Below are 72,089 nucleotides of genomic sequence, written 5' to 3'. Positions count from 1 at the left end.
AGGGCATTGCATAAGTATACCAGTTGGGTTCTCAGTACTAATTGTAAACCATCTATTTTGGAAATACCATTCTGTTCTGGATCTGATGTTCAACATCTTTGCAATTCCATGTGATTGTGTTTAAATGATAATAGATAATTTTCACTGAGCATTTACTATCTACCATAAACCATGCAAAACACTTTATATGCATTTTCCTTTATGAGGGTTCATCATAAACCCCATGAGAGAGTAAAATTACTGCCTCAATTTTAGATGAAGAAAATGAAGGTCAGAAAGATTAGGTAATTTGCTCAAGATAGAACAGGTAGCACCAGGATTCAAACCTTAGGCAGCCAAATTCCAGAAGCTCAATGCTTAACCATTTTATCACACTTATTTTCATCTTATTTTTCTTTTGTAATGTTTTACTGCAGTAACCCATTCTGTGCAATATCATATATATTTTATGTTCACATCATACTTCTATCTTTAGCTATTAACTCTATATACCATGCATAATTCTCTTTTTAACTGCCATGAATATAGACCTTGGAAAATTGTGGCACCCTTGCACACCCTTACAAGGTATCATGTGATTTTCTAGCCCAGTTCTACTTTGTAACTAATTTTTCATTTGCATGTCTCTAGCATCCTGGATGCTGTTTGTTTTTAAGTGTCAGCTTGCCATTCCCCTAGAATTCACATCTTCTTTTAAAGATTATAAAGATATATTCCTGACACTATTTCAGGAGATAAAAATATTCATGTAAAGGTTGTGGTTGTCCCCAAAGATTGATTTTTATATTAAAAATAAAATAAAACATTGATTCTTAAACCTATATGAGGATTAAATTATTGATTTGGATTAAGAACAAACACCAACACTTCCATAATTTTATTGCATCTGAGGTTCCATTTCTCACTTAGAAAACCAAGTTAATCTCTTAGAAATGCCTTATGCAGGGTCCCTTCGCATTTACAGAAGTCAAAGCCTCTGATACTTCAGGACTTGTAGTGACTCTTATCTCTAAGCACCACAAAGTACCATAAGTAGATTGTGCGGTTGCTCACCTTCATTGCCTGATTATCCCAGCCTCTCTTCAGAAGAATAACATTTCAAGATTGGATTGTAGCCAACTCAACTGTAACCAACTCAAGACACTAACCTGGGGAATTAATTTCAGAGAATGTTTATGTTCCAAAATAGTTTAGAGATTTTTTTTTCTGAGTTTGATAACCTGTAAATTTTAAATTTTCTTGAAAAATAAATAAAATATTTGAGTTTCTTTTCTCAGTAAAAGAAATGCTTGTGGAAAGAGAACCCACTGAAAGGACAAGACTAGGTCATCATCCCAGCTCCATCTCATTCTATCCGTGTGACATTAAGTAAGTCACGCCCTCTCCGAGTGTCAGTTTCCTCATGTTCACAGGTAGATTTTAAACCTAGTCTGATTACTATACAATGTTCTTATGAGGATCACATGAAATAATATGTGAAAGTTTTTAAAAACTTGTGAAACAATATATTATTAAAAACATTATCTTATTGGCTGAGTTTTTATCTTTTTCATACAGCATGTTCCTTTTAATGCAGGATAAATTTTATCAGATTGCAATGTTATAACTTTATGGGACTCGACCACATCTTTGAGCTTTGCACAGCTTCAGTTTTTCACCCTTTCAGTCTGTATGGGTTTAAAAAAACACATCAATATTTAAAAACACATTAGTAAATTATAATTTAAAACAAAATATAGAAAACTAGCATTATATTGTCTGTTTATGTGATAATTACAAGGTAATAATAATTAATAAGAAATATTTATTGAATATGGACTGTATTCTAGGCATCATGTTATATAATGAAGATACTGTTTATTCCTCACAACAACCCTATGACTATTATTATTTCCTTTTTGTAGAGATCTTAGAACTCAAATCTGACTGCAAAGTCTTTGTTTTTAATTATAATTCATCTTGCTTAAATCTCAGAGAATGAGACTTTTATTTTTTACAAAATCAGAAATAATATATGCATTTCTTGCTCTCAGCAGCAAAAAAATTTGGAGGCTATTCTGCTTGCCTAAATTATACTAAAATTCTTGAAATTCTATATTGGTTGTGCCCTTTGAGATATTTTCCAAAATATATCATTTTTTAAAAGTTAAATTACAGTCTTATGCTTTGTTTTATCTCCAAATTATAGTAAACACTTTATTAAATTTGAATAAGAATGATAAGAGTAATTTTTCACTGGTTCCAAAACCAAAAATATATGAAAAAATATTACTTTTAAGTATTTTACGCTCTAATCTCCAAAAATTACAGAAACATTCTGAAATACATTGAGTGCTGTCAGCATCATTAAAATATACCTTTAGTCATGCAAGATGACAATTTTAGAGAGAAAAAAAAAATCACCCACAATTTTAAGTTTTACTGAATTGGTTCAAACAAAACTTACTGGCTTTTATTTCAATTTTTCATTTAATAAATTGGGACAGTGAGGCCCATAAGACAGACAGAATATCCCCATTATTGCCCAAACCCTATCTGGTATGTGACCTCATTATGCCTCTTGCTACTTATATCTTGTATTACTTGCAAAGACCACAGATAGACAATTGGCGCTTCAAAAATCAGATTATATGTTACATTCAATCTAAATCCTTAATATTTCCCAAAATATTTGGAAACTGCTTACTAAAACGGTGCTTATATTATTTAATTCTTTTTGCCTGACTAATAAGTAGCTAGATGTTCAATAAATTCAATAATGCACCAATCATAGAAATAATTTCTCCTATAACATTTATCTCAACAAAAGAGCTTTCCAATATGTGAGGCTTTTGAATAAACATTTAATGTAACAGTGAAATATGAAAACAACCATGTTTCCTCCTAAAAATCTAATCAAATCTATGTGTGTCTACACTGATTTGTGCCAAACAAGTAATTTGAATGTATAATCCTCGATGTTTAAATAATCTTTTCGTTAAAGTAGTGTTTCCAGTTATATTTGAGTACCCTGAAATTCAATGCATTGTACATATTTATGTCTTAAGTTCTTACTACACAGAGCTAAATAAAAGCATTTTCACAATCTTCAGTGAGCTCACAGTAAAATAAGATGCAACCAGAGGTAATACAGTGGATGTGATAAGCAATGCTGTGAATGGTGGCACAGAAGCAGAAAAGAGGCTCTAGCCTGAGACGAGAAACATGAGTGTTTAAGCATGAGTGAAAGGGAGAGCCAGAGGGTCCAGGTGAAAAACCTAAGCAAATAGAGGGACTTATGAAAGTGCATGGGAGGTACGGGAAGAAGAAACCTGCAGGGCTCACAAAGGCAAGAACATGAGGTGGAAGGGACAGTGAAAGAAGTCGAAGCTTGAGATACTTGTTGCTGCTGCTGTTGTTGTTACTGGGTCTCTAAATTGTGTTTGACTCTTTGGGACGCCATGGACTGTAGCCTGCCAGGTTCCTCTGTCCATGCAATTTCCCAGGTAAGAATACTGGAGTGGGTTGCCATTTCTTTCATGGTAGAGCTGGAAGAACTCCTTTACTAAAGAGTTTAGATTAACCTATAAGCAATGAGTCATCACAAAATATTCTAATCAGAGAAACATCTGATTGCATTTCTGTTCCAGAAAGATAGCAGTACTTACAATGTAAAGAATGGACTAAAACAATTGATTAAAATATAAGTAAAGAGTAATTATACAATCAAGTTTATTTTTAAAACCCCAGATCTTGTCCAAATTTTTATTTTAAGGACATAGACAGATGTGTAGAAAGAGTCAAACACGACTTGGCAACTAAACAACAGACGTGTACAATTATATTTTTAAAATTTCTTTTATAAGTTTTTAGTCTAAGCCAAGGTATGGTTATTTGATTTATAGGTAATTGGTTTTTAATGATCTTTAAACAACTGTGTAGAATCTGATAACTTCAGTAAATCTTTTTCAAAATGACTCTTCAAGAGACTTGAAGCAGACAAGCAAACATGGCAGACTCAGAGTAGCAAAACTGAGGGAATCAAGGATATGTAACAAAATGATATTATGTTTAAATAAAATTCTAACATATATGTAGAAATGCCAAGAAGGCATTTTTCCTTTTTTTTTTTAAACCAAATAGGAAATAACAATCCTAGCTTTCATTAGACAGAGTTTTAATTAACTAGTTACATCATAGTTATCTGTAGTAAAAAGAATCCTCAACAGTTGTCAAGAAGAACTGCTGCCCATTTATCACTGCCTTAGGTAGGTGTTGGAGAAGGCAATGGCACCCCACTCCAGTACTCTTGCCTGGAAAATCCCATGGAGGAGCCTGGTAGGCTTCAGCCCATGGAGTCTCTAAGAGTCGGACACGACTGAGAAACTTCACTTTCATGCATTGGAGAAGGAAATGGCAACCCACTCCAGTGTTCTTGCCTGGAGAATCCCAGGGACGGAGGAGCCTGGTGGGCTGTCGTCTATGGGGTCACACAGAGTCAGACACAACTGAAGCGAGTTAGCAGTAGGTAGGTGTAACCCATTATTGTTGAAATTCAAGGTATCTTACTTTTTTTGTTGTTGTTGAAAGTAGAGTTATTTAGTGGGAATGTTTAGGACTCCTAGCTGGGGAGACAGCATCTCAGTAGCTCTGAGAAACTGCTGCAAGGGGCAGGGGAAAAATAAGGCTGTATACAAGTTTGCAACAAAGAAAGCAGGCAGTCTGAACATTAAATATCAGGTATCAAGTTAAGGAATTTAGCATTCTGTGTAGGGGAAGATGCAAGCCTCTGGGCTCACTGAATTCATTCCTGTCTTGTGCACCTCAGCTCTCCAGGGCCAATCCTGTTTCATTGTTCACCTTGCTTCTTGCATTCCGCCAGCTCCTCTGTGGTCACTGTTAGGGGTGGCAGCATCCACTGGATGGGAACCCTTATTCACATCAGAAATCACTGATGGCTGTGACATTTCTTGTTGATTAATATGGCAGGAGATATTTTCATTTCACAGTCCTTCCCCATGGTAATAAATCCAACCATATTTGGGAGACAGTTCATGACCTTTTTTGTTTTGCTCCCACAGTCCTGGGAGGCTCATCCCATATCTGGTGAAGGTCTTTATTGATAAATTGTTCCAGGTGTTAATTTCTAGTTTACTCCCATTGATAAATAATAAAAGATTCTCTGGATCCTCTATCTTCTAACCTAATAGGATTCAGGAAATATTTCCCTTGTTGCCTCTTTCCATACCTAGAACCATACTATTACAATTATTCTACATTATAAATGTGATCTATTTCTTTAAGATGTTTCAGTTCAGTTCACTTCAGTCGCTCAGTCGTGTCCGACTCTTTGCGACCCATGAATCACAGCACGCCAGGCCTCCCTGTCCATCACCATCTCCCGGAGTTCACTCAAACTCACGTCCATCACGTCGGTGATGCCATCCAGCCATCTCATCCTCTGTTGTCCCCTTCTCCTCCTGCCCCCAATTCCTCCCAGCATCAGAGTTTTTCCAATGAGTCAACTCTTTGCACGAGGTGGCCAAAGTATTGGAGTTTCAGCTTTAGCATCATTCCTTCCAAAGAAATCCCAGGGCTGATCTCCTTTAGAATGGACTGGTTGGATCGCCTTGCAGTCCAAGGGACTCTCAAGAGTCTTCTCCAACACCACAGTTCAAAAGTATCAATTCTTCGGCACTCAGCTTTCTTCACAGTCCAACTCTAGCATCCATACACGACCACTGGAAAAACCATAGCCTTGACTAGACAGACCTTTGTTGGCAAAGTAATGTCTCTGCTTTTGAATATGCTATCTAGGTTGGTCATACCTTTTCTTCCAAGGAGTAAGCGTCTTTTAATTTCATGGCCGCAGTCACCATCTGCTGTGATTTTGGAGACCAGAAAAATAAAGTCTGACACTGTTTCCACTGTTTCCCCATCTATTTTCCATGAAGTGATGGGACCAGATGCCATGATCTTCGTTTTCTGAATGTTGAACTTTAAGCCAACTTTTTCATTCTCCTCTTTCACTCTCATCAAGAGGCTTTTTAGTTCCTCTTCACTTTCTGCCATAAGGGTGGTGTCATCTGCATATCTGAGGTTATTGATATTTCTCCCAGCAATTTTGATTCCAGCTTGTGCTTCTTCCAGCCCGGCGTTTCTTATGATGTACTCCACATAGAAGTTAAATAAGCAGGGTGACAATATACAGCCTTGACGTACTCCTTTTCCTATTTGGAACCAGTCTGTTGTGCCATATCCAGTTCTAACTGTTGCTTCCTGACCTGCATATAGGTTTCTCAAGAGGCAGGTCAGGTGGTCTGGTATTCCCAGCTCTTGAAGAATTTTCCACACTTTATTGTGATCCACACAGTCAAAGGCTTTGGCATAGTCAATAAAGCAGAAATAGATGTTTTTCTGAAACTTTCTTGCTTTTTCCATGATACAGTGGATGTTGGCAATTTGATCTCTGGTTCCTCTGCCTTTTCTAAAACCAGCTTGAACATCAGGAAGTTCACGGTTCACATATTGCTGAAGCCTGGCTTGGAGAATTTTGAGCATCACTTTACTAGCATGTGAGATGAGTGCAATTGTGCGGTAGTTTGAGCATTCTTTGGCATTGCCTTTCTTTGGGATTGGAATGAAAACTGACCTTTTCCAGTCCTGTGGCCACTGCTGAGTTTTCCAAATTTGCTGGCATATTGAGGGCAGCACTTTCACAGCATCATCTTTCAGGATTTGGAATAGCTCAACTGGAATTCCATTACCTCCACTAGCTTTGTTCATAGTGATGCTTTCTAAGGCCCACTTGACTTCACATTCCAGGATGTCTGGCTCTAGGTGAGTGATCACACCATCGTGATTATCTTGGTCATGAAGATCTTTTTAGTTATCATTAATTTGGCTGGAGGCCTGGTTATACATCGTGTAATACAAAAGACAACAATCTTATAAACAGATTACAAGTAATACAGCTAATAACATGATTAATATTACAAATAGGGATTTAAACCATGAGCTTTCAGAACTAAACCATCTTCCTAAAATATATCCCACTAGAGGATTCATCTGGTATATAAACACAATATTCAGTTTGAATTATAGCACAGGTGCCCTCTTGATATGCTCTAAGGATATCAAGGGCCATACAATTTTGTAAGACAGCTTTTCTTATCATAGAGATCTCAGAATTTAGTAGACTGATAGCCTAGCTGCTATCATTTTTGAGTGAATTTCGTTAAGGCTTCAATGTGAGAAATAATATTTTCCAATCCTACTGAAGGTACAAAAACAGATATTAAGTGATCATACCACTGAAATACAAATCTCTTGGTCCATCAGGTTCATATTGATGGTAAATTTGCTGGAGACACATCTAAGTTTGTACGTAAGTAGTCTTGAGCCCAAGGGAATCCTAAAGTACATCTTCCTAGCCAGCCTAGTGGAAGCCAGGGTCATAGATTAGACCCACAAAGCCATTGAGTCCCATTAGGTACCAACCAGTATACTTCTGGACATATGCTTCAATCTGTTCCATAGCAATCATTGTCTTTAAGAGAAATGGTACATTGGCAGTTTTCATAAGACATCCAGTCTAATTTTCTAGTATTATTAGGTTGATTATCTTTGGTATGATTTAATTGTTTCCAGCATGGGGAGGTGGGGAGGGGAGGGTGCTTTAGACTTACATTACCATAGCCTAGTGTTAGCCAGATAAATCCATCCCATAACTGAGGAAGCATCCCTCCTAATAGTCTTAGAGTTTACATTTTTGACTGGAATTTAGCCTGTTGTTCTGGCTGAGCTAGACCTAACCTTAAGGGAAAATTCATATTTATGACCAGGATCAGAGTAACTATGTTTGATTGGCCAACTGGGTTCCATCTAGTGACATCAGTAGTAGCCCATACAGAATTATAATTCCTTTCTTCCAAAATAAACTTTTTAAGAGCCATCCACTCAGACCCTTGGAGGGGAGAAACCCATCAAGGTAAACCAGAAGTACCCAATGTAGGTAATTGACCATAAATCCAACACTTCAATTAATTTCTAAGATTTGCATAAGATCATGCCCATGATAGAAAAAAAATCTCAGATTCATGTGTAAGAGTCCAAGAAACTAAGAAGAAAAAACTTATGAACAATCATACAGGTCAGGTTCAGCACCTTGGGACAGCTATCTACTTCCAGTGTCATCTTCTTCTCATTCTGGCACTGGTGTTTCCTTATTATGAGAGCATCACTCTCAGATGAATTTGAGGTCAGCAGTTCTCTCTATAGACCATTCTGGTGCAGGAGCTCAAATCCGTCCTGAATTCCCAAGGAAGCAGATGGGCACAGGGGGCCTCTGCTGGTACCACGGATCCAGTTTCTCATAGAGTTAAGGCAGAGGAGAGAAACTGTTGCGATGAAAAGGAAAAAAGAGGAATGAGTTTTTTTCTTTCCCTTTCCTGAGAACTAAGAATAGAGAACAGTGAGCAGGCCTGAAGAATCCGAGTTTTTCACTTTAACTGCTTTTAACTGCGAATGTCTGTAAGTTTGCTTTTCTGCCCCCTAACTCTTCGGGAGCTACACCTGCATCTATTTTCCTTTGACTCTGTGCTAAATACACGCCCTGTGTGGTGTTTAGCCTTACAGCATCCTTCCCCTTGGAGGTCCATATCAGAAAGAAGGCCACAGAATCACAGGACTGCCAGGCTCAATTGCTGGCTTACTGACGCCAGTTTACGACTATCTTTGAAAGAAAGAGAGAGGCAGAAATCAAGATACTATCACCTTTGCTCCTCATCACTGATTCCCGACTGTGAGCCCTTGCCTTATACAGCCACTAGACTCCTCATGGTCCATCTTACTTTTTTTATCTCTAGAAGCTTGCTACTAAAGACTGGCCTCTATGTGGCCTTTAATACACATATGACATGTGTGCGCATGCGTGTGCTAAATTGCTTCAGTTTTGTCCGACTCTTTGTGACCCACAGACTGTAGCCCACCAGGGTCCTCTGTCCATGAGTTCTCCAGGCGAGAATACTAGAGTGGGTTGCCATGCCCTCCTCCAGGGAATGTTTCTGACCCAGGGATTGAACCCAAGTCTCGGGCATCTCCTGCATTGGCAGGTGGGTTCTTTACCATTAGCACCACCTGGGAAGCTCCATATGACATATGAATCTTACTAAACTGCAGATTCGGATTCATCTTGGGTAAGGCCTGAAGATTCTGTATTTCTAACAAGTTCCCACACGATGCTGATCCTAGTGACCCCACCAACATCTTAAGTAAACGTATGCCAATCCTTACAAAATTCAGGAAAATTGAACTTTCATGTTATTTTCAAAATCCTGTCTTTATTAACACAGCCATGGAATCATGGAATTTTAGGCTGAGAAGTATCTGAAGATTTCACAATAGCCGTTTCATTTTATATGTGTGAGAAAATTAAGGTCTTTGTGGGGACGGGGTCCAACCAGTCTCCTTATCCCTTTACTAGCATGCTCTTCACAGAGGAAGAATTATTAATCTGTTTCTTCAGACCTCAGGACGTTAACTGGGCCACTGTTTGTTGTGTGCTCGTGTGCCTTAAAGGCCAGCATCCTTACAGCGCCCTTGTTCCTCCTGCCAGGAATGTTCACTCTCCCACTTCCTCCATTCATGTAGTCAAGTGGGTAAGTTAGCCGAGTCTGTTCCTTGGACCCGCACACTCCCTTCCTCTGCTAGCAGGGCAGTCCTCTGCTTTGCATTGGTACAGAAGAGAAGTGAAAACCTTGCATCTTCAGGCTCTAGGAATCAGCCCTGTATTCCAATTTGTCTCAGGAACAGCAGAGCATTGTGAATGTCGTGCTGCAGTCTGGTTTAGACAGATAATATTCCTTGATTTATGAGGCTAAATTTAATAAAAGCTCTGATTATAAATCCTCTGAGAGCATATATTCTCTGTGCCAACAAAGTGCCTGGAACGTTGTAGATCGCCATAAAAATATTTACCAAGTGAGTAATTTCATAAAATTTGTGTTGTGTTACATGGAATGCACTTGATACAAAAAAAAAAAAAACCACTAATTTTGTACTGTTGGTCAAAACTGTTGATCAGGTTTTGAGACTACCCTGAAAAATAATACTGCTTTCTCTGAGGAAGAATCTAAAATTCTTACCAAACAATTATTTTTGCTTCCAGTCACTAACCTCTGCTTCTGTTAATCACATAAACTATTTTGTGCTTAAGTGTAAAGCAATAATGAGGGCTTCCCAGGTGGCGCCAGTGGTAGATAGGTAAACCCTCCTACCAAGCAGGAGACATAAGAGACGTGGGTTCAATCCCTGGGTAGGGAGATCCCCTGGAGGAGAGCACGGCAACCCACTCCAGTATTCTTGCCTGGACAGAGGAGCCTGGCAGGTTACGGTCCATAGGGTCACAAAGAGTCAGGCACAACTGAAGCGATTTAGCATAAATGTAAAGCAGTATGAAAATAGAATATAAGGCTTCACAAACATGACTATTCCAGCCCCTGAATTTGTTTTCCAATGGAAATACACTTGAGATCTCCAGAGAATCCTGAATTTGTTTCACACAAACATACCTCCCCTAAAGCATAAGTGAAAAGGTGGTTCAGAAGGTACAGCTCATTCTTTTGACTGAAATACTCCAAGCCACAGTGTGCGTCTAAGGTACCTCCCACATATGTGACAATTATTCTTTGGGTCTTTTCATTCCCTCAGAGGGTAACATCTCAAATTGCTTATAATAACTGTGAACCTTCAGATTGTCTTTATATCATGGCGCTGTGTGGAAGGCTCTCTTCTGTCTTTACTGTGCAGGTGAAAACTCTCCCCAGGTTCATAGCAGCCAGTCATCCTGATCCTTATGTCTTGGGTGGAAAGGAAAATCTGCTGCCCATGCTTGAAATAGCCTTTGTCTTAAATGACATCACATAAAACAGATCCTTCTGTTAGAGTCCATAATTCCAAGAGCATTCATAAGTGCTTAGTCCAATGGTTAATTTTTATTCCTCGCTTGATGTATCTAAAGTATTTGACATGCTCCTTTACTCCTTAATCCTGAAAACACATGACTTGCTTAACTCCCACAACACCCCATTCTCTTGGTTTTATTCTCATCTCTCTAGTCATTACTTCTCAATTTCTCCTGCTCATTTTTTCTCATCTCCCACCCACCTTCTGTGCACTGGAAGCCCCTAGAACTCAATTCTTGGACTTACCTGGTTTTGATCTATTCTCACTTCAACAGTAAAACTCATCCACTCTCTTGGTTTTAATTGCAGTTTAGGGCTTCTCTGGTGACTCAAATGGTAAAGAATCTGCCTTCAATTCAGGAGACCCAGATTCACTCCCTGGGTTATGAAAATCCCCTGGAGAAAGGAATGGCAACCCACTCCAGTATTCTTGTCTGGAGAATTCTATGGACAGAAGAGCCTGGCGGGCAACAGTCCGTGGGGTCGCAAAGAGTCAGACACAACTGAGCGACTTTCAATTTGGGCTCACTACTTCCAAATATGTCTCTAGCCCACACTATCTCTTTCCTGAATTCCAAGTTCATATATCTAACCAGCTACTTAACATCTCTAAGACATCTTAAATATGTTAAAATCTTTTTGATCTCCAATTTAGCTTCTCTTGCAATCCTTCCCCATGTAGGCAGTAGAGACCCCATTCTTTCAGTTACTTGGGGTCCAAACCTTAAAGTCAGCTTTGGCTCCTTTCTTTCTCTTATACCCCACAGTCTATTAGTTGGTACATGCTGCCATCTCTACCTTGGAAGTAGATCAACATCCAAACAGTTTTACTCTTTTCACCACTACCATCAAGCCACCATCACCTCCAGCTTGGATTTTGTAAACAGCCTTCTAAATAGCAACAACCCTGCTTTTGTTCTTGTCTCCTTGTCACCTCTGCTCACAACCGCCAATGGCATTTCTGTGTAAAGTCAAAAATCCCACCTCTGAAAAATACAACCAAACAAAACAACCCAAAAATGTACCTTACAATGGTCTACAAGGCTTTATATACAATCTCTTCTGACTGCTCAAACCATATTTCTGTTTTACAGTAAGTCCCCTGTATACGAAAAACTTCAAGTTACAAAGTTTCAAAGATGCCAACGTGCATTCCATCCATGTCTGGCATGAGTGAAATTGCATCTTGCCCTCTGTCTCTTGTTGCTGACGATCTGTCAGTTCTCCCATCTCCCATGTCCTCTCCCTCCTCCAGTCCATAACTCTTCTTGCCTGTTCACTCAATGCCAGCCTCATATGCCATCTGTTGTACTACACTACTGTAGTTTTCAAGGTGCATGCTAAGTCACTGCAGTCATGTCTGACTCTGTGCAACCCTATGGACTGTTGCCTGCCAGGTTCCTCTGTCCATGGGATTCTCCAGGCAAGGATACTGGAGTGGATAGCCATTCCCTTCTCCAGGGACTCTTCCCGACCCAGGGATCAAACCCGGGTCTCCTGCATTGGCAGGTGGATTCTTTACCACTTGCCACCTAGGAAGCATGCCAGTTCTGGATAGGAACCTAAATTTTATTAACTACCAGGAATAGATATAGAATATCTATACTAAGGGATAGATATATGTTGCCTCTGACCTGGCAGTTTTGAAAAGGATTGCATCTACCTTACTAGAAGACGTTATGGATCACTCTGAAACAGACAAGAGCTGATTTGACCTTCAATTAGATATTCATACCCAAATTTATGCAAAAAATGGTTATGGGCCTACCCCACTCTGCATTACTTAAGCATACAATTAATAGGCATGTACAATTAAAAGAATGAAAACAAAATGAAACAAAAAAGAGAATGCAAATAGTGGTAATGAGCTAAGTGAAACCTTTGATACTAACTTCTTTTTGGGGTGCAGATCTAATATTTACATTTCCATTATTTACTTAAGGGTTTATGTAATTCACTGGTTAATAACCTAGAAACATGTCTTCAAAATTGTTCTTCAAACTTCAAATTTTGAAGACAAACATGTCTTCAAAATTAAGAGTAGACCATGAAAGGAAAAAATAACATTTGTCAGACCAATTGATAGGTCAAATTAAAATATTTATTAAAGTTATATAATATAAATTCCATAAGAAATCATTATAATAAGAAATTTTTTTCCTTGTGATGAAGGGAAAACTTACTTTTCTAACTCTCTTCTAAGGTCATCACTGAAACAGGGGATCTGTATGTTTAATTACAATATCATGAATACTTAAATTTGTCTCATACTGAGAAAGTCATATGATTACAGCTAGCACACTGATTTTTGCTACATGACCTTTCAATTGGAAAACTCAAACCATCTTGCCTTAGAATGTTCTGTTAACTTTCCACTCTATCTGACAAAAAGAAAAATCAGAGAAGTGTCTGACATCCAAGCAGTTTGCACAAGAACTGTCACAAGGATATTTGAAATCCATAGGTAATACATTCATGATCCAGTAGTCAAAGCTACGGCTCTTGGTATGGAAGCAATGTACTCTCCGTGTTTTGCATTTTTCTAGATTATGATTCTTTAAGTTTTTTTTTAAATGGTTCAATCTATAAGGAGAAAATGTAGACAAACGTGCCTGTGTGAGTGCTAAGTCGCTTCAGTCGTGTCCAACTCTTTGTGACCTTATGGACTGTAGCCCACCAAGCTCCTCTGTCCAAGGGATTCTCCAGGCTAGAATACTGGAGTGGGTTGCCATGCCCTTCTTCAGGGAATCTTCCCAACCCAGGGATCGAGCCTGCATCTCCTACGCCTCCTGCACTGCAGGTGAATTCTTTACTGCTGAGCCACTGGAGAAGCCCATAGTAACAGATAAAGCAATTTCAGTGAAATTCAATTTCCTTCAGTTTGGAAGGTTGCACAAACTCAGTTCTGCAGGATAATATAGAGTAAAACTTTATACATTTGTGAATAATCCTGCTACATTCTAATTCACAACTCTTTTTCCCAATATAAATGCATATTTCCAAGTTATGGGCCCTTTAAATATAAGAAAATGGAACTAAAAATTTATATGGAGCATCTTTCTATATGCCATCTTATTATTTAGTATAATATTCCAACCTTTCTCAAGTGTTTACTATGTGCCAGATTTTGTTCTTGGTGCTGAGGTCAAAACTTACTAGCAAACACAGTCACTGACCATAGGGACTTTACTATATCTCCAATCACTTTCAAATTTTATTTCACAAAAAAATTAACAAGTATGCATTTGCTGCAGTATGTGGTACAGTAAAAATAACTCACAGAGGGCCACGTCTAAACGCAAGATTCAACCTTAGAGTCTAATAGAGACCCATCAGTGCCCAGTGTGTGAGTTCTATGATGTTTCTTGTTCAAAAAAGCAAGAATCCAAAACTCTATGTATTTTATACAAAGATAGTTTTATGCAATGCCATCTCTCTTCTGATTTATTTAATATAAGTAAAGCTTTCACCTGAGTATCCTAAATTATTTTTACTATCAATAACGCAATATTGACCCTAAATTTTCCCACTACACATATATTTTTTTTTAAATTTTGGCCACTGCTATCATAGTTATTGAAAATAACAAACTGTCATAAAACCATACATCATTACCACATTTGGCTTATTTAAGGAACAGTAGCCTTTGGTTAACAATTGCCTTCAGAATTTCCAATCCAGATGACTCATGCATATTTGAAGCAAATATTTCACTACAAAATAAAGAATTATATCAAATTACATTTAAGTTTCTTCAATGCTTTATTCAGATGTGTACACAGTGTCATTTGTATAGAATGCTAAGTAAAAAGTAACAGTTAATTGGGGGGGGGCTATTGCTATAAAAATGTTATCTTTTATATATATATCACAGCATTACTTATTATTAGCTTCACACATAGCACTTTGTCTTTGATTTACGCAAACAACTGTAAATGTTTTATATATTTGTGAGGAAGTGAATGATATTAGACCATCAATCCACAGGGACTGCAAATCAGGGGGAAAAAAGGGCTATTACATTTCAGAAGCTGTTAAATCAGTTGTGCCCCCTGGCTGATTTTGTCAGCTATATTTGCTGTGGGTAAAACCGTTGATGCCTGGAATACTGGCGCAGCCCTGAGAGTGTTGGAGAGTAAATAGCAGCGAAGTTGTAAACTACAGCACACATCTCACACTTAACGCGTAAGCCCAGCTTACACTTTCCTCTGAATAAATCCAGCAGCTTTAAAAAGAGCAAGAGAGAGAAATAAAGAAAAGTTGGGGGGTGGGGAGGGAAAACTGGGCCAGGCCTTCTGTCACTGCCTCCAGCTTTAGCCCCTCAGCAGCCTGCCAAGAGGACACTGTTCCTGCCAGTTGTAAATTTTAATTGGCCATCTGGGGAAAGCACAAACCACTGACTAGAGATTAATCAGCAAATTAACCCAGGCATAATACACATTTCCCAATGGGCCTGAAGCAGCTCTAGGCTGGGCCAGAGCAGCCTGGGATGCAGGAGAACTTGTGTAGAATGCTGTTATTGCTTCCTGCCATGCAGGAGAACATTATCTCAGAGTCCTGAAATTCCCTTCTGTGTGACCTTGTTAGTGCCCCTGATTTGTATGGCGGTCGCAAAGAGCTTTTTTTTTTTTTTGGTAAAGTGCTAAACACAGATGGCACAGGTACTGTGATTGCTGGGAAAAGTGTTGATGAATCAGGGAAAGTGACAACTTTTCTCTGGTGGGCTATTCACTTGGTTTGCTAAAGTACCTACAGGAAGAAACAATAGTGTACCTGGATTTTAACCAGCTCGGTGAATCACCAGAGAATCATATTTATTTAGCCAGTTTCTTGTGTGATGCAAAGTGCCTTTTCACAGCCTCTATCTTGTAAAAGCAAATTTGTAAATAATAAAAACTTCATAAAGCCTAGGTTACCAATATTAAACCAAATGCGTGCTAATATAGAATGATGTGGCCTCAACATTTTCACCAAAAGTCTTCTAGTTAGCTCACAGGCATGCCTTGAGCCAAGACAGGAAAAGAGGATAACCATTAAAGTGAGGGACTGGTGAGAAACTGGGAGTGGTTTTGACAGACGGTGAATAAAATGACTTTTCATGGAAGAAGTAGTCTTTACACAGCTTCTGAAATAATGGAAAAGGAAGAGCTCTGTGCATTTTAAACAAGGATCATTAGGATACAGAATATCAAGAAGACTCAGGTAATACTGCTGCTGCTGCTGCTAAGTCGCTTCAGTGGTGTCCGACTCTGTGCGACCCCATAGACGGCAGCCCACCAGGCTCCCCCGTCCCTGGGATTCTCCAGGCAAGAACACTGGAGTGGGTGGCCATTTACTTCTCCAATGCATGAAAGTGAAAAGTGAAAGTGAAGACACTCAGTTGTATCCGACTCTTAGCGACCCCATGGACCCCATGGACTGCAGCCTACCAGGCTCCTCTGTCTATGGGATTTTCCAGGCAAGAGTACTGGAGTGGGGTGCCATCACCTTCTCTGAGGTAATACTATAAAGCCCAAATAAAAGACACATTGAATAAACTTGCTTTAAGGGGCCTAAGGAAAGTTAAAAGGTGATATGACCACAGAATATCAGGGAAAATAGAACATTTTCATCTTCTTGACAGATGTATGTCCAGAATTTAGCATAGTACTTAGTGTCATGGCATATGGTAGGCACGCAACATTTTTTATGAAAGAAGACATATCCAGCTTTAATAAAATCAGACACCACTGTGGTATCAGACACACCTCCTACTGCCTTTTCTTTCCAGTCTAGATGGAATAAGCAGTAGACTATGTTATGAGGGTCCCTACTCAAACCATACTTGAAGCCCCAATTCATAGGCTGAAAAGAGACCTATGTTATCACCTAGTGTGAAGACCTTGAACTTTACTCAATTAGTTAGTAATGGACTTGAAGTATTAAGGCTGTTATACACTTAGGGAGAAAGTGGAAGATGCAGTGATCTGAGGTTACGAGCAAGCAGAGGCAGCCAATGCCGTGAACAAAAGTGGAGCCAACTTGCTGGGAGGAACAGCAAGGAATGAGCAGGCAACCCCGAGAGCCAGGAAGCAGCCTCTCCATCTCAGTCCCATCCTACTGGAAGGCTACCTCTACATTTTTTCCCTGGCCTCTGATGTTATGTGGTTTCAATGAGTTTACATGGCATTCTGATCATTTCAACCAAAAGAAGCTTGACCAAAACAACCATAAATGGCAACAGCAGCATCATAAGCCAACAGCCTGAGAAGACTAATAAAACTAGTAACCATTCCCACGCCCCTTCCAACAGCGCAAGCATTTAGGATCAATGCTGGTCATTTTCAGAAATACAAGTCATGGTGGATTATTTTATATGGCTCTGCCCTGACCCATCGCTAAATCACACAGACCCATTTCACCTGCCTCTGGCAAAGCAGATAGATTCTTTTCCTTCACAACCAGGTATAGATTTCTTTCTGTTTTATTACATTATTGCAAGTAATGCTGTCTGCCAAACCACATGCCCTTAAACTGAAATGGCTTCTGGCCGAGCACTGGGTTAACCGTAACAGTAAATCAGTCAATATGCACAGCCTAGAGACCACAGCCGTTAAATAGATGTCTTTGGCTTTAGGTGGGGAACCCTCAAACACCCAACTCAGTCCCTAATAAGACCTTCTAAAAAGATTTTATTTCAAATAGTATTTTAAATCACATAGCAGTTTATCATGAGACTTTTGTTTTTTTATTGTGAGGTTTTATATGGAATATAAAGGCACGAAAAGAGAATCGGTGACAGGTGTGCAATAATTCAATAACTGGTAAAAAGAAAATATTAGTCTTTCAGAATTTGTAATATTCCAAAAAAACTTTAAGAGTTGAAATGTCTGGCCTCTGCTTACCCTGTCTGACTTGCTCTGGCTGTGTTTTCTGCATACTGGAAATAATTCCTAACACAACAGTTACTAAGAGAGTTTAGTCAGTATTTTCAGTGTGCACTGGTAGATGGATTTCTTTATCTCCTCTGGGAAACTTATGATCCAAAGGTTAGAGCATGATCAAATAAACCCTGGAGAGTTTGTGTGCTTTCTTCTGAATTATCCCAAAGCTTTCCTGTCTAACTTCATCTCTGTTGCTCCTACCTTACATCATCTCAATCACATATATAAAAAACTAGAGGAAATGGTGTTTACTTGTTTGTAAGGCAGAGACATTACTTTGCCAACAGAGGTCTGTCTAGTCAAGGCTATGGTTTTTCCAATAGTCATGTATGGATGTGAGAGTTGGACTATAAAGAAAGCTGAGCACTGAAAAATTGATGCTTTTGAATTGTGGTGTTGGAGAAGACTCTTGAGAGTCCCTTGGACTGCAAGGAGATCCAACCAGTACATCCTAAGGGAGATCAGTCCTGAATATTCATTAGAAGGACTAATGCTGAAGCTGAAACTCCAATACTTCGGCCACCTGATATGAAGAGCTGACCCATTTGAAAAGACCCTAATGCTGGGAAAGATTAAGGGCAGGTGGAGAAGGGGACAACAGAGGATGAGATGGTTGGATGGCATCACTGACTCAAATGGACATGAGTTTGGGTAGACTCTGGGAGTTGATGATGGACAGGGAGGCCTGGTGAGCTGCAGTCCATGGGGTTGCAAAGAGTCAGACACAACTGACTAAACTGAACTGAACTGAAAGGCATCAGAGATACTTCATAAGAAGATACCTGGCATACTAAGGTACAGAGTAGTAAAAAGATGATATTATAATATAGATCATGTATTATTCTGCTTTGATATAATTTTCCATATATTTTAGTGAAATGAAGAAATGGATATGTGGTAACATTTTGAGTTTATGTATTTCTTTTTCCTAAACATCTTGAAGTAACTCACAATCTTATATTGTTTTATCTTTATACCGAGAAATGAAACAGTTTACCATAGGTTCTTTCACACAACATAGATAAGGTATAAAAATGGAGTCAAGGAAGCTGAGATACATAATAATCAGCTAAATAACAGAAGATTAATTCACAAGAGTGTCTGTTGCACAGGAAAAATGTGAAGTATATTTGTGTTTGATTTGCTTAAAACAGCATTCTCCATGGTCCTTTGAAGCTGGTTTCACCTTTCTTCTTCCCCTTTTCCTACCTACTCAATGGACATGAATTTTCACAAACTCCTGGAGACAGTGAAGCACAGGGAAGCCTGGTGTGCTGCAGTCAATGGGGTCGCAGAGCTGAATACAACTTAGAGACTGGACAACAACAAACCTATATATCCAGTGCCCCACCAACCTGGAAATTTTCTGTTTCTGTAAACGTCCTGATTTCCTATGGCTTGCACACACTCTACTCCTTAACAGGTTCCAACCTCTTTCATTCATTTTTTTATCTAGAGAATTTCCACTCATCTTCAAGATCTCAGCTTTGAGAAGCTTTTTACATGGACAGAGTTGCTTTGGTCTTGCAGTTTCCACCAGAACTTTGGCCATACCATTTCTTTAACTCTTATCTTGGTTAATATTGAAAATTATCTGCACTTATGTCTTCCCAATTGCAGATGGTGACTGCAGCCATGAAATTAAAAGACGCTTACTCCTTGGAAGGAAAGTTATGACCAACCTAGATAGCATATTCAAAAGCAGAGACATTACTTTGCCAACAAAGGTCCGTCTTGTCAAGGCTATGGTTTTTCCTGTGGTCGTGTATGGATGTGAGAGTTGGACTGTGAAGAAGGCTGAGCGCCGAAGAATTGATGCTTTTGAACTGTGGTGTTGGAGAAGACTCTTGAGAGTCCCTTAGACTGCAAAGAGATCCAACCAGCCCATTCTGAAGGAGATCAGCCCTGGGATTTCTTGGGAAGGAATGATGCTAAAGCTGAAACTCCAGTACTTTGGCCACCTCATGGGAAGAGTTGACTCATTGGAAAAGACTCTGATGCTGGGAGGGATTGGGGGCAGGAGGAGAAGGGGACAACAGAGGTTGAGATGGCTGGATGGCATCACTGACTCAATGGACGTGAGTCTGAGTGAACTCCGGGAGTTGGTGATGGACAGGGAGGCCTGGCGTGCTACGATTCATAGGGTCGCAAGGAGTTGGACATGACTGAGCAACTGAACTGAACTGACTGATGTCTTCTCAATTAGGACTTGAATTATTTGAGGGCTAAACTCAACACCCAGCATAATATTCCATATAAGGTAGATAATCCGTAAAATATTTGGTGCATGAGAATACTAATAAATTATTTGCTGCAAAAGTATTAGCATTAAGGATATAGGCAAAGAGCCTCCATTCTCTGAATGCATTTCAGAACTAATTTTGTTTAACTTTGGCTTCCCATGTGATGTCAGTGGTAAAGAACCAGCCTGCCAATGCAGGAGACATAAAAGATGTGGGTTCGATCCCTGGGTCAGGAAGATTCCCTGGAGGAGAGCATGGCAACCCACTCCAGTATTCTTGCATGGAGAATCTCATAAACAGAGGAGCCTGGCGGACTACAGTCCATAGGGTCGCAAAGAGCTGGACACAACTGAATCAACTTAGTGCACACACGCACTTGTTTATCTTGATGAGAGAGACTCAGGTATTTCAGGTATATAATTGAAGATGGCATTGAATTTCAAAGGTTCTCTAACTCTACAAACTTGTTTGTGAGATAATATTCATACAATTAAATGTATTTGGATGACCATGATTTTCATAGCTTCAATTTTTTTACCAACTTGAAAATAATGTATGTGTAATTAAATACACTGAATTTAAGTGTACAAGTCATTGAGTTTTGCCAAATGTATATACCTTACAATCTGTGTAACTCATAACCCTATCACGATATAGAATATTTGAATCACCCAGAAAGTTTCCTCCAACCCCTTTGCACTCAATCCATTTCATGCCACTCGCCCAAGCAACCACTACTCTTATATTTATCAATATAGATTAGTTTTGAATCACCTAGGACTTGATATAAACAAACTCTTAAGTACACACTTTGCTGCATCTTCTTTTTTTTGTTATGGTAGTGATGTGTATCAGAGTTTTGCTCATTTTTATTATTGAATACTATTTCATTATATGAATGTACAACATTTTGTGTATCCACTCACCAGTCAATGGGTATTTGGGTTTTTAATAGGTTTTAGCTATGGGGCTTCCCTGGTGGTTCAATTGGTAAAGAATCCACCTGAAATGCAGGAGACCTGGGTTCCATCCCTGAGTTGGCAAGATCCCCTGGAGGAGGGCATGGCAACCCACTTCAGATTTCTTGCCTGGAGAATCCCATGGGCAGAGGAGCCTGGTGGGCTACAGTCCATGGGGTCACAAAGAGTGGACACACTGTGTGACTGAGCACAGCACAGCACACCATTATGAAGAAAGCTGTTTGTATTTGTATATGTCTTCCTGTTATTTGTATAGGTCTTTTGTATATGTACATTTACAAATGTATATATGTACATTTGTATATGTCTTCCTGTTATTTTTTAACTTCTTCTGGCTAAATACCTAGGAGTAGAATTGTTATGTCATGTGATAAACATGTATTTAAGTTTACAAGAAATTGATAAAATATTTTCTTAAGTTTTTGTACCATTTTATATTCCCACAGCAATGTTTGAGAGTTCTAGTTGCTCTTTACATTGGGCCAGCTTTGTGAAAAACACCATTGGTATTTTGAAGGAACTGGACTCAATCTGTAGAGATTGCTTTGAGTAGTATGGACATTTTAACAATATTGATTCTTCCAATCTATGAGTACTGTATATATTTTCATTTATTTATGCTGTCTTTAATTTCTTTCTTCAGTGTTTCATAGTTTTCAAAGTACAGATCTTTCACCTCTTTGGTTAAATTTATTCCTAGATATTTTGTTCTTTCTGAGGCAAGTGTCATGCAATTGTTTCCTTCATTTCTCTGATAGTTTGTTATTGGTGTGTAGAAACGTCACTGATTTCTGTAGAATGATTTTGTATTCTATAACTGTATTCAATTCATGTTTTAGTTGTAACAGTTTCCTGGTGGAGTCTTCAGGGTTTTCTATATATAGTATCATGTCATTTGCAAAGAGTTAGATTTTATTTCTTTTTTAATTTGAATTACTTTTATTTCTTTTTCCTGCCTAATTGTTGTGGCTAGAACTTCAATTGTTGTTGCTGTTGTTCAGTTGCTAAGTCATGTCTGACTCTTTGCAACCCCATGGACTGCAACATGCCAGGCTCCTCTGTCCTCCACTATCTCCTTGAGTTTGCTCAAATTCATGTCCTTTGAGTCAATGATGCCATCCAACCAGCTCACCCTCTGTTGCCCCTTTCTCTTTCTGCCCTCAATCTTTCCTAGCATCAGGGTCTTTTCCAATGAGTCAGCTCTTCATGTCAGGCAGCCAAAGGATTGGAGCTTCAGCTTCAGCATCAGTCCTTCCAATGAATATTCAGAATTGATTTCCTTTGGGATTGACTGGTTTGATCTTGCAGTCCAAGGGACTCTCAAGAGTCTTCTCTAGCACTGCAATTCAAAAGCACCAATACTATTTGAATAAAAGCGACAAAGGTAAGCAACCCTCTCTTGTCCCTGATCTTAGAGAAAAAGCTTTTATATTTTCTCATCCTTGTTAGCTGTGCATTTATCATACATAACCTTTACTATATTGAGATATGGTTCTTCTATACCCACTTCATTGAGCATTTTTATCATAAATAGATGTTGAATTTTGTTAAATGCTTTTTCTGCATCTATTGAGATGATCATATGATTATTTTGTTAATGCTGTGTATCATATTGATTGATTTGCAAATGTTAAACCACCCTTGCAATACTGGAATGAATTCTACTTGATTGTCTTGCATGATCTTTATAATGTATTATTGAATTTAGTTTGCTAATATTGATTTTTTCATCTATGTCCTATATTACTTAGGTTATTGGCCTATAATTTTATTTTTCTGTGAATGTGTATAGGTTATATGCATATACTATACCAATTTATATAAGAAACTTAAACATCTTTCAAGCATCCTCCAGTCTTCCATGGAGGTCCTGAAACCAATTTCCCACCTTCAGTGTAATAGGCTCATCAAGGATATAGACTTCCAGAAAATAAGTTTATTCTTATCTAGTTGGGTATTCTGCCACATGGCACCACCGATGACTCCTTGGACCTCTTTCAACTGTTACTATACTAGTTTGCTTTTTATCTCTCCGATTTTCCTCACAGACAAACTGTCCTCTGTCCTCTGTCCTCTACATTTGTCTCTTAGCCCCATCTCTTCTTTAATTCATGTAGCTTGAGTTATGCCATACATTTTATTATCTTCAACTATCACTGCATAAGTCAGAGTTTTTTGAGGATTCAAAAACTACCTCAATTATTTTAATAGAAAAAAATTAAACAACTGTTAAACAGCTTACAGAAAACTAAAAAGGCAAAAGGGAAACACTCTGTGGTTAAATCTAGGCTTGTGGACCGAATGGAATCTTTAAAGCTCAGGTGCTAGAAGGGAGCCTGTGGAGCCAAAAGTTAGATCTTTGAGGACAGAGTACTTCTCAGCTAGTACTGGTGTTTAAGAGCTTGAAAGAGGAGTCCCACTGGACTGGGACTCAGTGTTCTGAAGATGAAGCATATTCTGGTTGATGCTGAGTTTTCTGAGAGGAATGTAATGAGGCTGATTTTAATGGCACAGAAAAATTGCAAACTGCAATCGACCGCTACTTGTAGAACCAACTGTCACTACCAGGGTGACTGGAATCAGAAGCAAACAGGAAAGAGTAAGTTTTTTTTTTACCCATCCAGATTTCCAGATTTTCTCCAGTGCCTGTTTTTGGCAAAGCATAATGGGGACCAACTAGCAAAAGAGTTCAACTTCAGCATAAAAAAACAGAGTATTAAAGTGTGAGTTTGACACTAAAAGACAATAGTATAGTAATCACGATGGTTCAGGTATTTGGTTACCCAATATCTGTACACACTTTTTTAATATCAACTTGACTGATAGAAACTACTTTACACTTTGACTCAACAAAATTCTTTGTATGTTCAAGGACGCTCCCAATTTGCTTCAAAACAAGTAGATGTCATGTTTCAAAAATCGTTGTATTCATCTCTGAAAGATAACCACACATTGCGCTAGTTGAGTAGGAGCTAGGCACCATCAACAGCCTACTTCCCATGGTACAACAACCATCATGTGATCACAACAATTTCGGCACATTCTTAACCCAGAATAATCTCTGTTACTGACACCCCAGGATGACAAAGTGCATACCTACTGAAAAGAAGCTGGTACCTAGAATAAGGTATACTGATTACTTGACAACATATTATGCAAAATTTTAAAAATACACAGAAAGCAACCTACACATGTAAACAAGACCTGGGGAAATTTTTAAGAAAGTTAATTGAAAATAAAAGAACATTATATGTAGGGAGGTGAAAGGAGAGGAAAAGAGGGGGAAAGGAAAGGGGAGGGGAAGATGGAAGAATAAAGAGGAATGAAAAGAACAAAAGAAGGGAAAAAAGCATCTCCTAAAATGATAATCACAGTTACCTCCAAGAGGGATTATTAAGATTAAAATTTTACCAATTTTGCATAAAGGGCATATACTATTTTTACAGTCGGGAGAAACTACATATAAGAAAAAAAAATTAAAGCTGCTCCACTGGATCAGGTGATTTCTTTCAGACAGGAAGACTCTCTAAACTCTTGGGAAACAATCAGTTCCTCTAAAATGGGATCAAGTCCTATGCTTTTAGTCGAACTTTTATAAAGCCTTTAGAATAGCACCATGCTCAGATAACCACTCAACAAATGAACTGGACTTATTATTCATTCTTTATAAAATTCTAATGACAAGAATTTTGAAAGATTGATAAATATTTGTTAGAATCAGCAGCAGAGATTATTAGATTTTCCCTAAACTTAGATAACAAAAAAGTATTATCATTTTTCAAAAAATATTTCAGTAATCACATTTAAATTTTTTTATTTTTTAAATTATGGAAGTATAATAACACATTTATAGGAGACTTGGAAAATACAGAACAAAGTTACATATAGTTCCATTATATATTGTTGCTGTTCATTGTTCAATCACGCATCATGTCTGACTCTTTGCAATCCCATGGACTGCAGCACACCAGGCTTCTCTGTCCTTCACTGACTCCTGGAGTTTATTCAAACCATGTCCATTGAGTCAGTGATGCCATTCAACCATCCCATCCTCTCTCGTCCCCTTCTCCTCCTGTCTTCAATCTTCCCCACCATCAGGGTCTTTTCTAATGAGTTGGCTCTTCACATCAGTTGCCAAAGTATCGGAGCTTCAGCTTCAGTATCATTCTTTAGAAGTTTTAGTTGGAGTTTCCACATCAAGCTCTCAAAAATTAATAGAATGAATAGACAGAAGAGTAGAAGTGTATTGTAGACCTGAAAAGCACTATGAACCAATTCAACATAACTAAGATTTATACAATTTTCATACAACAGCAGGACGCAATTTCTATTCAAGTTCCTGTAGACTATAAACCAGGAGACGCTGGAACATATCCAGTGCTATAAAACAAGGTGCAAAAACTTCATGGTCTAAAGGTATTGAAATCATACAGAGTCTGTTCTCTTATCACTGTAGAATTGTTAGAAATCAATATCAAAAGATACTTTAAAATAACCCACATATTTTCAAGTACAAAATGACATTTACTAAGAGAGAACTTTGACTTAGCCATTGAAAGCCTCACTAAAGTTAAGAGACTAAAAAACACAGAAGGTGATTGCAGAGAAGAAAGCATTTAAATGAGAAATTAATATCAGAATGATAAATTAATATCAAAGATATTAAAAACCCCATGTATTTAGAAATGCCCACTTTTAAATGATGAGTGTATCTAGGAAGCCATGAAAAGGAAAATTAGAAAATATTTGTAACAGAATAAAGATGAAAAGAGAATTTTTCAGAATTTGTTGTATGCAGCTGAAGTTGCTCAATGCAGCTAAATAGAGTGTGGAATCTCAAATAAGGTATGAAAATAAATAATAGAGACTAGCATAAAATTTCGTGAAATTTAAACAAAATTTGTACTTTTAGTTAATAATAGTTTATCACTTGTTAATTTCTTGCCTTTTTTTTTTTTTTTTACAGCATGGTATTTCCTTCTACTCTCAGAATTGGAGTAATCACATTTATTTATTGAAATTTTAAGCTGAATTATTATTGAATGAATCATTATAGCAAAGACATTATAGCATTTCTTAGACCACCTGTGATTTTGAATTTTTTCTACCTGTATCTCCTTCTGTGAAAATAAAGCTCCTTTGGAGTCACTACAAGAAGTGGTGTAGGTAGATACAAATTCTTATTTGGGCGCAGGCTCCTCCTCCGGGCTCCGGTTCTGCTGGAGACGCAGCCCAGCGAGTACATCGCTTTACAGCGATCTTCTGAGCGGGTCATCTGGCCTTGCCCTACTGCAAGGGCTGCGGTGTCCCCGCGCGTTCGCAGGCAGGGTGGAAGAGCCAGCCACTCTCCCAGCCTCGGTGGTTTGGTGAACACAAGCCCCAGCGTGCCTGGAGAGTGCAACCCCTCGCCCGGCCCGTCAAGTCCCGGGCGTGAGCCGCGCTGACCGAAGGAGGATGGCAGCCTCTGAAGTAGAGAAGAGCAGCAAGAAGAAGACCGAGAAGAAACTTGCTGCTGGAGAGGAAGCCAAATGGATGGCAGGTTTCATGGGCGTCATGAGTAACATGCGGAAACAGTGATTTAAATCCACCACCCAGCTATAGTTGAATCCACAGTCTACCCAGGGATCTGTACCCAGGGTCAACTTGAATTCACGCTGGGAGGGACTGATTGCAGAACCTTGTTGACAAGCCACACAAATCCAAAGAAAACACTGTGTGATGTGATCCTTATGGTCCAGGAAAGAAAGATACCTGCTCATCGTGTTGTCCTTGCTGCAGCCAGTCATTTTTTTAACTTAATGTTCACAACTAACATGCTTGAATCAAAGTCCTTTGAAGTGGAGCTCAAAGATGCCGAACCTGACATTATTGAACAACTTGTGGAATTTGCTTATACAGCTAGAATTTCTGTGAATAGCAACAATGTTCAGTCCTTGTTAGATGCAGCAAATCAGTACCAGATTGAACCTGTGAAGAAAATGTGTGTTGATTTTTTGAAGAACAAGTTGATGCTTCAAACTGTCTTGGTATAAGTGTATTAGCAGAGTGTCTAGACTGTCCTGAATTGAAAGCAACTGCAGATTACTTTATTCATCAGCATTTTACTGAAGTTTATAAAACTGATGAATTCTACAACTTGATGTCAAGCGAATTACACATCTCCTCAACCAGGACACTCTGACTGTGAGAGCAGAGGATCAGGTTTATGATGCTGCAGTCAGGTGGTTGAAATATGATGAACCTAATCGCCAGCCTTTTATGGTTGACATCCTTGCTAAAGTCAGGTTTCCTATTAAAGAATTTCTTAAGTAAAACAGTACAAGCTGAACCACTTATTCAAGACAATCCCGAATGTCTTAAGATGGTGATAATTGGCATGAGGTATCATCCCCTTTCTCCAGAGGATCGAGAAGAACTGGTAGAAGGCACAAGGCCCAGAAGGAAGAAACATGACTACCGCATAGCCCTGTTTGGAGGCTCCCAACCACAGTCTTGTAGATATTTTAACCCAAAGTTGAAAAAAGATGAGTGTGCTGCACAAGCCTGGAAATGAGACTGTAACTTCAGAAATCTCATTTTATGTCTTGCTTTGCTCTTATAAATGGCACATACTTGGTGCTCTTCTGTATACTCACAAATTCTTAGACTTATAGTGGAAAAATGTAAATAACTGAGGATATAACTACCAATAAAAATTCTTATTCCATCAATTATTACTCATGTCCTAATGTTAACACTATTAGCACCCCATTATAATATTTATTAAATATTTCTGTTGGAAGTTCCACCCTCTCCTTTCTTTTTGCTAAAACTACATCTTAAAAATTTTCACCATTTACTCTTATTTAATATTTTAATATAAGTTGATTGTCTTTATTATTTCTAATATTAAAAGTCAGGAGGCTGATTTCTCTATAAATTATTATTTACCTTGAATTTCCAAAGTGAACATTATTTCATTTTCCATTTCAAGTAGACTGCTTAATAATAAATACTGTATAGGAATTGTTTTAAAATTCTTGAATTTAATATTATTGGAGATGTTAAAATGGTTTTAACTATCATTAATGGAACCCATTGATATGTGTCCTATACCTGTCCCAAATGATTATTTTCACTTAATTGATCTCCTTCAAAGAGACAATTTAAGCAGTACTACTTAATTGAATTATCTAGAATTAAGCAGTATCCCTATAGTGTTGTCTTTAGATATTCCTTGGATATCACTCATGAGAAGCAGCAAATATTTATATTAATTGCTGATTGAAAGATGATAATAAAAAATATTAATTTTTTTCTAGTAGATAAGTAGATAAAGTAGTAGAAATCTTGGGTTGTTATATTTGAATTGAAATGATACTGTTCTTGTTGTCCTTTCATGAATTCTGCTGAGCCTCCTCTTCCCCTTCCCCACTGTATTATTGTACTATTATACTACTATTAGCTATGCCAAAAACTAACAAAGTAGCTAATAGTAGTATATTGGCTGGTTTTGGAGAAGGAAATGGCAACCCACTCCAGTATTCTTGCCTGGAAAATCCCATGGATGGTGGAACCTGGTAGGCTACAGTCCATGGTTGTTGCAAAGAGTTGGACATGACTGAGCAACTTCACTGGGACTGGCTGGCTTAAGCTATCATTCTGGTGGTCACTTTATTTGAAATAAAATAACTTATAAGAGGAAAAGGCAAGCTGTCCTTGAATTTCCCTTAAAGTTTGGAACATAAAATTGTCATAGGCTTTTCCTCATTACATAAAGAAAGGGAAGGTATCCTTATAGCCCCAAATATTCACATCAGCTCCATTACCTGTAAAGAATCACCTGCCAATGCAAGAGACTCAGGAGACTTGGGCTCAATCCCTGGGTCAGGAAGATCCCCTGCAGAAGGGCATGGCAACCCACTCCAGTGTTCTTGCCTGGAGAATCCCATGGACAGAGGAGCCTGGTGGACTACAGCCCATAAGGTATCAAAGAGTCGGACATGACTGAAGTGTAAGCATGCACTCATGCATTTCCAACACTAATCTTTTACCATACAAATTAATTTCAATATCTAAAGAGAAGCATAATAAGAATGTTATCTTAGATTTAAGCATGTTGACTTCTGTGAATTATTTCTACTGAATGTTACTGTATTTTGCCATGGCCTTAGGTGATTTGATAGTCATAATCTACTATTAGCTATGCCAAAAACTAACAAAGTATCCTCCTCTTAAGTACAAATAAGAATTTGTATCTACCTACACCACTTCTTGTACAGGTGTTATATGATGTTTAAATTAAATGAGAGTATTTTAAGCCAGTATGTTTTGCTACTTGGATGGAGGAAGCATGTAAATCCTACAATTTTGTCATTGTGATGACTCATGAACATGCCATTGTGTTAATGTACCATCCTGTTGTTGAAGACAGCTAGAATTAACATGCACCTTTAAATGTATTTATGTGTGAATATACATCTACATACATATTTTATAAAATAAAAATGAATATATGTATATTTTTTCCTTCTGCTTATTTTATTTTTAAACAACTTAGCAAATAATTTAGTCAAGGTTATTGCCCTAATTTGAAAAGAACTTTGAATTTTGGCACCAAAAGAAAAAAATGCTTAAGAATTGAACATTTTGTTTGTATTATGTTGTCTTTTATTTACTTTTATTAAGTAACAATAAACCAAAATAAACCACAAAGTGCTTGTGCACTTAAATACCTTCAGTGAATTTAAAGACTTACAGAATTAATGGCTTAGGCAGACTTTCTTTGAGCAACAGAAACAAAGAGAAATCAATATGCCTATCTGTCAGAATTAAGCAGTTTTATATTCTGATCCACTAAATCTATCCTCAGTTAAATACGAAGGAAGAAATATCCAAAGCAATAAATCTGGATATGTAAACTTTCATAAAGAGATTCTATAGTCAAAAAATGTTAGAAAGGTTTAAATATCTTATTCCTTTTTGTATTTAAAAAAAGATTTTTTAAAATCTTTTAAGTGAGAATTGCTTTTTAAAAAAATCACTGACACCAAACATCTGCTTCTTTTCAGCTCATCTGCAACTGAGTAAAATAGAAAGAGGGGGAAAAAAAAAAAAAAAAACCACCAACTTTGCACAGTTATGCCATTAAAAAAATAACCAAAACCTTAATATCACTCTTAAAACTCTGCATGTATATACTGAAAGTTAAGCAAATGAAAATATCCCAAACTGTAAGAAGTGAATAAAAAGAGAAATTAAGAAAAAGAAATACTAACAAGAATAGTCTGGTTAATTCCAACCAACAGGTAGAAAACTGCAAATCAGAAACTAAAACACATTGCAAAAACTGCTGTACCAGCTAAACAAAATGAACCCAACTATTCTTTTTTGAGCACATTAAACCAAAGAAATGACTGAGAGACCTTATTCAAATGATAATGGTATGTGTGCGCCTAATCAACATACTGTCAACCCAAAGTGAACTGAGCTAACATTTCTTTCTATTTATACTTTCACTTAATCTCAGGCAGAAAGTAATTAATCAACCAATATAACCGGTTATTTTGAATCAACTAAATAAAACAGTAGAGAATAGGGATATTTCCACTTTACAACCAGTTATTTTGTCATCTAAGAGAAGCTGTATTAAATGGAGCCATTTCTAGGGGAAGTTCTACTGATTTAACCCATTTTAGCCCTTATTAAGAATAAATACAGTAGAAATCAGGAAAGGGATCTGGAAGACAGCACACTAGTAAAGATGACATTTAATTCTGTACCGATACAAAGTTATCTTTAAAAAGCTCCTATCAACAAGCATCATTATCCCTGAAGAAATTGAGGATGTTAGTCAAAATGCTTATGTCACTAAAAGAGAAAAGGATGGACTCTTGAAGTTATGGTAGTCATGTTGGTTTTGTTCACATGATCTTTACCTCTAAGCCTCTCCATTCTTTTACCCAAAGACAGTTATATTTTACAAGATAGTTATATTTTACAGTATTCTTCATGTAACTTTATAAAATATTAATCACTATTTCCTAATCCTGATAATGATATATTTTCTAATTGCATCATAACAAAGTGAGTAGTTTAAGAAATAACTAACTATAAGAAAGAGATTTTTACTTTCTTTGCCTCATTATCTCTATTTTGCAGAAGCCAAAGTGAATACTGCTAGTCATACCGAGCAGGGATATTTTAAGGATATTTTAAGGATCAATGGCATGGGTTACAGAGCTCTCAAAGAATGGTGCTATGGATGTATTACATCTTATTGCTGTATTTTAAGCAAATTGGATCTCAGGCCCTTCAGAGAGATGGATAATCCCTTCAAATCCTTAAAGATTTGAATAATAGCTATAAGTAAGACTGGTATTTAGTAAATATAATTTGATAACTGTATAAAGATATAATCCCATGTGACTAGGCTTTCAAGAAGAAGAGTGAAGAAAACAAAAAGCTATAATAGTTAGATTTCATCGAATCATGTGAAAAAGTGAAAAAGCAGTTTGTATGCTAAAGAGACTTTGGGGAAATGTTGAAGATGGCATGCATGCATGCTAAGTTGCTTCTGGAGTGTCCAACTCTTTGCAACCCTATGGACCATAGCCCGCCAGATTCCTCTGTCCATGGGATTCTCCAGGCAAGAATACTGGAGTGGATTGCCATGCCCTCCTCCAGCGGATCTTCCCAATCCAGGGATTGAATCCACATCCCTTACATCTCCTGCATTGGCAGAAGAATATAAAAAATAGTACAGTGGAGGGGGTCAAACAGACATGCAGAGTATGTCAAAACGAAGCAAAGAGGGGACTTCCCTAGTGGCCCAGGGCCTAAGACTCTGTGCTCCCAATGCAGAGGAACCAGGTTTATCCTTGGTCAGGGAACTAGACCCCACATGCCGTAACTAAGAATTCAAGTTTACATGCCGAAATGAAGATCTAAGATCTTGCATGCTGTAACTAAGACCTGGTGCAGCCAAATAACAATAATTTTTTTTTAATTGTTAAGTAAAGAATTAAAAGAAATCATCAACAGTGATCCATACACTTATGATAGCAGGCATTAGCAATGTTAATAGATGCTTAGGAGACACATTGGTCAAGATGGATACCAATCCTGATGTCTGGCCACGACAACAAGTGTATCTGGGCTATTTTGCCATCATGATATAGTGGTTAGAAATGTGGTCTCTGGTGCCAGACTCTCCAGATTCAAACACCAACCTATGTCACACATATTGGCTGTGTGACATAGACATGATACCCACTTTCCTTCTGCCTTCATATCTTCATCCGTAAAATGGAAACAGTATTACTGTCTACTTCTGAAGGTTTTCATGTGGGTTGAGTGAGCTATTATATGCTAATGTATGTTGAGTGCTTAAAGCAGTTGCAGGTGTGTGTGTTATTAGACATTTTGAACTGAGACGCTAATATTTACGAACCATGTTATATCATTAATCAGTAAGCCAATCAAGTATTTACAGATCACCCTCAGTGGGTTCAAGGTCTACAGAGATTTCAAGACAGACAAAGGACCACACAAGAACCTGAATTTTTTTTTTTTTTTTGCTAGCTAGTGGGGGCTTCCCAAGTGGCTCAGTGGTAAAGAATCCACGGGCCAATGCAAGAGGCACAGGAGACATGGGTTCAATTTCTTTGTTGGGAAGAACACTTGGAGAAGAAAATGGCAACCTGCTCCAGTGTTCTTGCCTGGAGAATCCCATGGACAGAGGAACCTGGTGGGCTACAGTCTATGAAGTCGCAAAGAGTCAGACACGACTTAGAGACAGCAAACACGCACGACTAGCCAGTATAGCAAATATAAACTAAAAGAAAACAGCAATATTAAAGTAATATAGCAGTTAAAGAGGCTCTACCAAAGAAAAACACAGTTTGGTCATTTAAGGATCATGCTTTACAATGGTAAACTATTTCCCACTGACTCTAATATAATAAATGTTCAGGTATAATCATGCCATTCAGACTGCACAGACCTTCGCTGGCCTCCTGGGTAGCCCTAGAACCACTTTTTCTCCTCTAGAAGAGTCAGTTTTGAGTTCATAACACCCTATTTAAGGTTCAGTTGCTGTTTCCATTTTAAATTTTGGCATTCCAGATTATAAATTATTACCTTTGATTGGCATCAAGATAAAATTTTAGAGTATATTTGTCAGCTTTAATGTAAACTATTATTTTAGGGGAAAAAAATGTCAGCAATGAGTAAAAGGAAGAGTTTGTTTCCCTAGATATCCTTTGAAGAGTTACAAGTAATAATCACTCCACTTTCCGACCTTCAGTTTAACGATGTAGTAAATGAATTCAAATGTTTGCAAATCTTTAATATGAGTAGAAGCCATTTTAATATGGATTCTCAAATATCTAAATTTGAAGCACTGTAAGAGCCTTGAGCAAAAACAATATCCAGCTGTGGATGTGACTGGTGATAGAAGCAAGGTCCGATGCTGTAAAGAGCAATATTGCATAGGAACCTGGAATGTCAGGTCCGTGAACCAAGACAAATTAAAGTGGTCAAACAAGAGATGGCAAGAGTGAATGTCGACATTCTAGGAATCAGTGAACTGAAATGGACTGGAATGGGTGAATTTAACTCAGATGACCATTATATCTACTACTGCAGGCAGGAATCCCTCAGAAGAAATGGAGTAGCCATCATGGTCAACAAAAGAGTCCAAAATGCAGTACTTGGATGCAATCTCAAAAACGACAGAATGATTTCTGTTCATTTCCAAGGCAAACCATTCAATACCACAGTAATCCAAGTCTGTGCCCGAACCAGTAATGCTGAAGAAGCTGAAGTTGAACGGTTCTATGAAGACCTACAAGACCTTTTAGAACTAACACCCAAAAAAGATGTCCTTTTCATTATAGGGGACTGGAATGCAAAAGTAGGACATCAAGAAACACCTAGAGTGACAGGCAAATTTGGTCTTGGAATACGGTATGAAGCAGGGCAAAGACTAACAGTGTTTTGCCAAGAAAATGCACTGGTCATAGCAAACACCCTCTTCAAACAACACAAGAGAAGACTCTATACATGGACATCACCAGATGGTAAACACTGAAATCAGATTGATTATACTCTTTGCAGCCAAAGATGGAGAAGCTCTATACAGTCAGCAAAAACAAGACCAGGAGCTGACTGTGGCTCAGACCATGAACTCCTTATTGCCAAATTCAGACTGAAACTGAAGAAAGTAGGGAAAACCACTAGACCATTCAGGTGTGACCTAAATCAAATCCCTTATGATTATACAGTGGAAGTGAGAAATAGATTTAAGGGCCTAGATCTGATAGAGTGCCTGATGAACTATGGAATGAGGTTCGTGACATTGTACAGGAGACAGGGATCAAGACCACCCCCATGGAAAAGAAAGGCAAAAAAGCAAAATGGCTGTCTGAGGAGGCCTTACAAATAGCTGTGAAAAGAAGAGAAGCAAAAAGCAAGGGAGAAAAGGAAAGATATAAGCATCTGAATGCAGAGTTCCAAAGAATAGCAAGAAGAGATAAGAAAGCTTTCTTCAGAGATCAATGCAAAGAAATAGATGAAAACAACAGAATGGGAAAGACTAGAGATCTCTTCAAGAAAATTAGAGATACCAAGGGAACATTTCATGCAAAGATGGGCTTGATAAAGGACAGAAATGGTATAGACCTAACAGAAGCAGAAGATATTAAGAAGAGATGGCAAGAATACACAGAAGAACTGTACAAAAAAGATCTTCATGACCCAGATAATCACGATGGTGTGATCACTCACCTAGAGCCAGACATCCTGGAATGTGAAGTAAAGTGGGCTTTAGAAAGCATCACTACAAACAAAGCTAGTGGAGGTGATGGAATTCCAGTTGAGCCATTTCAAATCCTGAAAGATGATGCTGTGAAAGTGCTGCACTCAATATGTCAGCAAATTTGGAAAACTCAGCAGTGGCCACAGGACTGGAAAAGGTCAGTTTTCATTCCAGTCCCAAAGAAAGGCAATGCCAAAGAATGCTCAAACTACCACACAATTGCAATCATCCCACATGCTAGTAAAGTAATGCTCAAAATTCTCCAAGCCAGGCTTTAGCAATATGTGAACCGTGAACTTCCTGATGTTCAAGCTGGTTTTAGAAAAGGCAGAGGAACCAGAGTTCAAATTGCCAACATCCACTGGATCATGGAAAAAGCAAGAGAGTTCCAGAAAAACATCTATTTCTGCTTTATTGACTATGCCAAAGCCTTTGACTGTATGGATCACAATAAACTGTGGAAAATTCTTCAAGAGATGGGAATACCAGACCACCTGATCTGCCTCTTGAGACATTTGTATGCAGGTCAGGAATCAACAGTTAGAACTGGACATGGAACAACAGACTGGTTCCAAATAGGAAAAGGAGTACGTCAAGGCTGTATATTGTCACCCTGCTTATTTAACTTCTATGCAGAGTACATCAAGAGAAACGCTGGACTGGAAGAAACACAAGCTGGAATCAAGATTGCCAGGAGAAATATCAATAACCTCAGATATGCAGATGACACCACCCTTATGGCAGAAAGTGAAGAGGAACTAAAAAGCCTCTTAATGAAAGTGAAAGTGGAGAGTGAAAAAGTTGGCTTAAAGCTCAACATTCAGAAAACGAAGATCAAGGCATTTGGTCCCATCACTTCATTGAAAATAGATGGGGAAACAGTGGAAACAGTGTCAGACTTTATTTTTCTGGTCTCCAAAATCACTGCAGATGGTGACTGCAGCCATGAAATTAAAAGACGCTTACTCCTTGGAAGGAAAGCTATGTCCAACCTAGACAGCATATTCAAAAGCAGAGACATTACTTTGCCAACAAAGGTCCATCTAGTCAAGGCTATGGTTTTTCCTGTGGTCATGTATGGATGTGAGAGTTGGACTGTGAAGAAGGCTGAGCACTGAAGAATTGATGCTTTTGAGCTGTGGTGTTGGAGAAGACTCTTGAGAGTCCCTTGGACTGCAAGGATATCCAACCAGTCCATTCTGAAGGAGATCAGCCCTGGGATTTCTTTGGAAGGAATGATGCTAAAGCTGAAACTCCAGTACTTTGGCCACCTCATGAGAAGAGTTGACGCATTGGAAAAGACTGTGATGCTGGGAGGGATTGGGGGCAGGAGGAGAAGGGGACGACAGAGGATGAGATGGCTGGATGGCATCACTGACTCGATGGACGTGAGTCTGAGTGAACTCCGGGAGCTGGTGATGGACAGGGAGGCCTGGCGTGCTGCGATTCATGGGGTCACAAAGAGTCGGACACGACTGAGCAACTGAACTGAACTGAAGAGCCTTGAGAATGGGAAAATTCATTTTCTTTGGAAATATATATTTAAATAGCTATTATAACACTTTACAAAGCATTAACTCTGGGACTGAACTAAGAATACTTATTTATATTCTTACTTAAGCCTTACCTGTGAGGCAACTGTTTGTTTGTTTGTTTTTGTTTTTAATTTTTCATTGGTGTATAGTTGCTTTACAATGTTGTGATATTTCCTGCTTACAGCAGAGTGAATCAGGCATATGTGTACATTATACATATATCTCCTCTTTTTTAAATTTCCTTACCATTTGTGTCACCACAGAGCACTGAGTAGAGTTCCCTGGGCTCTAGAGTAGGCTCTCCTATCTCTTTTATACATAGGAGTGCATACATGTCAGTCTCAGTGTCCCAGTTCATCCCATCCTTCCCTCCCCCTTGGTGTCCATATGTTTGTTCTCTATGTCTATGTCTCTCCTCTTTGCAAAAAGGTTCATAGAACAACTTAAATGTCTATCCACAGAAGAATAGATAAAGAAGATGTGGCCCATATATATGAATACAGTGGAATATTACTCAGCCATAAAAACAAACAAAAATGTGCCATTTGCAGAGATGCGGATAGACCTAGACACTGTCATACAGAGTGAAGTAAATCAGAAAGAGAAAAACAAATAACATATATTAATGCATATATGTGGAATCTAGAAAAACAGTACAGACAGGAGAGAACTGTTATTATTCCCATCCTTTAGATAAGGAAATTGAAGTACAGGGAAGCTAATTTGCTAACATCACACTACTAAGATGAGGAGGAACCAGGATATGAACCTAGTTTTACTGACCTCCTAAACTCTGTTTTAGTTACTAGAAAACACTGACTGTTTAGACATAGACCATCCCTGTAGACACATACCAGGTGGCAATATGGTGTTAAAATTCAGTGTCCAAGCTCTGGTTTCAGTCTGGCTGAGCTAAAATCTTACCTCCAACACTTGTTATCTGTATGATATTGAGAAAGTATTTAGAATGTCTCCAGCCCATAGTAAGAGCTAAATAAACAATAGCTGTTATTGCTTTAAATGGAGAAAGAAATGGCAACCCACTCTAGTATTCTTGCCTTGAGAATCCCATGGGCAGAAGAGCCTGGTGGGCTATGGTCCCTGGGGTCATGAGGCATTGGGCATGACTGAGCGACTGAGCATACACACATGTTGTAACAATACACAGAATTTGAGTAGGAGGTCAGGTCACGACAAGGAGGGAAAGTGATAGAAATCATATCAGAGAAATGAAGAGATGAGTGAAAAATCTTGTAGGACCTTGAAGGCCATTGTAAAGACTTTGGTCTTCACCATACATGTGATGTAAAGACAGTGGAGAATTCTAACAAGAAAAGTATGATTAACTCAAGTTTTCATGATCGCACTGACTGCTAGATAGAAATAAACTGAAGGAAGGTAAAAGTAAAGCAGGGAAACCAGTTAAATGTCTCTTGAAGCAATCCAAAGGAGAAACACCAATGCTTTACACCATGATAACAGTGGATGGGCTTCCCAGGTGGCACAAGTGGTGAAGAGCCTGCCTGCCAATGCAGGAGACAGACTTGGGTTTGATCCTGGGTCGGGAAGTTTGCCTGGAGGAGGGCATAGCAACCCACTCCAGGATTCTTGCTTGGAGAATCCCATGGACAGAGGAGCCTGGCGGGTTACAGTCCATGGGGTCAAAAAGAGTTCGACATGCCTGAAGTGACTTAGCACCGATGCACTATAACAGTGGAGAGACTTAAGAAATACAAGTGGTTGGATTATAACATAAAAGGATATACTGATATATCGAACATGAAGAATGATAGAAGGAAAATATTTTTTAAATGACTCTAATATTTTAGCCTGAGCAACTTGAAGAGCAAGATAAATGACTAATAATAATATTAATTAATAATGACTTTAGTAATTTCATTTGTTATAGCTAAAATTAATTATACATCTGTATCTTCTGGATACTAGTGAATGTACTAAGGATTTAATAAAGATCACCTACTGAATCTTCTAAACAAAGGATATTAGACAAATCTTTTAATAAACTGTCTGATGTTCTGATTTCACAAGCTAACTACATATTCTATTAATATAAGAACTTATGACTTTATGAGTTACAGAGTGATAGGCATCCAGGGCACAGAGAGGTGATCAGGCGGCGTGCTGGGACCTATTACATGAGTAACCAATCTATTGCACTATGACGAAAGTATAAGCATGAAATAAAGTCAAATTTCTCTTGCACACTAGTTAAGTATTCTGGAAAGATCCAGCTAATTTCTTGCCTTTCAATATATTCCAAGTCCAGTCTAGATCACTCTAAAATTCTCATCTCATATCTGAGTCAAAGCTTTCACTTCTCACATTGCCAGCTGGCTCCAGGCAAATGTGTGGATATGTATGCCACCAATAAGCAGCAGATCACCTCACAATCATAAGGAAACTTCCTTATGGCTGGACACTACCCAGTCAGCTCAGCCTGTCTCCTTCAGGGCATCCCTCAAGTTTCCCTTAAAGAAAAACTCCTATATTCTTGCCACACCTCACTCATTCTTCTCTCTGCATTGCCAGGACTTCTCTCCAGTCCTCTCTTTTGCTCAGGTTAGGTCAGGGTAGCAAGTCCATTGACCAAGCAGATGACTACTAGGGAATCAGATGGCAGACTTGCAAGAACCTTCACTCCTAGGGTGATGAATCTCCTGACTCTCTTTCCCTGGCTTAGTGTTGTGAGCATCACAGCCCTCCTGATGACCCAGACCACTCCCTGCCTTTTCCTCCACCTTGTCTTTTAGGTATTTTTTAATACCTCTAATAGCCTGGTGGGTGTGGAGTTGAGGTACTGAGTGTTGAACAGAGGCAGCAAAATTAGCCAATAGACCTCTTTAGTAATAAACTCTGAAGGAGTGGGTTGGCCCCTACCTTGTCAGCTCTCTTTGGGGAGAGCTGAGATACCTAATATCTGTATTTCCTCAGTTTTAGGCTCAAGTTAGCAATTTAAGACAACTACACATGATTAAAATTCTGAAACCTTCCCACATGTTGTTACTGAAACACAGATATTCTAAAAGTGAGTGGGCAACTGACCGAATCAGAGCCACTACAGAAGATGACTTGTTGAGAGCAATGCCGAAAGCCACTGTCAATATTCCTTCTTCTATCATATGCTCACATGCACACACACACACACATACCACCACCATCACCACCCTGAGACAAATAGTGTTCAAGGATATGGGAGAAGGAATATGGCGATTTCTTGAAAAATGACTGTACTCTGGTCCCGAGGGAAAGACTTAGAAATGGAAGATATGAAAAGTCTGCAAACTGCTCAGCTCTTAACACTGTTGGGTAACATGTGATCATTAATGATCAGAATTTAGGAGGGGATCCTTTGGTTGGCAGGCAGCCAGTCAGAGCTACAGGGAACACAATCAGATATATATTTAAGATCTGTTGTGAATTTTCTCCCATTTCTACACTGGGAAGCATATTTGCCTTAAAAAAAAAATGGTTCTTTTGAATTGTTTTTTTAATTCTGATTGGCTACTCTCACTATTCAATCATTCTCCACCTGTCCTCACTTTCCTGGTATCATCAGACTCTTATGCAAATGAAGCATCCTTATAAGCTGATTTGAGACCTTGTTTAGGAAACAGGATTCCAAAATGCTGAGACAGAAGTTGCTGGTCTTTTCCCTATTTCACATAGCCTAACTGTATGCTCATCCTGAGTAAGAAAGTTGTCCTTTCTTTCCTTCTGTTTACTTTGAATAAGTAATTTCTGATACCTGTGCTTCCCAGCAGTGATAGACCCTCCCAAAATAACCATGGTTTAACAAAACACATTTGAACTGACAATAACACATGCCAAATACTTCTTTCCTACAATACTGCATCTCCAGAAAAGTCTGATCATGTATCTAAAATAATTAGATTTTGTTCAGTAATCAAACTCAATCAAATGAATTCTGTGTGAACTACTTTTATTCCCACAATGAGAAATGTGTGTCATATCCTCTGTTAATTTGCATATTTTTCCATAAACCTAAAACCAATCAATTTTGAAGAGTTATGATAATATAAAGAATCTGAGGCAATTACATGTCTTTTAAACAGGGATTCTAAATGCATTTCACTGCTGGTATTCATGTAGTAAAGTAGTCAAAACTTCTTTAACCCTTTTCATGACATCTCAATTAAGCTGTAATGATTGAGGCTCGGGACATGTCTTAGGATTAATGACTGGCTGGGAAAGTGAATGGCTTGAGCTGAAGCCAAGGGCCATTAATTCCCTCTGGTCATTAGTCCCCCAGGAAATGCCTTAGGCCTGGTTTGATATTAGCATTGCCATCTGCAAATATATTGTTGGATTTCTTGATTGGTTTGAAAATAATTTATTAAGATGTCATATTTTAATTTCTGCCCTGTATACCCAACACTTCCAAATTTCCATTCCTGGTTCTCCATCCCTCAGTGTTGACTGCAGCAATATAACTGAAACAGTTTCTTTGGTCATACTGCACATTTTCTTTGAAATAGTCAAAACAAATTAAAGTTATTTTAAAATTTGGAACCAAAGGGCCATTTGTCCTTATGATGTTATTGCTAGTGAAAATCTTGGCCATGACAGTGACTGGTATTTCAGGTCTGTGTGTAGTATTAATAAGTTCTAGCTGATATCACCTACCTTCAGAAAAGGTGTTGAACACATCTCTGAATTTTGTCTGTTATCTAATGCATATAAATCTGCTCAGAAAGAATACTCATACTTTACTTTTTGTTAGAGAGTAATCAAAACTTGGTCATAGAAATTCTACTTATGAGAGCTGTCTAAAACTTGCATGTTCATTCATTCCTTTAGACACTCCACTTTATCTATCAATAAAGGATCACTAAAGTTTGGAATAGAATTGTTTTTGCTAAACAGTACTTTGAGGTTATTTCTGTATTAAGTTAGAAAAATTTATTTTTTAGAAAATTTTAACAGAAGTTTTTTTACTACAAGCATGTTATTCAGTTCAGTTCAGTCACTCAGTCGTGTCCAACTCTTTGTGACTCCATGAATTGCAGCATGCCAGGCCTCCCTGTCCATCACCAACTCCCGGAGTTCACCCAAACTCATGTCCATCGAGTCGGTGATGCCATCCAACCATCTCATCCTCTGTCGTCCCCTTTTCCTCCTGTCCCCAATCCCTCCCAGCATCAGGGTCTTTTCCAATGAGTCAACTCTTCGCATCAGGTGGCCAAAGTATTGGAGTTTCAGCTTCAACATCAGTCCTTCCAATGAACACCCAGGACTGATCTCCTTTAGGATGGACTGGTTGGATCTCCTTGCAGTCCAAGGGACTCTCAAGAGTCTTCTCCAACACCACAGTTCAAAAGCATCAATTCTTCAGCACTCAGCTTTCTTCACAGTCCAACTTTCACATCCATACATGAGCACTGGAAAAACCATAGCCTTGACTAGACGGACCTTTGTTGGCAAAGTTATGTCTCTGCTTTTTAATATGCTATCTAGGTTGGTCACAACTTATTGCTTATTCCATACTGTTGAAAGTGAAAGTCGCTCAGTCATGTCTGACTGTTGGCGACCCCATGGACTATACAGTCCATGGAATTCTCCAGGCCAGAATACTGGAGTGGGTAGCCTTTCCCTTCTTCAGGGGATCTTCCCAAACCCAGGAATTGAACCTAGGTCTCCCGCATTGCAGGTGGATTCTTTACCAGCTGAGCCACAAGGGAAGTCCAAGAATACTGGAGTGGGTAGCCTAGCCTGTCTCCAGGGTATCTTCCTGACCCAGAAGTCAAATTAGGGTCTCCTGCACTGCAGGTGGATTCTTTACCAACTGAACTATCAGAGAAGCCCATTCCATGCTGTTAGGGAAATTAAAATGGAGGTAGTCTTCTTCAGACTTCAGACTCTGACCAACTTCTGACATTGCCTGGACCCTGCCTGCACTACATGCTTGCCTACAATCACACCAGTTGTTACCAGCAACTCAAGCAGGATCTTTAGATAAGAAAGGGTATGTTTCTTGGAGTGGGCCTGGCCAGCCCCTCGGGATCTAAGAGGTCTTATGACTCACAAGGTGAAACAAACAGCATTGTAATAGTTAAAGGAAAACCAGAGCCGCATTTTTGCTCACAAACTGATGATGATCAGTTTGCAGCCTGGGATTAATAAATGGGAGCCCCCAAACTGCAATTTGAAGTCTCACCCATGGTGTGGAACCCTTTCCCAACCAGGACTCCAGACTGCTGTTAACATAGGACTTCCCAGAGCTGTTCAAGTCTAAATGTAGCAGTTGGCTCAATTTGGAGATGTATATACTGTTACTTCTATTGTTTCTGTCTTTTTTCCCCTAATGACTATATACTGAAATTAAGTTAAATAATCTTCTATTGAAAGTTGAAATTGTTTTTTTGTGTGTAACGAGTGGGTTCTTTTGTTAACAAATCCTTTGAACTGAAAATGAAAGTAAAACTTGCAACAAAACACATGCCGGTGTTCTTTTTATGAGGGCCAAGAGAAAAATTTCTCTGAGACTTCATATCAGAAATAGTTGGAATTAACCTAAGAAACCAGTATATTTTTTTAACCTGTTGGACACTATGGAATTTGCAACTGGTCTTATTTCTTTTGTTTGACTGCTAGAAAGCATAATATCAAATTTTCAAGCCAGCTTTGGCAAAATTCTTAGAGCAGATATTTTGAGTACAATTTTACCTCTGACTTTGTCTTCCTCTTCCTATCCTCATTTATATTCCTCCTTTATTCACCACCAAGTTCAGAATATGTACCTTTGTCAGCTCCTGCTAATTCCATTTAGATGCAATTAGCTAGTTAATTAATTACTAGATGCACTGAGCAAAATGCTTTTTTCCCCTCCTCAGTCCAACGCTCACTTTCATTCACTCCTCACATTTAGTCACGTCTTCTTGTAATGTGTCGGCAGGTTGCCCACCTCTGAAGTACATCTGTCAGGACAAATGTGACTGGAATCACCAGTCACACGATATCTGGAACTAGAAGTCCTAGGGCTCTTTCCCAACATGTTCACCAACTCAGCTATGAAGCAAGTATTCTTGTTCCCTACCTGAAATTGCTGTTAACTTCTGAAAGATAGTTTTTGTAACAAATTGCTGCTTCTTATTTCTCAAATAAATCTCTGTTAACTAACTAGTTTTCTACATTGGAATATCTATTTTAGATTGTAAATTTCTAAGAATGATAACCTACCTGAAAGCACACAGAATGTCAAGTATAAATAGTTGCTTAGTAAGTTTTATTAAAATGTCAATAGAAAGTGACTCTTAATGGAAAAAAGGAATGAAGTAAAATAAATTAGGTAAAAGACTATTAGACCCCTCCCCGAGCACGATGACGACCCCTCCTCTTGAGAGGCAATATGTAGAACCAGGCTTGGCAAAGGGACATTACCATGCAAAAGACCATCAGCCCATCTATCTACCTATCTACTTATGTTTATCTATAGTTTTGATGATTGGCGTGAAATTCTTGAGTCAACTGAAGGTCAATGCGCGAAATACTACTAGGCTTATTGATCTGAGCTGTAAAATGACAACACAAGGTCTGTATTCTGTCCTCAGATCAATGCCACATGTGTGTGTGTTCCTGAAGCACATGGTATACGCTGTGTCTGTCTGGCAGAAACATTTGTGCTTAAAATACAGCCTGACAGTTCCCTGCCATCTTGCAAAACAGTGTGGCTTATTTAGAACAAATCTGTTATGACTGACCACAGAAAGTTGCATGTGTGTTTCTGAGCCTCTCCCTATGAATAGGCAAAAGGACCATCTGGGCACGTGGCATTTACACATCTTTGAGCAAAGTTAGCATTCTGCCTCCCAGTAAAATCCATCTCTCAGGGACTCTGTGGGTTTGTAATGCTTCCTGTAGAATAGAGGAGGAAAACAAATGCACTTCAGTAAAACAGAAGTATCTTTTTTTTTCATCTGTCATAGCCACAGTTTGATAGTATCTGTATTTCATTTTCACTTCGGAATATCACAAGAGAGAGAAATGGCAGGAAGCAAGTTGCTTCCACATGGTTGTGAAAGGGAGTTGTTATATTTGGTTGCTCTCTGTGGCACATCTCTGTGAAATTAAAAAAAAAAAAACTCATCTACCATCCTTGTGGTGGGGGAAAAAAAGGAGTGTCCTTATCTTTTTCTAAGAAAAATTACTGTTAAAATAATACAGTGATCATATTGACATTCCCTCTTTGTCTATCTTTATTAAAAATCAATTTGACATAATTCAGGCAAATATTTATACATATATACTTATCTTAAAACGTGTATTCTATTGGGCAATGTAGAACATTCAGAGAAAACATGAATTAAAACAGACTTATTTTGTCATTGAAAATTACTAAACTCCAAAAGCTTTCTGATATTAAGGAAATCAAGGCATTTTGGTTAATCATAGAGTAAGATGACTTTTTTTTTTTTTTAAGAAAATTCACCAGAATTTAAATAGCCAAACAAATTACTGACCATTGCTAAAAATGATCATTTTTTTACTCAGAACATTTTTTATCTTTTTTTAAAGTGACTTTCAAAACATATGGTTTATTCTTTTCACTATCCTTGACAAAAAAAAAAAAACAAACATGTCTTTCATCCTGGAATAATGAATTAATTCAGAAAAGAGTAAAACTGAGGCAAGTATTGCTAATGAGAAGAGTGGTCAGTTGGGAACTAACCTTTTCAGTTGAAGGACGTATGTCACTATAAGACAATGAGGCTGATCTCAAATGACCTTTCAACTCTAAAATTCTACATGACATTCCCTGAAATTATCTCCTGCAACTTATAAATTCAGAGAGCAATTCCAAAGGAAGAATGCCAAAATGTTTTACAGCAATGGCAACATTGTTAAATTTCATGAAGAGCATCTGGAGGGCGCCATTTTGAAAGACAATCACATTTTGTCACACGTGAGTGTCGAAAAAGATTGTCAGTCCTATTGCTTTCTAGTTACATATTTTACTTAAGCTTCAGTTGTTTTCCTTCCATCTACTGAAATATTAAAAGAGCTAAATTGTTGCCAAATCTTGTCTTTTAATTCAAACAATTTTCCTGTACTTTCACTTCTTCTCTTCCTTTCTGTAGTCCCTGTCATGATCTAGATCAAAGGTCAGCAATTTGGAGGTGGGGGGGACAGATATTAAATATATTAGGCTTTGTAGGCCAAGAGGCAAATCAAAAGTATAATGCAAGTATTTATACAGCAAGAGAGAAAACCCCTGTTCCATTTACCTGGGGTGGGTATTTCAGGTAATGAGGACACTTTGTGGCCAGATGCAGTCTAAAGAAGACTTTCATAGGTTGATGATGGACTAAACTAAGGGGAAGGACCTAGCAGGCAGTGGGGCTGGTGGCTTCCATGGTCACCATCACCATCAGTCTAGTGAAATCCGGATCCTGTGCACCACTTCAACTTGGACAGATGCTCAGAGGTGAAGTCATTCACCAGACTGAGGTTTGACCACTTGGTGCACACCAGTTGCCAAAGCAGAGTCCCCCAAATGGAGGTGGCAATGGGCACAGACCCTGGGCAGTGAGAAGGTGTGACTGTAGCTGCTGGGTATGAAACAAGCATGAGGAAGAATCCTCCATGCTTCCTAACTGGCCCTGTGTCTTCATGGCTCTTAGTGCTAGTTTGCTGGGGTAATGCCCACAATCAGTACAAAAACAGGCAAGCAGGCCAGTTTTGGCTCAGCCATGGTTAGTCAACTGTAGTTAAGATTATCATTAGTCTGCAATCCTTGTTTTATTTAAATCCCAAGAAAGAGCCATCTCTTTGAGAAATTATCTTTCCTGAGGAAAACAGTAATAGGCATAAAAAAGATGCTACACTCATCCTCAGGAACGATTTCTTCCAATAAATTATTTTTAAGTCTATCCCAAATTCATCACTTAGCAGTTTCTCCTGTTCTTCCTCACTTTAGCAGAAAAATGTAATGTCCCAATTCCCTTCATGAATAATGGAACTTAGGTATTAATAAATTCTTAAGTGGTTCTGCATTCTTTTCCTAGGGGCTGCTGCACTATGGTTTAGAACAGGGGTCAGGAAACTATATAGCCTGTGGGACAAAACCAGTCACCCCTCTCCACATTTTTGTATGGCCCACAGCTAAGAAAGATTTTTACATTTTTAAATGGTTGGAAAAAAATCAAAAGAAAAATACTATTTTGTGACACATAAAAATTTATGAAATTCAAATTTTAGTGTCCATAAATAAAGTTTTATTGGAACACAGCCATGCTTATTCATTTACATATTATCTATGACTGCTTTGCACTAAACGGCAGTTGAGTAGTTGCGACAGAGACCATATGGCCTGCAAAGCCTAAAATATTTACTATCTGGCCCTTTACAGAAAAAAAGAATGCCAACTGCTGGTTTAGAGTAAAACTCTAAAATGAGACTGTCTGTGTTCAAATCCCTCCTCACCATTTTTAGTACTGTGTTCTCTCGGACAATTTACTTCACCTCTTTTTATATCAGTTCCTTCATTATGAGATAGGGATATGGTAGCACCTACTTCATATATTGGCGTGAACAATAAATGTACTGATCTGTGTAAATCGCTGGCACATAGTAAGCATTCAATAAATGTTAGTTATTTTTATTGTGTTTTTCTGAAATTGGATTTACTTGTAGAAATATGCATAATAATGAAACAAATATGATCTTTCCATCTATAAAAAGCAACCAGATGGCAAAAGTATTTGAATTTTCACATGGGTGTGTTGGTATTATAAACATTAATAAGAAACATTTAGTTGGAACTATAGATTCTGTACAGGGATGTGGAAGACACCATGACTTCTTCCAGAAGCTATTAGTCTACTGAGAGAACAAAGTTCAAACACATGAAACAGAAGTACCCTAAAAAGATTACTTTCTCTAACAAAGATTTTTAAAACATACATTTTTTTATCTACTGCTTTAATAGCAACAGAATATTTAATTATCTTTACTATATTGGATATCGGAGAAGGCAATGGCACCCCATTCCAGTACTCATGCCTGAAAATCCCATGGATGGAGGAGCCAGGTAGGCTGCAGTCCATGGGGTCGCTAAGAGTCGGACACGACTGAGCGACTTCCCTTTCACTTTTCACTTTCATGCATTGGAGAAGGAAATGGCAACCCACTCCAGTGTTCTTGCCTGGAGAATCCCAGGGACGGCGGAGCCTGGTGGGCTGCCGTCTATGGGGTCACACAGAGTCAGATACGACTGAAGTGACTTGGCATAGCATAGCATAGCATATTGGATATATTATTGACAGTAAAAATAAAATCAACAGACAGAAATCAGTTCCATTTCTATACACAAACATTAAACTTGGAGAAAGCGGTGGCACCCCATTCCAGTACTCTTGCCTGGAAAATCCCATGGACGGAGAAGCCTGGTAGCCTGCAGTCCATGGGGTTGTGAAGAGTTGGATACGAATGAGCGACTTCACTTTCATTTTTCACTTTCATGCATTGGACAAGGAAATGGCAACCCACTCCAGTGTTCTTGCCTGGAGAATCCTAGGGATGGGGGAGCCTGGTAAGCTGCCATCTATGGGGTCGCACAGAGTCAGACACCACTGAAGCGACTTAGCAGCAGCAGCAGCAGCAACATTAAACTATCTGAAGAAGAAATTAAGAAAGCAATCCCACTTACAATTGCATCAGAACAATAAAATAGTTAGAAATAAATTTAACCAAGGAGGTATGAGACAGGTACAGTGAAAATTATAGACACTAATGAAAGAGATTGAAAAAGACACAAATAAATGGAAAGATATACTGTGTTTTTAAATTGGAAGAAATAATTATGAAATGTCCATACTACCCAAAACAATCTACAGATTCATTGCAATTGCTATCAAACTTCTAATGTTATTTTTTTACAGAAATAAATAGAAGAAACTATCCTAAAATTTGTATAGAACCAAAAAATATCCTGACTACCCAAATAAATCCTGAGAAAGAACAAAAGTGGAGGCATCACACTTTCTGATTTCAAAGTATATTATAAGACTATAGTAATCAAAACAATATAGTATGGTATAAAAACAGGCACATAGGCCAATGGAACAGACTAAAAGCCCAAACATAATCCCACTCATAAGCAGTCAATGGATTTTTGACAAAGGAGCCAAGAACACAAAGTGGAGAAAAGACAATCTCTTCAATAAATTCTGCTGGGAAAACTGGATAGTCACATGCCAAAAAATGAAACTGGACCCCTATCTTAAACTATTCACAAAAATTAACTCAAGATCCGTTAAAGTCTTAACATGTAAGACCTAAAATTGTAAGACTTGTGGAAGAAAACATAGTAAAAAATATTCTTAACCCTGATCTTGGTGATAATTTCTTCAAGGAATTATTAAGAAATTATTAATAAGACAAAAACAGAGGAACAAAACCTAAAATACATGAATGGGATTATATCAAACTAAAGGGCCTCTGCACAGCTAAGGAACAGCAAAAACTGAAAAGGCAACCTACAGATTGGGATAAAATACTGGCAAACTATACGTATGAAAAGCAGTTGATATCCAAAATATATAAGAACTCATGCAACTCAATCACAAAAGAGTAAATCAACCAATTTAAAAATGGGCAAAGGATTTGAACAGACATTTTTCAAAAGAAAACATACAAATGACCAATAGGTATATGAAAAATTGCTCAATATCACTAATCATCAAGGAAATGCAAAACAAAACCACGCCATCACCTCACATCTATCAAAATGACTATCAAAAAGACAAGAGATAACAAGTGTTGGTGAAAATGTGGAGAAACAGGAATCCCTGTACACTGTTGGTGGGAATGTACATTGGTGGAGCCACTACTGAAAACAGTGTGGTGGTTCCTCAAAAAATTAAAGATTTAACTATCACATGATCCAGCAATCTTACTCCTGGGTATATATCCAAAGAAACTGAAAGCAGTATATTGAAGAGATATCTGCACACCTATGTTTATTGCAGCATTCTTCACAATCCAAGATATGGAAACAACCTAAATGTCCCTTAACAGATGAACAGATAAGTAAAAAATTATGTATACCACAGGAGAACATTATCCAGCCATATAAAAGAAGGAAATCCTACCATTTACAACAATATGGAAGAACCTGAAGAGTATTAAGCTAAGGTGAAATAAGTCAGACAAACAGTATATGGTACAATTTATATGTGGAATCTTAAAAAAAAAAAAAAAAAAGCAACTTTAATAGAAACAGAAAAAGAAAGGTGGACCCCAGGGACTGGGGAGATAAGGAAATGAAGTTGATATAAGTCAAAGGATACAAATTTTCTGTTATAGGAATAGTAAGTTCTGGAGATCTAATATACAGTGTGGTGATTATAGTTAATGATTCGGTATTGCATACTTAAAAGTTACTGAGAGTAGATCTCAAGCATTCTCACCACACACAAACAGAAAAGAGTTGATTATGTGAGGTGATGTATATATTAATGATCTTAATTCTGGTAATCATTCCACAATGTATGTGTATATCAAATCATCACAGTGTAAACTTTAAATACATACAGTTATATTTGTCAATTATTCCTTAATGAAGTTAGAAAAAAATTAGTTTTTCTACCAAAAATTAAAAATGTTTACTTTTTCCTGGTATTTTATAGCAACTCAGAATTCTGAATTATTTCAAGATTATTTATTGAGACTAATAACAGTGCTGAGCCACAAATCATCTGCTATTCTTTCCCTTATCAACATGTTTGCCACCTATAACCTAACGTTTATTAGTCCCACCTTTGGGGTAGAATAATGGCTGAATGAGGAATTGTAAATTAGCTTTTTCTTCTTCTCACTAACATCAGGGATCATAAATAGACTTGAAATTTCCCAAAGCATTCTAAATGGACAATACTGTTAGTACATAAATTACAACTCTTAATCAAAAAGCTCTATTTTGAACTTAATATTGATAATCAGAGACTTTTTCAATAAGGGAAACATGACCATTCATTAATTCAACAACTATTTATTGCATACCACAGAGTATCCAGAAAGTGAGTTAGTCGTGTCCAGCTTTTTGTGACCCCATGGACCATAGCCCACCAGGCTCCTCTGCATGGAACTCTTGAGGCAAGAATACTGGAGCGGGTAGCGATTCCCTTCTCCAGGGATCTTCCCAACCCAGAGTTGTGAACAAATCAGATAGCCAGTACTCCATGGAACCTAGCACTCTTGTGATTCAGGAATGGTATGAAATGATCCTGACTTACTACTCTCAAAGTTCCTTCCGGTTTATCCTGTCAAGAATTGCACATTAGTATTCCCTGAACCCTATTTTTGTCAGTACATTTTCTTGTTCAAAAAGCTAAGGAAAAATAAAAACTGAAAAGGTGACCTAAAGAATGGGATAAAATGTTTGTAAACTACATCTGATCAGCTCCACTGCAAACTCCTTAGCATGGCATTTAGGGCTTTTTATGATCTAATCCAAGGCTATCTGTTTTGAACTTTCTCTTATTACTGTACTTCCACCCTTTCACTTGTAACTCTATTTCAGACAAATTTATCTACTTTGCTTCCTATGATTATATCTTTTGGTCCTCCATCTCTAAATCCTAAAAAAAGACTACCTTAATCAGAAATGGAAATTGGCTAGTGTTGATGGAAAACTTTTAAATGTAAAACTATGAACAAAGCACAAATGGGGTTTTATTCTTTCTCTTAGATAGCTTTTTGTCTTCTCTCTAGCATAACAAGACTGAATATTAATCAATGCCTCCTGGAACCGTTTCTGCCACACATAAACTGCCTTTTATTTTTTAAACATTTTGTTTCTTTCTTTGCTCAATTTAATACTCAAGGTTGTGGTGGATCATTCAACATTAAATTTCAAACTTTCATTGTATTGCAGTGACTAAAATTGTATTTAAAGCCTTCAATATTCAAATTTTGCCAGACTAGAAGCTATATGAGGACAAGGGCTGTGACTATTTGATCTTGTCAAGTGCTGTTATCTCTAGCAGAAAAGAATCCATAAATATTTTTATTAAATCAATAGATTCCATTTTCTCTCTAAAACACTCCTCCCTCAATTTTTATTTAATGAAACATTATTTAATACCTAATTTGAATCAGGCAGGTACTGTATCAATCTATAATAATGCAAAGATAAAAAACAAATATTTAAAAAGTTAACAGTATATTTTAATAAGGTGAATGGAATATAAACATTTCTTTTCCCATGTTTCAATAAAAGTTTATTTAAATCTTCATAATAATTCTAAGCACAGCCTTCAGTGCTATGTCCAGTTTCAAAAAATGTTTGCATTTTTCCACCCACAACACTCTAAATACTCAATGATCAGGACCAGTATCTTCTCTTTGAATTTCTTTAGAATTTTTTAGGCAATATTTTACACATGCTAAGTCCCTAAGACACTAAGAGTGTCCGACTCTGCAATGCTATGGACTGTAGCCTGCCAGGCTTCTCTGTCAATTATATTCTCTAGGCAAGAATACTAGAATGGGCTGCCATGCCCTCCTCCAGAAGATCCTCCCAACCCAGGGATCAAACCCACTTCTCCTGTGGCTCCTGCATTGCAGGTGGATTCTTTACCGCTGAGCCACTGAGGAAGCATATATGTTCAGTTCAGTTCAGTTCAGTCGCTCAGTCGTGTCCAACTCTTTGCGACTCCATGAATCGCAGCACGCCGGGCCTCCCTGTCCATCACCAACTTCCAGAATTTACCCAAACTCATGTCCATCAAGTCGGTGATGCCATCCAGCCATCTCATCCTCTGTCATCCCCTTCTCCTCCTGCCCCCAATCCCTCCCAGCATCAGGGTCTTTTCCAATGAGTCGACTCTTCCCATCAGGTGGCCAAAATATTGGAGTTTCAGCTTCAGCATCAGTCCTTCCAACGAACATCCAGGACTGATATCCTTTAGGATGGACTGGTTGAATCTCCTTGCAGTTCAAGGGACTCTCAAGAGTCTTCTCCAACACCACAGTTCAAAAGCATCAATTCTTCAGGGCTCAGCTGTCTTCACAGTCCAACTCTCACATCCATACATGACCACTGGAAAAACCATAGACTTGACTAGACGGACCTTTGTTGGCAAAGTAATATCTCTGCCTTTTAATATGCTGTCTAGGTTGGGCATATATGTCAGATCAGATCAGATCAGTCACTACGTCGTGTCCGACTCTTTACAACCCCATGAATCGCAGCACGCCAGGCCTCCCTGTCCAACACCAACTCCCAGAGTTCACTCAGACTCACGTCCATCAAGTCAGTGATGCCATCCAGCCATCTCATCCTCTGTCATCCCCTTCTCCTCCTGCCCCCAATCCCTCCCAGCATCAGAGTCTTTTCCAATGAGTCAACTTTTCTCATGAGGTGGCCAAAGTACTGGAGTTTCAGCTTTAGCATCATTCCTTCCAAAGAAATCCCAGGGCTGATCTCCTTCAGAATGGACTGGTTGGATCTCCCTGCAGTCCAAGGGACTCTCAAGAGTCTTCTCCAACACCACAGTTCAAAAGCATCAATTCTTCGGCGCTCAGCCTTCTTCACAGTCCAACTCTCACATCCATACATGACCACAGGAAAAACCATAGCCTTGACTAGATGGACCTTTGTTGGCAAAGTAATGTCTCTGCTTTTGAATATGCTATCTAGGTTGGTCGTAACTTTCCTTCCAAGGAGTAAGCGTCTTTTAATTTCATGGCTGCAGTCACCATCTGCAGTGATTTTGGAGCCCAGAAAAATAAAGTCTGACACTGTTTCCACTGTTTCCCCATCTATTTCCCATGAAGTGGTGGGACCTGATGCCATGATCTTTGTTTTCTGAATGTTGAGCTTTAAGCCAACTTTTTCACTCTCCACTTTCACTTTCATCAAGATATGTAGTTGATGCTAAAAAAAAATTTTGTTGAACTGAACAATTTTGGCGATAAAAATAACTAACATATGCAAAGCCCTTATATCATAAACGTATAATGCCACATAGTAAACTTCATACTTAATAGTCACATATACAACTTCAGCTTATATTTGTGATTTGTTTTCCATTTTCTGCTATTTTACTTACAGAGTAAGAACTTTGCCTTAGAAACCTAGGATCCTGCATCCAGGTCATTCTTTTCAGTAGATTTGCCAACTGCCCACAGCCCACAACATATATTCTGCATTACTGCATCCCCAAGCTGAACTTTATTGGAAGCTAATCCCAGAGAGGAGTGTTCTTGTCTCACTCTTCACCATTTTCGTTATAGCTTATCTTTTTCCTAATTCATTCACTAGGTAATGATTTATAGAACAGACCTTAACTCAGTCATATTGATCTGCCTCTTGTGGTTATTATGATGGAGTCAAATTTTACTGCATTTTCAAGATTAAGATTCTATGTAGCCCTATCAAGTTTCCAAGTAATACTTTCAATGGCTTTTGATTCAGTGTAATTTCCTTTTTATACAGCAGTGGTCTTACATGTTTAAAAGAGAAACAGAATACCTAGGGAGTGACATTTTAAGTAAATGAAGGCCCTTATTAGAAATAAAAACAACTGTGTCAGTCCAAGTTGATACATGGGTTGTACTTCTGGATGGGATTATAATTCATTTTTTAAAAAGAATGATTTTATATTAGCATGTCCTGGCATTTACAAGGAGGTGAGGTGATAGTTATGCATTTGCATATAAACAAAAAATTAACACAAAGCTAAGCTTGTTTCACTGTTACTTTATTTAATGTACTACATTAAACTTTTAATTTGGGAAAAAAATACCTCTGCAAATCATCAGTCTCTGAATCAGGTCCCCAAGCTACTAGCCATCTCAACAAAGGCTCTTCTAATACATCAGTAATGTGTGGGCATTATTAGAGGGAATCTTCCTCATTTTTCAATAGCTTCACTTTAAAATATATTTATATGCCTACTCTTTAGTCTCAAAGACTGGTCTCTCCTCCTTTCAAAGGTCATCCCCTCCACTTGTTCTCTTAATAGTTTTCTCTTTTGTTCAATCTCTCCTCTGTCAATTTCCTCATCTCTACCTGTCTTCAAGCTCTCCCTGTCCAAAGGATACCCCCTATTTTTGCTTATTAATTTATGTATACATCGAATTATCCAACAAATTCACTTTGATCCTGTATTGTTTCTCATGGACAAGTCATGCTTCTGAACTTCTTTTCATGGCTAGATGAAACTGCCTTTGTTTTTAAATTACCCTCTTATTCCTACGGATAATCCCCTAGTTCTATTGTACTCCTGAAATTGCATTCTTGAAGATTTCAGTCTTGGTGCTCTCTTTCTGATCAAATTCAAGTAAGCTTTCAGGTTTTGTAACCCTCCGTCTTTCTGAAATTCCTGGGAGATTTGATTATAACCAATGTTTTCTGCTTCTGTAATATTACCCCACCTCTCTATAATCATTGGCATCTCTTTCTATTCAAACATTCACTAGAAATAAAGTATCTTAACTATTTGCTGCGTGTTTTCTTATTTTTCTTGCGCATGGTTTTCCACTGTCTTCCCACATCTTTCATTATTAGGTGCATCCTGTTAATGTAAAAAGCAGGTTATCAAGAAAGAAACTGATAACTGTGATTCTCATTTTTTTTAACTTCTAATCCTTTAAGTAAGTGCTTTGTTGTGTTTCTAAATATCTTTTTTGACCTCAAGAGAAACGGGGAATAGTAGCTTTGGTGTTTCCTGCTCACAAAGAAGATATTTTTTGAGAGAAAAGGAGATGGAGCAGGACTGACCAGAAGGAAGCTGAAGCACCTCAAAGCAAGCCTTGTAGGTGGCTAGACTCAGTCCCTGATTCCAGATGGCACCCCCTCGTAGGCCCATGATGAGCAGATAGGATGAAGGCTGAGAGGGCATCTCTGAGTGCATTTGTGTTGTGGGTATCAGGGCTCAAGAACAGCATCATATAATGCGTGCTTGTGAGTGTGCTAGGTCACTTTGGTCGTGTCCAACTCTTGCAATCCTATGGACCTGTAGCCCGCCAGGCTACACTGTCCATGGGATTCTCCAGTAAGAATACTGGAGTGGATTGCCATGCCCACCTCCAGGGGGTGTTCCCAACGCAGGGATTGAACCTGCATCTCTTACATCTTCTGCATTGTCAGGCGGTTCTTTACCACTAGTGCCACCTGTGAAGCCTGCATCACATAGCAGAAAAAGAAAAGAAGCAGTACTGACCCTCTCAAATTAAGAGCCTAGTTTCTCCCCAGTTTTTCAGGGGAAATATGCTCATGATTCTTTTACAATGACATTAAAGGGGGGCTTGGGAAGCCTCAGTAGTAACTGAGGTTGAGTTTTCTGCCCACCAGACAGATAAGAAATCAGAGAGGATTAAATTTCATTTAGAGATATAGTTATGTTGACTCTCAGGGCAACATTAATTCTCTGAATTTATATTACCTGCTTTGACCTCTCTCCTGAATTTCAGTTCTGATTGCAGAATCTACATTTTCTCTCGCATGCTACATTATGACCTCTAAATCAATTTATCTTACAGTGGGGTTAGATTTTAGGTTATAAATAACACTGCAAAGAACATGCCTAGGACCATGTCTTTCTTCTAGATTATTTCCATAAGATAAATTCCCAGAAGTGGGCTCACTAGGTCAGGGTCAGAGTCAGATGGAAGGCAAGAGTTCAATAAGAGACTTGCTGCGGTAAGACGAATTGTTTATTGTACATGGAAAACTAAAATGAATAAAAAAGAAGCCCTGGGGAGAGAAATCTATGTTGCTCTCTTTTCTGTTTTTGCCCTTATACGCTCTCACAGGCCAGTGTCTTAGTTCTCACCTTTATCTCTCTACCTCGGTGCTTCCTCACCTGTTGGCATTCTTTTGCGGTGAGGGGCGGGGGAGGGATCTTTCCTGTGCCTGGGAGGATATTTAACAGCATCCCCAGACTCTACCTACCAGATACCAGTAGCAAACAAACTCCTTCCAAGCTGTAACAATCTAAGATGTTTCCAGATAGTGTCAAATGTCCCCTAGGGGTGAACCACTATACTACATTTCTTTAAGTCAACCATTTTAACACGAAAGATACTTTGGCACAGCTATTTATTTAGGTTTTTTTTTTCTTTGATGTATGGAACTTCAATGCATCCTGAAAAACACAGTTATAAAACTTGTTTTTAATAAATGAAAAAAACTGAAGTACTGTTGATATCAGATCACTATATCTTGAAAACTTATTAGAACCCTTGTTGTTTAGTCGCTAAGTCGTATCCAACTCTTTGCGACACCATGGACGGTAGCCTGCCAGGCTCCTCTGTCCATGGGATTTCCCAGGCAAGAAGACTGGAGTGGGTTGCCATTTCCTTCTCCAAAGGTGTACTTTAAAGGACCTGAAATGTTCCTTTAACATGATAGTTCACAAGAGTGACCCATGGAGTACTGTGAGAAAAGGTACAGTCAAGGATCTCTTAGGGGAGCATAGATAGATGCTAGAAAATTTCTCCACCACTCTGGGTAGCTGATATATTAGGAAGCAGTACATTGACTTTAGGACTTTGCTGATGGCTCAGACAGTAAACAATCCACCTGCAATGTGGGAGGCCTGGGTTCGATCCCTGGGTTGGGAAGATCCCCTGGAGAAGGAAATGGCAACCCACTCCAGTATTCTTTCCTGGAGAATCCAATGGACAGAGGAGCCTGGCAGGCTACAGTCCATAGCGTCGCTAAGAGTAAGACACGACCGAGTACTATTGACTTTACAGATTCAAGTGTTAGTCGCTCAGTCATGCCTGACTCTTTGCAGCCCCACGGATTGCAGCCCACAGGGTTCGTCTGCCTATGGGATTTTCCAGGCAAGGATACTGGAGTGGGTTGTCATTTCCTTCTCCAGGGGATCTTCCCGATCCAGGGATTGAAGCTGGGTTTCCTGCACTGCCGGCAGATTCTTGACCGATTGAGCTACGAGAAAAGCACTACATATTCAAATACCATACAAACTTAAAGAGTTCAGAGTATTAAGATTCTCTAAACCTGGAATAAAATATAGAACAGGAATTATGTGTAACCATATATGTAAATTCTGACTCCATGATGGCCAGTTTCTCTGCTTCATTTTTGCTAAGAATAAAACTCTTAAGTTATCTGGGTAAAATGGAAAAAAGCTCCAGCGGATTGGGCATTAGGGATCTAGAACTCTCTTCCGGTACTGACAGATTTTTCTCAACACTGCAATGCTTGAGCAGTGGTTTCACTACCTCTGTTTTCTCCCTTCAATGGGCTGAGCGAAAAATCATCATCATTATCACTAAAGGAAGGGAAGCACTGAGAAAGAAGCCAACCCACAAATATAACAGCTTAAATGCTAACCAGCTTTGTGGTTGTTTGTGATGAATAACTATTTTCAGATTGCATTTCAGCCATTTATATTAAAATGCTATATCAGTGCAAAATAACAGAGTTGCTGTAGGCTGCCACCCAGCTGCTCATTTCCCTGTCAGAAGCTGTTTCTTTTCAGATATAATCTGGTAAGAGGCAACTTGCCACCTTATACTGGTAGATGTCAAAAGGAAAGACATTTCACACACACACACCCACAAAGCATTATTGCTGGGAAAAACAGTTCAAGTTGATAAAAAGGCAGGTGTAAAGTTATTGTATTAAACTTCAAAAGATTAAAAAAATTTAAGGTTTTTAAAATTAATTTTAAAGTTTTGAAAATGAATTTTATTGAATTTTAGCAATAAAATTAATTTAATTCCAAGGAAGTGTAATACTATCAATAAACTTTGAATAAGAGGTTCTCTTGTACAAGGATCTGATTTGGCTCTTTTTTTAATCTCTAATATCTATAATACAACCATGAATAGGATACATGTTTAATGTACATTTACTAGGTCAAATGCCATCTAGTCAAACAGATGATTGACAAGATTTTTTTTCATTCTTGTAGCTTTCTCTACCTGCTGGGCAGTTTGGTTACCCCTTTCCCCTCCTAGTTTCCCAGGTGGCACAGTGGTAAAGAATCTACCTGCCAATGCAGGAGACATGGGAAACTTGGGTTCAATCCCTGGACCAGAAATATCCCTTGGAGGAGGAAATGGCAACCCACTCCAGTATTGTTGCCCCGAAAATTCCATGGACAGAGAGGGGCCTGGCAGGCTACAGTCCATGGGATGCCAAAGAATCAGACATGACTGAGCATACACACACACACACACACACACACACACACACTCCCCTCTTAACTTCAATGCAAACTCATAACTTATCCCAAGATAATTCCTTCTTCAGATACCTGTATTTAATGGAAACTTAGTTTACTCAATTAACCAAGAATAAAACCTCAGTTGAATTTTATTTTTCCCAATCACTTTGTCTTATTTCTCCTCTAAAATTACTCTCAGGTCTAACTACCATGTTTCCATCCTAATTGTAGTGTGTACAATGGATGTTCATGGACCTGGACCCTAGTTATGAGTAGTGGGACTCTGAGCAAGTCTCTTGGTTTCAATAGTTAGTTTCTTTTTCAGACTGTAAAGGGGTTACTCCTGATCCATGTTTTACAAACAGCAAGTCACAACTTACTAGAAAATCTTAAAATAAATACAATGTATTTCCATCAGCCTCTCTAAAATTTAAAAAGAGCAGAGCAAAAAAATGTCAAATGTCATCATAAATACTAAGGATAAACACTGTTCTATTAAACATTTTTGTTTGTTTTGTAATTATGTGTGTATGTAAAACATTTCCTATCTATGGCTCACAGTAAAAACAAACAAACAAACAAAAAAACTTGAAAGCCAATGCGCTAGATGGTTTGAAGATCCTTCCATTGATAAATTATAAGATTTTATTCTGGGCCTTTACCATTTCATGCTGACAAAGGTCCATCTAGTCAAAGCTATGGTTTTTCCAGTAGTCATGTATGGATGTGAGGGCTGGACTACAAAGAAAGCTGAGCACCAAAGAATTGATGCTTTTGAAGATGTTGGAGAAGACTCTTGAGAGTCCATTGGACTGAGGAGATCCAACCAGTCCATCCTAAAGGAAATCAGTCCTGAATATTCATTGGAAGGACTGATGCTGAAGCTGAAACTCCAATACTTTGTCCACCCGATACAAAGAACTGACTCACTGGAAAAGACCCTGATGCTGGGAAAGATTTAAGGCAGGAGGAGAAGGGGACGACAGAGGATGAGATGGTTGTATGGCATCACCGACTTGATGGACATGAATTTGAACAAACTCCGGGAGTTGGTGATGGACAAGTAAGCCTGACATGCTGCAGTCCATGGGTTTGCAAAGAGTTGGACATGACTGAGCAACTTAACTGAACTGAACCACTTCATGAACAGATTATTTCAATAGCCTTCTAACTATTGCCTTGCCTAGAGTCTCTTCCCCTTCCAATCCATCATGTACACTACTGCTAGACTGCTCCTATATAGCTCTTTCCAAGTGTAATTCCTTGGATCAGAATCCTTAGATCATTTCCTTTTGGAAGAAATTTCCGTACTTAGGATCAAAAGTTCTTCCCCATCCACTTCCTCCCTATCCTTATAATCTAATCCTACACTGTTCTATATGATCTCTGGGTTTCATCAAATCTATCTATTTATCATCTCCTGAATATCCTTTCCAAATTGCCACCCATAAGACTGGCCCCACCCATCTTCCCAGCACTTTTCCCCCTTACAGGTATCCTAAGCTTATTTTTCCAGATAAGCTCATTTTGCAAGTTGAAGAAAAGACCTGGTAACATTTTGATCAGGATTATTTTGATAAGGACAAAATTAATTTGGACAGAAAGCTGTGCCATATTGAATCTTACTAACCTACAAACAATACATGTCTCTCCAGGTTTTCAAGCCTTCTTTTATGTCTCCTTGGTAGTTTTTTAAATTTTTCTTCAAATATATTCCCGGAAATCACATTGTATCTGGTAAGCACTTAATAAGTATTTGTTAAGGACAAATTTATTAACTTTAAATGATGAATTCATACCTATTTTGGTTGATATGCTGTTCATTTTAATTCATTCAACCTAATACTAAGATTTAAAGTTTAAAAAAAAACACTTTAAAATGAAAATGATTGGTTAAAACCACTGATAAATATATTTAGAAAAGGAAAGTGCCTTGGATGTAAATTCAGTTTACATCCCAGTTCTCAAACTGGGATTCACTTTTACTACTCTCAGCTAGTGCTTAAAAAAATAGTCAGAAAAATTTGCTAAAAACAGGCAGTAAAAAATCCACAAAAACCTAGACCTTCCTGGTACTACCACTGACTTGCTCTTCTTCAGAAGGTTGATTATTTGTCATTCTGTATTCCTTTTCTTTCTATACATTTTAGATAGTCATAAGATCTGTCTCCTTTTCAATGTCCCTGAGTACTCACTGTTAAACTGAAACTAATAAATGTCTTTGATATTAAGAGTAGGTTTTATACTCTTAGAGACAGATTAGATGACTATGGGGAAGACCACAGTGATGATTTGCAGAGAAGATCTTGGAATGGATCCGCAATAAGTAGCATAACTCTTCCCCACCTGGGTCAGGAGAAGTTTGAAAATGAAGCAAAGAGTAAATATGGGAGCTAAGATATTACACTTGTTATGGATAGAGGCTAGTTGAATGACTTTTTTGGAGCTGTGATTAAATTTGAATGATACTAAGAGCATTTTTATTTTTCCAGCTTTCCCTAGAACTATGATTCACCTTCTTTTATTATTAAAAAAGAAAAATAGAAGAAAAGACTATGGCATTATCACAGGGGTCCACATACAAGCAAGATCATCTCAGAGGACTTTTCAACTTTTGAATCTTGTGGTTGTAAAATCCATTATCATCCGATTGCATAAAAATAACACATAAATGTTATAGACCATAAAGCTTGAAGTGTGGTTGTAAATTATATAAGCATATCTGTACTATACATATTCATGTTGGGATGCATTCAAATGATGAAAAATATTCTTTGCTCCATTGCTGCACTGAGTTTCTTTTCTAAAATATGTTCTGGAGTCATCGGCAGTGTCTCCTCTTTTGCAAATGACTAATGTGAGAAGGTAACTTTGGAAATTGCATTGCAATGTAATCATCCATATTGTGTATTGTAGATAAAATTGATTAGAATAATATTGAAAATCCCCCAAGGGACTCTACAATTATAAGTCAAGTCCCAACTGGAAAAGGTTTTTTGAAAAGTTGGCAGATGTCTTAATGAAAATGAAGCATTGCAGTAATATATTAGGGCAATTTGTTCATTATTGACAAGCAAATCACTAAACTATATAAATTACTGGATTAGACAGGCAGAATTACTTTTCTTTCAGTGAATGGTTAATCAAATATTACTTTTAAATGCTCATTTGTTTAAGTTTTTGATATGCATATTTGTAGACAAATGATTGCCCTTTACTTAGAGCTCCAAGTTGGCTTTAGATGCTGAAAATCCAAATATTTGAATTTACATCTATTAGGAACCAAATGCAATCATAAGATTGAAGTCTACCTTTCATAATCCACAGTAAAATACATAAAAACACCCAAATTTTGTATTTCTTCTTAACAAATCCATTTACTTGGCATTTCTGTTTCCTTTTTTTCCCCCTGTTTTTAAGCAGATTTTCATGAAAGAACAACACTGAAATAAATCCTTGAGGAACAGATAGAGTCGGTTAACAAGTGAAGTAATTATATGTCATTATTCCACATGCTGGGGGGTTGTAAATGATTTAAAACTTTGTTTGTTTTCACATTTGTTTCCAAGGACTTGACCAAGCACAGAAGCTCTATATATTTATATCAGCAACTAGGGTGAATTTATTCTAATAGATATTTATTCTAAGAACAGGGATCTTTCTGTTTCATACTGCACATGAATATTAAATAAACTACCTGCTGGCAACTACACAATATTTTAGTCTCTAATTTTAAAAGTACACTGTATTTTAATACCTATTTTTAAACAGATATCAATTTTTATGGAGCTGTACATGAGTTGTTGATGGATAAATCACCCAAGCATGGTTAAAGACAGCCTAATCTCCAGCTGGTACCAGATCCATTTAATTGTATCATCTGACCTCACCTCACCTGAGCCTGCATTAAACTCATAATACAGTTCAAGTGTAAAAATGATATACTGTTTGTTCGCCCTGTTTATAGAGGGGCAAACATACAGTTAAATTCATATGTTTAAAATTAGTGTAGTCATTTGAAAAGGTTGAGTTAGATCAAACTGCCTCTCAGCATTTTCTCTTTTTTTTTATTTAAATGACTAGGCCTCCATCACCAGATGTGAGCGGCTGTTAAGAAAGTTGTAGCAGCTTTTCTTGGACACCCAGAAGACTGCTCCCCTCCATCAAACACAGAGAGCTTTCAAGCATCATTTAATAATGGAACAGTGCATTTTTTTTTAATGTGTTAGCAAGCAATAGGACAGAAACTTAAGGGCGTTCTAAATCCTTCACAAATGTAATATTTTGAAATGGTCTAAACACCAGCTCTTAAGTTTACCTCTATTTTCATTAGGGTGAAATGCTGTCTTTAGATTCTATGGTAGCTTTATTTTCACAAATTACAGTCCCCAGGTTTTCTCTGTTTAAAGTGTCAAGATGTTTTCTGTGGTGGTGGTGGTTGTTGTTGTTTTTATTTATCCTTCACCAGCCAGCCAGGCTTCCCTGGTAGTTCAATCCATAAAGAATCTGCCTGCAATGCAGAAGACGTGGCTTCAATCCCTGGGTCGGGAAGATCCCCTGGAGAAGGAAATGGCAACCCACTCCAGTATTCTTGCCTGGAAAATTCCCATGGACAGACGAGTCTGGTGGGCTACAATCCATGGCATTGCAATAGTTGGACACAACTTAGAGACTAAACCACAACGCAATTAGCCAGGCCTATATTGATCTTAGGACTTCCCTGGAGGCTCAGACAGTAAAGAATCTGCCTGCAATGTAGGATACCAGGGTTTGATGCGTGGGTTGGGAAGATCCCCGGCAGAAGGGAATGGCAACCCACTCCAGTATTCTTGTCTGAAGAATTCCACGGATAGAGAGGCCTGGCAGGCTATGGTCCATGGAGTTACAGACTGGAACACAACTGAGAGAATTTCATTTTCACATTGATCTTAACAATGTTTGGAAAAGGCAAACTGAAAATGCTACGGCTTTTGAATTCCTGTTCAAAGGAACAATTATCTAATACTCATCACAAATAATCTTTATTGAGAGCCTGCAGTGAACGAGATAGATATTATGTTGAGTCCCTGCAACATGTAACCCACTGGAATGTGTCTCTCTCTCTCTCTCTCTCTCTCTCTCTCTCTCTCAAGTGAAGTTCTCATCTTTTTTACTCACCACTGAATCTTCCTGCCTGAGAGAGTGCCTGGGAGGAGACAGATGCTCAGTGACTAAGTAGAGAATCAGTGAATAAATGAGTCAATGAATGCATTATCTCACTGAATTTCTACAACTAGCCTATGCAGTAGGAAATATATTTATTCCCATTTTACAAATGAGCAAACTAAAGTTTAGAGAAATTGAGTAAGTTGACCAAGATCACATCTATTTAGTGGCAGAGCCAGAATTTGAAGATCTGTCTGTTTTCAAACTTTGTTGTGATTCAGAACCTCCTTCAAGCTTGTTAAAACCCAGATTATTAACTCTCCTGCCCCACAGAGTTTCTGTTTCAGTAAGTTTGAAATGGAATTTCAGAATTTGCTTTCCTAACAGGCTTCCCTGGTGGCTCAGACGGTAAAGCATCTGTCTGCAATGCAAGAGACCCGGGTTCGATCCCTGGGTTGGGAAAATCCCCTGGAGAAGGAAACGGCAGCCCACTCCAGTATTCTTGTCTGGAAAATTCCATGGATGGCGGAGCCTGGTAGGCTACTGTCCATGAGTCGCAAAGAGTCGGACACGACTGAGCAAAGGGAAGAAGAACAGGTTCCCAGGTGCCACTGAAACTGCTGATCTTGGCACCGCAATTTGAGAAACATAGGCCCTGTGATTCACCTGCATATTTCAAGTAAAATAAATATAAGTATGTTCAGATCTACTTTTGTATGTGATAGCATAATCATTTATTTTTAACAAAATGAGCTCTTTCTCTACGATATATGATACTGTCCTTTCCCACATCCATATGCACTCCCCCTAGTTCACTGCAGCACGTGCAGCTGGTTCTAAACATAAATATATTGAACATTTTGATTAATCTGATGGATATGAGTCTCTTCCCTGAACTAATTTTTATTCTTTTCCAGGGAGTTTTTGCAAAACTTAATTTAGATAGTATCAAATTGACTCCAGTATGATAAAAACATACCCAACATCTAGAGCAAGGTCAAAGTATCACAATTACTCTATTACTCTGCCCAAGAAACAAAGAAACAAACCAAACACAACACTATATTTAACTCTCCTAGGAAACATTTGCTGAATTTAATGTCATGGAAATATCTGGGAGATTATTTGTTAGATGTAGAAATGTTGAATTAGGATTTTGATCTTCACTGTCTAGTGTAGCCAAGTCCCTGGGAGGACCTAAATAATCTATTTCTTACCATGCATTTTTCTTAAATCCTTCAGGTAAAGTCAGATTTTAAAATCATAAAACCTATGATTAGTCATAGATTTATTCCCTGATGTCAATTCTCCCTAGCACACCCTATAGCCCTCATCTCTTTTTCCTGAATTACTGGAATCATATCCTTAATGGTTCTGCCACCTCAGGACTGGCCAGTCTCTCCACACAGTCCTGCCAGTTATTTTCCAGGTTACAGGCCTAATGACACATCCCCATAACCAACAGCTCATCATAACATTTTTCAGGTCAAATTTATACTTATAAACTTTCACTAAAAAATCCTTTAGGATGTTTCTTTCTACAGCTCTCATCTCCCAACACTCCTTTCTGACACATATCCCTCCAACCAGCCTTACTGAAATTCTTGCAGATCCTCCAATGCATCATCTGTTTGGACATCCATCTCTTTTCTTCTACTTGAAAACTCCCTCCACGGCTCACATACCCACACACATACAGGCCCATACACACCTTTTGTCTACTCACTTTCTATTCATTCTTGAAAACATACAATCCAACTGCCACTTCTTCCATGACCATCACTAATTGCTTCTCCAATTTAAAAGTCTTGGCATTTGCTTCAACAACACCCTTGAATACACCTTCCATAGGACCTAACACTCCACACTCACAAAGCAATTTACTCTCTTTCCTCTTCCAGGCTATATATTTTAAAGAGATAAGTACCAGATCTTATATAACTGCAGATTTCTAGTGCTGGTAGAGACTGTTGGGCTCCTTGTAGAGTTTCAAAAAATTGTTTAGTGAATGAATAAATAAAAGATAAGGAGGAAAGAAAGAAAGAAGGGAAGGAGAAAGAGAAGCAAGAAAGAAGGAGAAAGAAAGAAAGACAGACAGACAGACACTAAGAGAAAGAAACTAAAATTGTGATTAAAAATCTCCAGTTAGTTGCTTCAGTTAGATTGAATATTTACTCTTTGGCCAAACCATATGTCACCAAAGAAAATGCCCTGGACATGGAATACCTCCTCAAGCAATTCTGAATAACCCTCTGGTCAGTCATCTGTAAAATGACAGGTTTCTTAAGGTACTTTCCAGTATAAATTTCTGCTATTATTAACTAGCTCAGATGGAAAAAGGGAATGAAATGAATGATCCCTTAAAACTATAGGAGTTAATATTTTCCCTTTGCTAACCTGAACATTTAAAGTATTGAAAAAGATCTCAATCTGACTGAATAGTCACCTCCTATTCCTTGTATTTCATCAGAGTTTTATATAGTAATCTACGCTCTAAACTATTATGAGTTTAAGTAATTGAAATAGTATTAACTAATTTTGAAGATTAAAAGAAATATCATATCTGAAACTAGCGAATGGAAAGGTGTTGAGTCTTCAATCTTTAAGGCTGAATTAGTCTAATGGTTTTCAACTTTTAACCAATGACCCATTTTTTTAAAATGCAGGGTTTCCCTGGTGGCTTAGTGGTAAAGAATCCACCTGCTAATGCAAGAGACATGAGTTCCATGCCTGGTCCAGAAAGTTCCATGCCTGCTCCACATGCTATGGAACAGCTAAGGCCACGTGCCACAACTGTTGAGCCTGTGCTCTAGAGCCCGGGAACCACAACTCATGAGCACTCATGCCACAACTACTGAAGCCCTTGGGCCACAGAGTCTGTGCTCTGCAACAAAAGAAGCCACTGCAAATGAGAAGCCCCAGCACTGCAACCAGAGAGTAGCCCCTGCTCGCCACAACTAGAGAAAAGCCCGAGCTCAGCAATGAAGACATAGTGCCAACAAAAATAAATAAATAAGATTATTTTTTTAATGCATGTAGCCAACATGGGCACTTGTAAATATTTCATCTGTGAGAGCTACTGCAGTGGTAATGTGTTGACTGGTTGAAGTGGTGGTCAGGGAAGGGTAGCCTGGATTCCTGAGTGCAGATATTGGCACCCTCTCAACGCCATCTCTGGGACACTACACAGGTGCTCTGCTTTTCACACCAGTGTCTGTGCCATGACATCCATGCATATCCCTAGGGCTAATCTGGGTTTACTGTGACAGTACAGGAGTTTTTAAAACCACATAAAAGAACTCTGCTCACTTATTCTTCTTCCCATTCTCTAACCAAGTATCACTCCATGAAAGACTGAACAGCTTGACACTTAGCACTTTACAGAAGTGATTTATGGTTCTTGGGTCTTATGGATTTTGTCCCTCTGCAGCAGGTTTTCATTTTCAAGAAGTTGTATAAGTGATTAACTAATCATCATAAATGCCTGCATTGTACCTCAGAAATGATTTCAGGTCCTGTCATATCTGTGGCCAGGAGCAAGGCCTTACCATGGGATTCCTGGAAGACCAGAAGCAGGCCTGTAAGTGAAGTAAGCATATCTGTGTTCAAAGGTTGCTTTTTCTCTATTGCTTTTGAACAAAGAGTTCATAGGAACTGACAGGTGGTGAATAATTCTATGGCCAGTAAGAAGAAGGAAAAATCTTATGTCTATTTTTTAAGTGTTTATCTTTCCAAAAACCTTTTTAAATTTTATCTTTCTTTAGAACAACATCTTATGAGGCCAGCTTCACAGTGTTTTCAGATCTGTGACTTTCCCTTATCATTGATTTGTTTTGTGGCTTAGTCATTAAATCGTGTCTGACTCTTTTGTGACCCCATGGACTGTAGGCCACCAGGCTCCTCTGTCCATGGAATTTTCCAGACAAGAATACTGGAGTGGGTTGCCATTTCCTTCTCCAGGGTATCTTCTAGACTCAGGGATACAGCCCATGTGTCCTATGTTGGCAGATGGATTCTTTATCACAGAACCACCTGGGAAGCCCCACCATTGATTAGGTAAATCTAACAACAATATAAAAGAAATAATAACTACTGTAAAGAGAAATTATATCTACTCTATGTGTTCATAATATCAGAAAATGATGAAGATATTACCACAGATATTCAGGGTTAATTTTAGAGAAACCGGGTGAATGCCCAAGATTCTATGGATAACCTTCATATGTCAAGCTTAAGAGTCAGCAATGATTTCTGGGAGTTCTTAAAAGTGTTTGGAAAGACAGAAATGACCACATCTAACCCATTTTATGGAAACTGCCAGTCCTTGTGAATATGTTTTAATAAAGAAAACAGATAGCATCTACGTATGCATGATATGCAGCTTCCCCAATGGTTCATTGGGTAAACAATCTGCCTGCCATGCAAAAGATGCAGGAGACTCAAGTTCGATCCCTTGGTCAGGAAGATCCCCTAGAGGAGGAAAGGGTAACCCACTCCAGTATTCTTGTATGGAAAATCCCATGGACAGAGGAGCCTAGAGGACACAGAGGAGCCTGGTGGAATACAATCTGCTGCTACTGCTGCTAAGTCACTTTAGTCATGTCCGACTCTGTGCGACCCCACAGACGGCAGCCCACCAGGCTTCTCTGTCCCTGGGATTCTCCAGGCAAGAACACTGGAGTGGGTTGCCATTTCCTTCTCCAATGCATGCAAGTGAAAAGTGAAAGTGAAGTCGCTCAGTCGTGTCCAACTCTTACCGACCCCATGGACTATAGCCTACCAGGCTCCTCCATCCATGGGGTTTTCCAGGCAAGAGTACTGGAGTGGGGTGCCATTGCCTTCTACGAAGTTGCATAGAGTCAGACACGACAGCATGAGCACAATACATGATATGGTATGCCCTGAATGCTGTCACATCTTTAATGAATTTAATTTAAAAAAAAACCCTATGAATTAAGTACTACTACTAATCAAATTTTAAGAATGAGGAATCTGAATCACTGTGAGTGTATGTTACTTTCTCAGTATTGCAGAGTAATAAAGTAAAAACCAAGACACTAAGAGGCCTATGCCAACCCTCTGTAACACTATGTTACTCTGTCTGTTTCTGTTGCTGACATTGAATAGGAATCTCCACAGAAGGATAACAGGATGATAAACTCTAAGAAACTTCATACACCAAAATAACACCACTTTTGTCTGAGTGATCTTACATGACAGTAATTGTGGGGCCCTAATTATTTGGCAATCAATGGACCAAACCATTGAAATGTACTTTTAGAGCAGTCTTTCTAGTCTTCCCTTCCTCCTTTGAACTTTTTTGCTGATTTAGTCTTGAGATATAGTGACTGACAATTGGCTTATCCTTCCTGGTGTAATTTCTAAGAAGGTAGGGATAGTATCTTACTATGGTTCTCATCTCTGCTTTATCTGGACCATATCTTTCTAATATTAGAGGGAAAAAATGATCCTGTCTCACTATCCTCCACTAAATTTTCCAGTAGAATTAAGGTGTCAACTACAAATTGGCACTTACCGAGAACATTTGCCAGAGACTAAACAACAACAACAAGGGCATTTGCCATCTGCCTCTGCAGAGATCGAACCCTGTGCTGCTGCAGCTGTCGACCTTCAACACCCTCTAAGGGTAATTTGGGTGGAGAGTGAGGCACTCTGTGCTCCGGGGAACTGGTGGAACAGGTCTTTAGATAGTTAGCTACTTTCAGGAACTGATTTCATGATCCCAATCATTGCAACTGTTCATATCTAGAAAAGCACTAAATCCCTTCATGGTGACATCGGCTCCTCATGGCTAGCAGAAACCCTTTTGTAAAAGAAGTGCTTGATTGCATTGAACTCTCCCTTCACCAAAATATCATATATTGACCTCCCCCCACTCCCTCTTTTGAGCAGTCTCTCAGACCTATCTGAGGTGCTGTCTCCCAAGCTGCAGTCCTCATTTCACCCTACATACAACTTCACTCACAACTCCATGTTGTGCATCTTTTTTAGTCAGCAAAGGAATACTTCTTTCCCTGGGCTAGTAAATGTTTAACCACCTGTTCTTTGGAGGAATTAAAAAAAATAAAAAAACTTGCTTGGTAGCATTTGTCAATTCCCTTGGTATAAATACTATTCCCATCACCAAATTCAAGTGACTAACCAACATGATGTCACTGGATACAGTGTTGGAAGAGATGCTAACAATGGGTTTTCCACCAGCTGCCAACCAGCACAAAGACTGCGTTAGCCATTCAGTGAAATGTAAGTCCCACTGAAGAGTAGAGAAAAGATAAACAAGGAAAAATATGAGTAAATACTGACTTTGGGGTTTCTATTTAACATCCTCTGGTCCCATGAAACTTCACAAGTAGCTTGGCTAGCTATTTCTTCTGTCGCCCTTTCAAAATATCTGTGATGACAGATCAAAGTGTTAATCTCCCTCTATTTTCACTTGACCAGTTTCGCTAGCCAACTGTAAACTTTCTGAGGGCAGAGATTATCTTATTGCTATTTTATCCCCTGACTCTGCCCTAAAGAAAAAAAAAAAAAGTTGAATGAAAGAAAAAATCCTTGAAAAATCTTGTTTCAGCCCAAGAGATTGTATCTATTTTTTTATTAGCAACTAGAGGTCATGAAGTGGCACCCCATTCCAGTACTCTTGCCTGGAAAATCCCATGGATGGAGGAGCCTGGTGGGCTGCAATCCATGGGGTCACAAAGAGTCAGACACGACTGAGCGACTTCACTTTCACTTTTCACTTTCACGCATTGGAGAAGGAAATGGCAACCCACTCCAGTGTTCTTGCCTGGAGAATCCCAGGGATGGGGGAGCCTGGTGGGCTGCCATCTATGGGGTCGCACAGAGTCGGACACGATTGAAGCAACTTAGCAGCAGCAGAAGCAGCAGAGGTCATGAGTATACACCTGGATTTTGCCCTTAATGCAGAATTTGCCTGCTTTGTTGATTTATGGTTAATCCATAGCATTACCCTTTAACATAGTTATTTGTAGTTGGCGGTTATGTTCTGCAGACTTGTGAATAAGAAGCAATTAATTTTCCATACTTAACACTAATGAAATTTCATTTGAAATGAAAAGTAACTACAGAATTAGCATTTGCATCTACTTAGCAGGTTGTCTTCATTATGTAACAAACAGAAACAAAGTACTTGAAGTCCATCTTAGGCAAAGGCTTGAAAATGGAGTATAAAGAGCTAGATAAAGACTGACAGGCAGTTAGGCAAATACAAAGAGAAGACTAACTCAAATTATTATAAATGTATTTAAATAGCTAGATTATCAGTTTATTGCAGGTATACTGGATAATAGGAAAAACTGAATAATTTATTGAACATTCTCATATAAGCAATAAGACAAGAAGAAAGAGGTTATAGAGGAGGATATATATATAAGCCATGAATAAATGAATTAGGCAGCAGAGATGGTGAAAGTTTTAGTAGGTTTGGACTAGGTTTTTTTAAAAAAAGAAAAGAAAGAAATACTCAGTTTCTGTAAAGTCTTAAAATATCTGCCAGTGGAGAACAGTAGGGGAGAATGGCCTAGAATGGGATAGCTTTTCCTCATCTTTTTACGGCTAGTCATTTTTTTCAGAGACTAAAGGCAAGTCTTCGTCACACTACTATTTACTGAAAAGAATGAAAAATGAGAAGGTGGTAATAGGGAAGAAGAGAAAGAGAGAAAGAAACAGTGCAAGCAAGCCAAATAAACATGTGCTTGAGGAAGATGTGCAAAACCTAAACTTCCTGGTGCTATTTTGTACATTTAGTGAAAAAAAACAATTACTCATGTTCATTTTAAAAAAATAATTAACCCATTTCTTCCTTTACATCTATAATTAGATAAATGCCATGATTATTGTTTTATATAATATATATTTATTTTATTTATTATTTTATATAATATATGGGCTTCCCTGGTGGCTCAGTGGTAAGGAATCACTTGCCAATGCAGTAGATGTAGGTTCAGTCCATGGGTCAGGAAGATCCCCTGCAGGAGGAAATGGCAACCCACTCCAGTATTCTTGCCTGGGAAATCCCATAGACAGAGGAGCCTGGCAGGCTACAGTCCATGGGGTTGCAAAAGAATTGAACATGACTTAGTGACTAAACAACAGCAAACAACAACATAATATATATTTCCATAAAATATTATTTTTAAAAATATACTGACTTTTAACTACAAATTTAAAAAACCCAACATACTATCACCATTTTCTCAATGAACAACCTTGATGCTGGCTGAGCAGACTTGGTTTCTGCAGGAGAGTCAGGCAGAAATGCTGGTAAATAAATGTTTGCTTTTTACTGAAAAGT

At 38.3% G+C, this 72,089-nt stretch overlaps 1 pseudogene; it reads left to right on the top strand.

Annotated features, from left to right (window-relative positions):
* Positions 1-26,281: 26,281 nt before the first annotated feature.
* Positions 26,282-27,740, top strand: LOC147378380 (kelch-like protein 7; annotated as a pseudogene).
* The last annotated feature ends 44,349 nt before the right edge of the window (positions 27,741-72,089 follow it).

This window comes from Bos grunniens, chromosome 2 (genome assembly GCF_055505025.1).
Source record: "Bos grunniens cultivar Pamir isolate PY7600 chromosome 2, Bosgru_T2T1.0, whole genome shotgun sequence".
Taxonomy (NCBI): Eukaryota; Metazoa; Chordata; class Mammalia; order Artiodactyla; family Bovidae; genus Bos; species Bos grunniens.
Note: the sequence above shows the minus strand (reverse complement) of the source record. Positions and strands in the feature narration are given on the sequence as shown.